At 39.1% G+C, this 72,089-nt stretch overlaps 4 protein-coding genes across 11 annotated transcripts; 2 read left to right on the top strand and 2 right to left on the bottom strand.

Moving 5' to 3' along the window:
• Positions 1 to 797: 797 nt before the first annotated feature.
• On the top strand, positions 798 to 8,473 carry LOC131234493 (26S proteasome regulatory subunit S10B homolog B). Its single transcript, XM_058231415.1, has 10 exons — positions 798 to 1,014; positions 1,892 to 2,011; positions 3,751 to 3,887; positions 4,268 to 4,429; positions 4,529 to 4,615; positions 4,713 to 4,799; positions 5,173 to 5,310; positions 5,509 to 5,700; positions 5,791 to 5,889; positions 8,082 to 8,473. The coding sequence occupies exons 1-10, from the start codon at positions 915 to 917 to the stop codon at positions 8,154 to 8,156; spliced, it is 1,197 nt and encodes a 398-aa protein (XP_058087398.1). The 5' UTR covers positions 798 to 914; the 3' UTR covers positions 8,157 to 8,473.
• A 2,275-nt stretch (positions 8,474 to 10,748) lies between these two features.
• Positions 10,749 to 13,509, top strand: LOC131234494 (peroxidase 5-like). The gene is made up of 4 exons (XM_058231416.1): positions 10,749 to 11,010; positions 11,699 to 11,890; positions 11,974 to 12,142; positions 12,536 to 13,509. Exons 1-4 carry the CDS (start codon positions 10,798 to 10,800, stop codon positions 12,952 to 12,954), a joined length of 993 nt encoding a protein of 330 aa, XP_058087399.1. The 5' UTR covers positions 10,749 to 10,797; the 3' UTR covers positions 12,955 to 13,509.
• A 207-nt stretch (positions 13,510 to 13,716) lies between these two features.
• LOC131234495 (uncharacterized) lies at positions 13,717 to 18,001 on the bottom strand. Of its 5 annotated transcripts, none has more exons than XM_058231418.1 (6): positions 17,743 to 18,001; positions 16,383 to 16,619; positions 15,892 to 16,032; positions 14,748 to 14,867; positions 14,490 to 14,585; positions 13,717 to 13,946 (listed from the first exon to the last, which is right to left on the bottom strand). In XM_058231418.1, exons 2-6 carry the CDS (start codon positions 16,599 to 16,601, stop codon positions 13,839 to 13,841), a joined length of 684 nt encoding a protein of 227 aa, XP_058087401.1. In that variant the 5' UTR covers positions 16,602 to 16,619; positions 17,743 to 18,001; the 3' UTR covers positions 13,717 to 13,838. The 5 variants fall into 5 exon arrangements, with proteins under 5 accessions (XP_058087401.1, XP_058087400.1, XP_058087402.1 ...); XM_058231417.1 differs by having other exon boundaries at positions 16,383 to 16,629; positions 17,751 to 18,001; XM_058231419.1 differs by having other exon boundaries at positions 16,383 to 16,622; positions 17,751 to 18,001.
• A 21,573-nt stretch (positions 18,002 to 39,574) lies between these two features.
• Positions 39,575 to 43,709, bottom strand: LOC131235312 (uncharacterized). 4 transcript variants are annotated; one of them, XM_058232453.1, is made up of 6 exons: positions 43,481 to 43,709; positions 42,175 to 42,421; positions 41,710 to 41,850; positions 40,620 to 40,739; positions 40,349 to 40,444; positions 39,575 to 39,801 (listed from the first exon to the last, which is right to left on the bottom strand). In XM_058232453.1, the coding sequence occupies exons 2-6, from the start codon at positions 42,391 to 42,393 to the stop codon at positions 39,694 to 39,696; spliced, it is 684 nt and encodes a 227-aa protein (XP_058088436.1). In that variant the 5' UTR covers positions 42,394 to 42,421; positions 43,481 to 43,709; the 3' UTR covers positions 39,575 to 39,693. The 4 variants fall into 4 exon arrangements, with proteins under 4 accessions (XP_058088436.1, XP_058088437.1, XP_058088438.1 ...); XM_058232454.1 differs by having other exon boundaries at positions 43,491 to 43,709; XM_058232455.1 differs by having other exon boundaries at positions 42,175 to 42,411; positions 43,491 to 43,709.
• Positions 43,710 to 72,089: the final 28,380 nt, after the last annotated feature.

Here is a 72,089-nt window from a genome sequence, read left to right as displayed (position 1 = left end):
CCCATCCCACCGAATCCCTTCCAATCCCAACGCCCAAACACGCCCTTAGGAGTCTGTTTAGCTCGTCGTGTATATCCTGGGATATTGCGGTCGTATCCCTCCAAATCCCATGGGATTCGCCGGGCCAAACAGGCCCTTTGATGGTGTGTATATAAGACATATCGAAGAATTTAATCCACGTGTATGGTGTTACTTTACACGCATACATATCCAACCATGGTGGTACTTTCCACGCATACATATGCAGGGCCGTAATTATAATCATTACTCATTTACAGCACGAATTTGCTAAATCCAAACAGTCAACGACCCTGGTTTCTGACACGTGTGTCGTCATATGCAGAAAGCAGGCGGCATGGATCATGCATCCATGAATCCCGCATGGGTACCATGGATTCTAGCCATTCATCGGGTAGGGCGCACCAAAATCGGGTTACTAAACTAATCAAGTGGGCCACACATGTACGTTGAACCTCTGCAGTTCGACATCCCTAACCGTCCATTTATAAAATGTCATAAAAGTTTGAACTACCTGGTCACCGGACCCACATTTGTTTTGCTCCGTGAACCGTTCAAGTGGTACCCTACCTGATAAATGTCCCCGATCTCTGACACGTGTACGCATGGATCCCACATACGGCTGTCACCGGCCGGGCCTGGGGTAGGTCACGGCCCGGAATTTGAACTGTTTTAGTCCGGGCTTCGGGCCAGCTCTTCAAAATTCTGATTGCAGGCCCGACCCGGCCCCTTGAGACCTCATATCGCACGTGCGGGGCCGCTCATAGAATCATGTGTCTTTGGTTGTTCTCTGCTCTTCCGCGAGAATCTCCGTCAATACACAAGAAGAAAAGAAGAAAATTCCAAAAATAGGAGAAATTCGTCGGCAAAAGAAATCATCAACCGTCGATCTGGAGATGAACGGCGGAGAAGACGCTGCTCGTCGCCGCAGCGTCGTCAGCGATTACAGGAAGAAGCTCCTCCAGCACAAGGAACTCGATTCCAGAGTCCGAACAGGTCAGTTCTAAAAATCATCTCCAAGGAGTGAAATAAAACCCTAACTCCTCTTTCGTTCTTTTGATATTCATCTTGATTTGGAGTTCATCTGCCCTAAATTCTCGATTAGGGTTTTAATTCCGTCTCTTTTGTACTCGATTTTTATTTCGATCTGTTGTCATGAATGTGATGTCGAAAAGGAGATTAGGGTTTTTAGTGGTGTGATTAGTTGTAATAGTATGTTTTTGTGTGTGGATCTGATGATATGGACCGTTCATCTGGTTGGACCACTGGTGGATTGGTCGTAGTGCAGAATTTTTTTATGAATGGCTGATCTTAACATCTGATTGATGACCTGTCGATGGGTGGTTTAGAAAAGATGCAAATCTATTATGGGTCTCGTTCAACGGGAAAGATCGTATAAATATGTGGGTGGGATTATCCAGTTTGTTTTAGTTTTTAGATCATGATACATCAGATATGGGTCCCAACAAATGAACGGTCTGGACTGCCATCCAGTGTCCGCAGAAGATTACAGTAACTAGCCTGGCATGACACTGGTGATTAAAAAACTGTTGATTATGGGTGTGTTTGGTTGCACCAAATTTCATGAAATATTATGAAAATTCGTACCAGATTTGATTGACTAATCATGAAATTTCATGATATTTGGTGCAACGAAATGCACCCTAAGACACAAGGTCAGATGTCAGGATTTATGATAATTGAAAATTTTATGGTCATCCAAGAATCACAATTTTGATGTTTTGGATTAGTAGTGATCATCTCAAGGGTTGAGATAACAAATTTGTTTGTTTGTCATATATATTTAGCTTGATTCAGGTAATAGTGCCTACACAAGTACATAATGTGTTTTTTGGTAATTGTAAAATGACAGTGAGGGAGAACTTGCGAGGTGCGAAAAAGGATTTTGCTAGAACCGAAGATGATTTGAAGTCTCTTCAGAGTGTTGGACAGATCATAGGAGAAGTTCTCCGGCCTCTTGATGACGAGCGTTGTAAGTATTCACAACTGTTCTCTTTCATATCATATTCAAATGATTGCACTCTAGTTTGCATTTATTCACTTGCACCTGTCAAGTGTCAATGGCAATTACACCTACCAGTATCATCTGAGCCTGCCGTGCCCCAACCCAAACATAGGAAGGTTGATATTAAATGAGCAGACGGTTGTCAAATGTTTGCAAAGCTGCCATGAGAATCAACAGACAGATCTGGTAAAGAGGGTTTGGTCATGCCCTATTCAAATGATTGGACTTTAGTCCATGAAGAGTAGATTGAGATGGTTTGGTCATGTCCAACAAAACTGGAGACAGATTTGGTAAAGAGGGGCATCATTTAGGGTAGAAGGACTTAGATCAAGTTGGTGAGAAGGGATCCAAAGGCTTGTTCACTTGCCTAGGAATAGGCCCTTATATGGGAATTATTGGCGAGAACAGATTTATCAAGCCAACCCCAGATAGCTGGGACAAGGCTCAAATGATGACGTTGATGATGGTGGTTTATGTATTACTGCAGAATACTAAGGCGTGGCCTGGTGAACCCAGTTTGTACAGGTGTGGCACATGTTTTGGTAATATAATGAGTATCATATGCCCCACTATAGATGGGTATGCCTTAAAAATCTCCCAAAGTGGATGATCTTGATGCTTCCATGAATAACCTACAAATTGATAGTCAGGGGGGGGGGGGCAGTCCATAGTCCATAAGAAAGACCAAGGGTTGGATGTCGGAAGATTTTTTAGGCATCTTTCATCCACGGTGAGATCTACCATATCAACATTCTGGATTACTAATTCATGGGCCTCACTTGTAAAGGTGGAATGCACCAGAGCACTTTGCACCCGATGCATTGGGATCCTATAATTCCATTTTGTTAAATAGGTTCCAGTGATATGGTTGAACAGAGGTATTAGGGGTTTAAGTCTGTACCAGAATCATTCTAGCCTTGTGCTATTGATACTAGAGAGGTAATACACAATGCTTGGCTTGAACCAGCAGTTACCTTTATTCAAGCTAGATCACTGAAAGGTGGCAATCACCAATACCTAATGCTGGCTGGTATAAAAGTGGCTATAGTTCAGGCAGAGCATTATATATTTCCTCATTATTAAAATGCAATATCAACACATACATTATAATCAAGAAAAGAATCTGATCATCAGATGTAGTGACCTCTTACCTTCCCACCATTTTTCGATTTATCATTATCTCTTGAAGTCATATGTAAAACCATCTAGTGACTGTTTAAGGTCTAAGCATAAACTTAAAATTCTGCATGGCATTTCATTACAGAAAAAATCTGTGGCATGAATGAATAGTTTTAGTTGAAGAAGAAAGTTCTGTTTTGACTTGAGTTCCTTGAAATATACAAGTTTCTCATGTTATTTGAAGGTTTCGTTGTATTTGATGAAACATATATACTGTTGTTTGCTGGTTTGAGTCACATGACTTTTCTTTCTCTTCTATTAAGAACTCAAATTCCATGCTTAATAGTTTTGACTCAGCATCTCTCACCCGTTTGAATCAATCACACATACAAGTTTTGTGTAATGCATTTACCAAATATGTTGGATAATGCTGTTACCATCTTCATTTTCGATTTTGTTGTTGTTGTTGTTATCTATGCTTTCAGAGGTTATTAACGGTGCACATTAGATGATACTATTGTTATTTGCTAGTGAGGTTGGGAAGAGAATCAGCAACCATTTAGCTGATTACCTGTGCCTTATTGCAGTAATAGTCAAAGCTAGTAGTGGTCCTAGATATGTTGTTGGCTGTCGCAGTAAAGTAGATAAAGAGAAGCTGACAGCAGGAACCAGAGTGGTTCTTGACATGACAACTCTCACAATCATGCGTGCTCTCCCACGCGAGGTACCTATCAGTATCACCCATGTTATGCAGTCTGCTTTATTTGTGATGCATTAACAGTTGAAAAGATACAGGTTTTGGGAGTTTGTTGTTCCCAAGGCTGGCATGACTAGCACTGAACTGTGGTTGAGATAAGAATATGATAGTCTTGTTCTTATCTCAACCATGATTGGGGCTAGAGGAAGTGGCAAAATGCTAGTGTACTATATGCAGGTTATGTTTTCCATGTCTTGACAAACACCAAGTCTACTCGGAAACCGACCAATCATGTTTTGGCAGCCACCAAAGCAATTGATGGATTGATGTGTTCTCCCTCCTTATAGGCCAGATTTAAAAATCAGAAGCAATTGGTCTTGATGATATGGATGTATAATTTGTCCCAGGTTGATCCAGTTGTGTATAACATGTTGCACGAAGATCCTGGTAATGTTAGCTACTCCGCTGTGGGTGGGTTGTCTGATCAGATCCGGGAACTCAGAGAATCTATTGAGCTACCTCTCATGAATCCTGAACTCTTTGTCAGAGTAGGGATCAAGCCCCCTAAGGTGAAGTCTTCTGTAGCAATGTGTGTGGTTTCTTGTCTGCAGTTTCACCACCCATCTAAATCCATCTGATGATCAATTCTATAAACTAAACAATTTCAGGGTGTTCTTCTATATGGTCCTCCTGGGACGGGCAAGACACTGTTGGCCAGAGCCATTGCCAGCAATATAGAAGCCAACTTTCTCAAGGTTAGGCTTAGTGCGGTTGAAGAAGTTTTAATAAACTGTTTTTCCCCTATCCATGGACCGAAACTTAGGATGTTTGAACTATTTGACCTTCATGTAGGTTGTCTCGAGTGCTATAATCGATAAATACATAGGTGAAAGTGCGCGGTTGATCAGGGAAATGTTTGGATATGCACGTGATCACCAAGTAAGAACTCAAATTCCATGCTTAATAGTTTTGACTCAGCATCTCTCACACGTTTGAATCAATCACACATACAAGTTTTGTGTAATGCATTTACGAACTAGGTTGGATAATGCTGTTACCATCTTCATTTTTGATGTTGTTGTTGTTTTATCTATGCTTTCAGAGGTTATTAACGGTGCACATTAGATGATGCATTGCATATTGTCCGCTTGTCTAATTCTTTTTATTCCCCCCCCCCCCCAAAAAAAAAAAAAAAAAACAAAATAAATAAAATAAAAATCCCAGTGCATTCGAAAGAACATTTTTTTAGACATCTAATCTAACACTTCAAAGGGGGGAAAACTCTTCTAATGCTCTTGTTCTACCTATCAAGCCCTGCATCATTTTCATGGATGAAATTGATGCCATTGGTGGACGCCGCTTTAGCGAGGGAACTAGTGCTGACCGTGAGATCCAAAGAACATTAATGGAACTGCTTAACCAGCTGGATGGTTTCGATTCGCTCGGAAAGGTAGTGCCTTCTTATGACTTCTATCCAAATAGCCATATTGATTTGTGCATGATGAGTTTCAGAAGTGGGGTGTTCTTTTGCCTCTATTTGATTATTATTTTTTTGACATTGCACCATTCAGAAGTTATTATATGTATTTGTATGCTAGGTTTTTCTTTTTTCTTTTTGGAAATCTGATTATTACAATGTGGTTTCAAGGTTAAAATGATTATGGCAACGAACCGACCTGATGTATTGGATCCAGCGCTCCTCCGTCCTGGGCGATTGGACAGGAAGATAGAGATTCCGTTACCAAATGAGCAATCAAGAATGGAAATTCTTAAAATTCATGCTGCTGGAATTGCCAAACATGGCGAGATTGACTATGAAGCTGTTGTAAAGCTTGCAGAGGTCTGCCATTCCTTCATTAATTGGAGGAGCTTGAACCTAGTATTCCTATGTCAAATTGTCACCTGAAATCTTCCTTTCTAAACTTGTCAGGGGTTTAATGGAGCAGATCTTCGTAACGTCTGCACGGAAGCTGGGATGTCTGCGATTCGTGCAGAACGAGATTACGTCATCCATGAAGACTTTATGAAGGTTCGTTTTTCTTTTGGTGGAAGTCGTTGATTCAAATAGTCGCTTGCTCATTATGAGGGTATATGAAAGGTAGTGCCACTTCAACAAACAGGCAGGCGTTTGGAATTCATCAATTAGCTGAGTGATTGGCGCATGCCTAGCTGGAATACTTTGTACCACCTTATCCTCCTAGAGTCGTCCTTGATTCTACGTTTACACCATGGTTGTTCTAGAAATGATACATGAGTACTCCCTTTTCAAATATTTATTACTTTAAGACAAATCTTTCAGGCATTTTCGCTGGCACTGATGGAGAATCATATTGGATTTTAAAACTTCTTTTGTATATGGAGCTCCCTGGACCATGGTTTGCAAATCATATTTGGTGTACTGTATCGGTCACCACTGATATGCAGTTGTTTTGGCCCTATATTAGGCCGATACACCCATATCTTTCATGGGACTCGGCCTTCATGTTGCTTGCAAAATATAGTCCTTAATTGAAAATATTTACATTTATTGGATCTGAAAATCTGATGATTTATTTATTTAGGGCAGAATCTGTATTTTGAATCACAAAAGCAGTTTCTTTTTGCAAATTTTACGACAAACCACCTAATTAATATGGAATTTACATTCCATACCTTTTTGTTAAAAGGTTTTCAAGAAGCTACCTCATTAATCAATATAATTATCATTTAACTACCTTCTGTTACATTTCTTTAACAGCCGGTTGGGTGGGCGTGGGAGAAAAAGGCTCAGCTGCTTGGGTGGGCCCCGCCATAATGCTTATGTAAAATCCACCTGGCTGCCAAGTTCATCACCTTTTGTTAGGACAAGGATCCAATAATCAGCTCCATTCATGATTCAGATGGACCACATTATTGGAAACAGTCTATAGGATAACTATCATCTGGCAGACTGCTTCCCTTGGCATGGCACACCTGAATCATGGATGGGCCTGATTTTTATGCCCCAATCCTAAATTTTGTTGTGGCATCTAATAGATGGAGTGGAATTCATATAATCATCACGGTGGACCCTGTAAAAATCAAGGGTGGATGTCTCTGCCATCTGTTTTCTTTGGTGTGGCCCACCTGAATCAAGAGCTGAATTTTTTTATTTTTTATTTTGGCTCTGTGCCTAAACTGGGATTATGCATCTAATGGTCGGGGTGAATTTCTCATATACATCTAGTGGTCCCCGCAAAAAATCAAGTCCGGGCATCCCTCTACCACTTTACAGAGAGATTATTCACGAGAAAAAGTGAAGAGATTATTCACAAGAAAAAAATGAATTGTACGGACACTGCTCTTGATTCTGACAGGGCCCACCATGTGTTTATGTAAGATCCACTCCGACCATAAGATTTTTAGTCTCATATTATGCCCAGAGACAAAATCATTCTGACCTGTGATTCTAGTGGGCCATACTAGAGGAAACAGTTGTGAGAGAGATGTCCACCCTTGATTTTTACAGGACCCCCACTGTGATAATCATATGAAAACCACTCCAACAGTTAGATTCTACACAAAAATTTCCGTATGTGGCTCAAAAATCATACCCATATGTGATTCACTTGGGCCATACTAATGGAAACAGTTTGGAGGGCAGGCATTGCCCTGTACACTGTTTCGAATCATATGGCCCACCTAAATCACAGATCAAGCTAATTTTTGGGTTCTTGGCCAAACATGGGGTGAAGCATTTGGTGATCGGGGTGGATTTTACATAAACATCATGGTGGGTTCCATCAGAGCCACATACCCATTTACTCGCCTGGGATGGAAGGTATTAGAATGATAACCATATCGATTAATGCGGTAGCCTTTTGAAAACCACTTTTAAAAAGGTACCAGAATGTAAATTTCATATTAATTAGGTAGTCTTTTGTAAAATTTCTTTCTTTTTTCTTTTTCTCGTTTTTACCAAAAAAGCCCAATATGAATTAAGAAGAGGGAAATTATATTTGCATCCGATGTTTTAATCCATACACCTGTTTTTGCCACCATTACTGCATCAATAGTTTGCTTCTGGTAGTATTCTAATTCTGAAAGATAAAAAGGAGCATTTGCATAAAAAGGAGGGAACTAAATATCAATTACCTAATTGACAATTAGGATATTTTCCCGTTGGTTTTAAATATTAGAAAAACAGTTTCCTTTGACTTTGGCCCTTGGTTATGCTAATCTCTCCATCATCTATTGTTTCAGGCTGTTCGGAAACTGAATGAAGCCAAAAAACTCGAGTCTACTTCTCACTACAATGCTGATTTTGGGAAGGATTAGAACAGGCAGTTCCATACCAGAGCCAGGGAAGCTGGGGCAGTGCATCACGTTTTCCACTGAAAGATTGTTTCACCATTAATGGCAAAAGAAATGCACAGCCAGTCGTGTGAACTCATTTGACAATTTGCATGGTTTCCTCTTCTTCTTTTTTTTTTTTTTGGTGTGTGTGTGTGTTGGGAGGCCGGTTGGGTCTTGTAAAATTTTTTTTTTTTGGAAGCCATGGTTTGTTCAAACCATCTCAATGTGAGAGTATAGCAATCAACCTTGTTAACTGATGACCCTGTTGGTCATCTGGCCATTGAGGGTTGCTTTGCTTATTTTCAGTATTCAGTTGCCGTCAAATATCCAAAAGAAAGAATGAAAGAAAGAAAGGAAAAAACTGACGAAGCAGGCGTCTGTCATTGAGACTGGAAAATGGAATTGATGGCCTTTTTTAGCAAAAGAATACCCACGTGAAATCATCAGGCATCAATAATGCCCACTGCAGATTTTAGATGAATCCTCCATTTTCTTTTTCTGTATATATATATATATATATATATATATATATAAAATCTAATTAGGAATGCAGCCATTTGTAGGATGTGTTTATGTGCACAAGTGAATTGAATTTTGATCAGTCCATTCAAAGAAAAATGACCTTGTCATAGTTACATTTTCAAGTATTTGTATCAAGGAAGAGCCCTCAAATTGCAGTTTCTGCAACCATTGCAACTTGAAGATGACTGGAGGCCATTCTCCCAATATTAATGCTTGGTGATTGCAACGTGGTCATTTGCACGTTGGTAGGCTAATAACTGCAATTCAATTTGGATTGTGCATGCAAACATGCCCTCGTTGTCTTTGTTTACATGATCTGCAATACTGTAACTGCATGGTTGGATGCTGAAGCATCTGAAAATCAGATCGCCTTTGCTGAAACACTGCATGACCAGTGGTTTCGGGCCTCAAAATTCCCATATGTTTTTGGGAGTTGCTGCTGTAAACATGTTCATTTGCCCAATTTAATTAGCGATTTTTAGTGAAATGTATTTAATGAATACATTTTATTTGATACTGGTGGGATGAACTCAAATGTATCATTTTCAAGATTCGTCCATGATGAGGTTATTTTGTTTATGGTGTGTTTGGTTGCACCAAATATAATGAAATTTCATGATATTTGGTGAAACCAAACGCACCCTAAACAAATAACCTCATCATTCAGGATTTCATGATATCAGGGGGTCTCATGATATTTGGTGTAACCAAATGCACCCTTATTTATTCTTTGTGATCTGAGCGGTGTTCTTTAGGAAAAACATTACTCAAAATTAGGGAAAATTCTCCCCTATAGAAAAGGAAAAAGATAAGAACAAAGAACAAAACTTCAATGTTTAGGGTTTTCTTTGTAAAATCATTATACTTAGGTGCATGATTCAAGCAATTCTCTGCCCTTCTTTCTTCAAAGGATTATGTTGCTTGGCATGTTTCTCCTAATGATAATAGGATCATCGTTGCTATTATGGCAAATTAGAAACTGGCAATGCGGTGTTCAACTGCGACTAGTAAGAAGCAATTACATGCTTGAAGGGCTGCAGCCAGTAGGAAGCTATTGCGTGCTTGAAGGGCTGTCCGATTTTCTTAATTTCCACCCTCTCTGCAGTGGATAACAGCAGGTGGAATGATGGTTGTTGATTTTTGGATTTAAAATAGTATTTGCTGTGCAGTTGGAAGGGACTTTTTAGATAATTCTACTGCAATAAGAAAGATGCGAGAAATGAGAAAAGAACAAATAATTTCTTTTGATGGCTTAAGCAAAGACAAAGTCGTTTGCCCATTCAAATCTGCAACCTATCACAGTCATGTAACCATGCAGAGCTATTAAAAACATTAATTATGGATGACTGCAAATGGGGCTAACTGGCAAGAATGTGTCCCGCTGGCTCGCACATGACTGATCCATTTCGATGCAATTCCTGAAAAATAGCCAGACCCACTCGTCTGATGGGCCCCACGTCTATGTTGCGTGTGGACCACTGATCACTAATTTAATTCATCCAATTTCATTGCCCATGACCCAGCGTATTAGCCTTATTTTGAGGACGACGTCTACATGTGGGGGCTACCTGATGAACCACATGGATCTTGCATTTGTGCAGATTTGGCACGTGTGAGCCACAAATACACTCGCACAATCGTGTAATTGGATTCTTGATCAAGTGATCAAACTGCTATGAGCCATACTTGTTAGGCCTGGGACCCTTTCTAACCTCACATATGGCCACCAACACCTTGTTTTTTCCTAAATAAATATTGCAGAAGTGAATGGCAAGGAATCTGCATGTGGGGTTTGTGGTGGCCTATTCACTGGAGGGTTGGGTTACCATACTAGGATGGGTCCCACATTAATTAGCAATGTGGAACAAGAAATCAATTGAAACACTTCTCAGAAACTTCTCAATGACATAAACCATTCGACCAATCTCATGCCATTTCTATTCAAAATCTGTTGGGTATATACGAAATAGCCTATTCTATCTTGGTTTAGAAGATTTATTTATTTATTTTTAAAAAAAATTATGAATGATCGAAGAAACATATATATAGCTCTTACAAGAGCAAGGAATTCATTGAGTTCTCTAGTCCTCAGAAATCTCTAATGAAGGGTTTTGCAGTTTTATGTTTCATTGGCTTGGTATTGGTGATCCTAGCCGTCCCGGCCGTAGGAGATGGTCTACGGTATGATTACTATTGTGAGACATGTCCTAAAGCAGAGGTGATTATTTCCAAGATGATGGACAATTTCGTTCAATGTGACACAGGCGTGCCGGCCAGAATAATAAGGATGCATTTCCATGATTGTTTTGTAAGGGTATGTCTGCATGCATGCATTCTCAAACTACACCGTAGGGTGCATTTGGATGCAGTATTGAATTGAATTGCAATTTAGTATGATTAAGTAGAAATAATAGAATTTAAATTTCCTTTGGGCCCGTTTGGGTGCTAATTAAGAATGAGTTCGCCTCATTTTAGTTAATCCTAATTATGTATTAGAAATCATGATTGTTGGTATAGAGATTATTTGAAATACTTCCAAAACAACAAATTATCTCCAATGCATAATCACTATTCACTAAACTGAGATGAACTCATTTTTAAGTGGCACCCAAAGAGGCCTTTAGCATTGAATATTCATATTGAGGTCCTGGGTCCAAATTGCAACTACATTACTTTCAAGTTGGACCGGAAAGGTACATACTGCAATTTTCAAGGGTGGCTGCTTCATTATGAATAGTAGGAAACATCGTAACGTTTTGTCATTTCGGGTGCGTTTGGTTGCACCCAATATCAATAAATTACATGATTAATGGGTCTAATTTGGTGCAAAAGTTCATGATATTTCACAAAATTTGGTGCAACCAAACACACCCTTCGTCTTTGATTTAAAGAAAATGTTAGTGATCCAATATGCTCATACATCGGACGCAGCATTAGTGTAATGCATGACGAACACGGTTTCATGACAACATGACAAAGAGATCTACATGTCCTTAATGCAGGGGTGTGATGCATCAATACTCTTAAATTCAACTGCACACAATCAAGCAGAGAGAGATGCACCGGCGAACAATCCAAGCCTCAAAGGTTTTGATCTGATCGATCAAATTAAAGAAGCCTTGGAATATCACTGCTCTGGGGTCGTGTCGTGTGCGGACATAATCGCATATGCAGCTAGAGATAGTGTTGAAAAGGTAATGTACACATAAGCCATGAAAACACACAGCTATGGATGTCAATGACATAGGTTTTCTTTGTTTTGGTGATCATTGATTAGTCTGGTAAATTTGGACGTTACGCGGTCCGTGGAGGACGGAAAGACGGTAGGATCTCTCGAGCCTCGGAAGTTATCACCAACCTCCCGACCCCTAACTTCGATGCTAATGCTCTCATACAACGATTTGCAAGCAAGGGCTTGTCACTTGACGATATGGTCACCCTCTCAGGTACTCCATAATGGTTGGACCCCACATCTAATTGAATGCAGATGTTATTATTCATTTAAAACATTAAAAAATATGTGTTTGGATGCTCAATTTGAATAAATTGCAATAATGCAAGTCAATGAGTGGAAATCACCAGCCTCAAATAGCAATTCTGATGATCTCAATTCACACTTGAAAACAGAGAGAATTATAACCAGGGTTTGTCGTTATTAAGGATTAGAGTGAACCCATCTCTGTTTTTGTCATTTCTTCTTATATTCAATTGAATTATTGCAATTCAGGTCAATCAAACACCCAAAGGGTCTACCCTTTAGCTTCCATTGCAATGAAAATGTATCTTCTTCTTCTTCTTCTTCTTCTTCTTCTTCTTCTTCTTCTTTTTTTTGTGTGTAGGAGCGCATTCCATTGGAGTCTCTCATTGTTCGTCGCTCCTTGGGAGGCATAGGAACTTCAACAAAACTGGCTTACCCGACCCAACTCTCAACTTCCATCTGGCACAAAAGTTGAGATCAAAGTGCCCCAGTGGGAGTAAGGTGGACCCCACCATTGTCATGGACACATCTACGCCAACCATCATGGACAACAAATATTATGAGGGTGTGTTGGAAAACAAAGGGTTGTTCACTTCTGACCATACATTACTCACTAATAAATTAACAAAGAAACAAGTGGTAGACAGTGCAGCTCAACCATCAGCTTGGGAGAAGAAGTTTGTTAAGGCAATGATCAAGATGGGAGAGATAGAAGTACTAACAGGGCAGAAAGGAGAAATAAGAAGGAAATGTAGTTTTGTAAATGAAAAGAAGGGATGAGATTTTCAAAAAGGAAGGTAAATGGTCCAATAGAAGTGCTCTACATTTATTAATATCTATGTTGATGTTTTAACAAAAAGTGGGGGCCAGGTCATTTTTTTCTCATGTAAACATAGAGTGCATTGGAAATTGAAATAAATGGAATGATGATTGGTGGTACTTACTGCATTTCTAACCATGGATTCTATGATTAACAATTAAAATGATTTCATGGTGATGGGCCAGATTAAGGTCTCATCCTGGTTGGCCTAATTATCAAAAGGATATTAAATGTGGGCTCAGGCCTGGCTCATTGGTTAATCAGGTTCTAAATTCAGGTTGTGACTGGCAACAGTCATAAATGGGCCTGGACTCAAGATCAGGCTGTGCGTTGATGGAAGAGGTCATCAAAGCGAGCTGGTTCTGATCCATACAAAAATGAAATTCAAGGCCCAGCACAAACTTCCGGGCCGTAATGGTTCAGGCCTGTAAGAGTGAAAACCATTTACTTCCTAAAACTTTCTGTTTCCCTGAATCTTAAAAAGGATCGCAAAAAAAAAGAAGAAGAAGAAGAAAGATACGTAGTGAAAGAGATTTTGTCTATGGTGTTTGGGTACTGGGAAAGTTATTACGAAGGATCTAGTTTTTGTGTTTGGATGCTGGGAGAGTCTCTCTCTCTCTCTCTCTCTCTCTCTCTCTCTCTCTCTATCTCTTGTACCGACCATAGTTCTTGGGTCTGCATTTTTTTCATCAAAAAAATACTATGTAACCAAGTCTCATGAGTGGAGAATAGCATAACCCAGTTGCAATAACCATCTAAATTTCATGTCCAACTTTTATTGCAATCTATACAATGAATAGGCTAATAGACAACATAACAAGTTTAACATACTTTAGTGGTAAGCTTAGGTCACTTTCTTTGGTGCCCTCCTCTTAACCAGTTTGTATCTCACCATTCTAGCAATCTTATAGAACCAAAACGTGCTCACCAACTGCAATCCCAGTGCCATTGCCTGAAAAAGGTCACACGAAACCATTGATTTCATTTGAAAAAGAAAAAAAAAAAAACTAATTTTACATTTTGCAGGAATATGTACTGATCTCCACTCCCAGCTCAAGACCATTTTAAAAATGTTTGTGACTCTTCCACCATACATATGTTACTCTTCCACTGTACGTAAGTTATAGTTGTACCTTGTATGGCAATCCTGATCATCCAAATGACGGACCCGATTGTGAAGCATAACCCAAAAATCAAACTGAGCAGATAGGAACCATGTGAATTCACCCATTGAATTTGGGCCACTTGCTATTTTACTTTTCAGGATCCATTTGATAGAACCACCAATTGGATGACTAAGATTGCTACATCGGTTTGATTTTTAAGTACACATCATCAACAATTTGCAACATGAAATTGATTTTCTGGGTAGCCGGACATGTGAACCACATGTAAAAAGGATGAGCCACTGCTGCTTTGAAAATGTTGATGAACTATCGATTCCTTTCCATGTTGAGGTATTTTAATAGCAAGAAAGTGAATGAAAGCATGTTACCTTTATAAGCAGTGGGTTATCGGCTGTCAAAGTCACATATGTGAGATACGGTCCGCCAACCATCCTTGCCAGTGTGAATATGACTGCAAATGCAATCTGAATAAACCAAAGACAAGGAAAGTCAAATAATGAAATATAGGGAAAAAATCGACAGATCTGACACAGAATATTTATGTAAAACGAGGCAATGCCTGTACTTTGATCTAAAATCATGATTAAGGAAGAAGCTATTCATAACAATGCTATCATCAAACTCACATCAGCTGCCAAATTAAGGTCAGTGTCCCTATAACCAAGTTCTTTTAGAAGCTCCCTCATGTGAAGGAAAGGGCTAGAGATCTCTGTTATCCACAACGCCGCAACCATCTCTGACCCACACTATACAAAGAAAGTTATATAGAGTTATTTGGGCAGATAATAATTAATATACACACCTACTATACTTTTGGAAAGCATTTGTGAATCTCTAGTGTCACCATGAATCATTGCAAGTATAGAACAGTACTAAACAGAATTATGGCCTTTTCAAGTTACGGATAATTTGCATTATAGACAACCTATTGGAGAAAAATAAGCATGAGTGATATTTTTTAAGACAGAAATATGTTGCAATATGCTTGTTGGGTGTCTTGATTAGGTACCATATTCAGATATCACTCTATCAATACCATCAGTTGAAATGATTAAATAGAGAGAATATTTATGAGCACTTGTTGCATAAGGTACTTGCAGAATAGTTTCCAAAAAAAATTCCTACGAGAGAACAAGCTTCCTAGTTTCAATTTCTCATTCTATTCCCGTTAAATCCTTGTAAACTATTTTTCAAGAAATTCATCGTATTCATAGTGATTATTTTGGTTCATGCCTAGGATTCAATGACAAGGTTTTTATGCCTCTAAACCATCTTAGTCAACTCGAAATCAATCAATTACTTGGAAGTCTTACTTTTCAAGTATAAAAGCTTGTGATAGTATCTGACTTATTGAGTTCATATGTGCTCATTTTCTCTACTGCTTACTTGGTTTTTTTTTTTTTTTTTGGCTGGAAACTTTGTTATGGCCTTTACTCGAGCCAAGTCCCAGACGAGTCAAGTTGATTTGGTGAGTTCACTCAGTCGAATTTTTAGTTACTCGCGGATCCAGCCATTCTAAGTCTCGAACATATTTGACAGACCAAGACATCAAAATAAGAGTGAAATTTATGGTCATATGCTGTTGTTTTGTTATGTGATTCGAAGAAATCATTCACAATAATACTCTAACAGAGACAATCTGTAGTGGTAATGAGAATGAAGGATTATTAGAATTTAAGTACATCTGCAACTTTGCATCTTCAGTAATACATGTAAGAAGATGGTATCAATTACTTGTTGCATGGTCTACATGTAAATCAATGCACTTACCATTTCATATGCAAGGCCCGCACCAATACCGACAATGCTGACCAGATGATGAATTGAATTATCTAGACTAACATGGTTATCAAAGAAGCAACATATCAAATCATAAATGAGATATGCAACGGTCACTGCCAAAGTCTCCATCTGCAAATTTAAGAGAACAAACATGTCAAGAAGTAGGTCAAACAAATACATTTTTGGAATGAGAGAATGATAAAGAAGGCAATGGGTTGCCTTGATCATCTAAGCGTTCTCATAAATAGGATACGTAGTGTAGAATTTAAAATGCATGTTTTTAGTTCCCACAAACAAACAAGACATATGAATGGTTGCCTGAGTATGATCTTTCCAACTTCATATTCTACGATCAAACACTTCCAAAACTTAATTAAAAAAAAATAAAATCAAATTGAGGTACTGAAAATTTAGGATACCTGTCTCAGAGAGAGAGAGAGAGAGAGAGAGAGAGAGAGAGAGAGAGAGAGAGAGAGTACCTGCTGAGGAGAAGATTTGGAACCCAAAGGACAAACAGGACACTTCCAATCTTCTACAGAAAGAGAAGCTAAATAAACAGCCAATGATGCATGGATCGTAGACACGGTACGGTTGCAAAAATCAAAAGAGCGCTTCGGGAGTATGCTTCTAACAAACATGAAAGTTGTGGTCCAGCAAAGAACTCCCAAAATGACCCATTTCACGATGTACTCCTCCATCTACTTCTTGTCCAATGTCTGCTTTGAACTGACAGAAGCAACATTTAATGAAATATCCATCGTAAATTGAGTAAAAGCGCATGAAAATTCAATCCTGTCCCAAAGAATCCACACAACAATATTCAAGTTTTTATGAATCAATAGATAAACTTGGATGTAATTCCAAGAAACCCAAATACATTTCTTATTTATAGAATTGCAAGAGCAAAGGCACAGAAAGTACGTGAATCTCCTATTAAATATAGACAACTAGAAAATAACTCCTTTGACAATACAAAGTGTGGAGATCTGCAGAAGTAAATAATCATGAGAAACGAAACCATGAGCAAAATTCAAAACTTTTGAACTCAAAATGAACAGAAAGGCTAAAAACCAAACTTCCAATTGTCTTCCATTTATGAAATTCGAATGTTTTGAGATTCAAATAACCCTCCAAAAAAAGTGTAAAACACTAAAATTTCTGACAAAATTCAAGCAGACTCACCTGCAAAATTTAAACTTTATATTATCAAAATGAACAGAAACAGAAAAGAAACTGAATCTCCAACCATAGTTAAGCAGATCAACTTGCAAAATTCAACATTTTAAAGACTCCAATGAACAGAAAGACCCACTTGCAAAATTCAAAATTTTTGAGAATCGAGTATTTTGAGATTCGAACAACCCCCAGCACCCCCCCCCACCAAAAAAAAAAAAAAAAGAAAAAAAGAAAAGAAAAAGGGTCAAAACAACTAAAATTTCCAAGTAGATTCAAGCAGACCCACCTACAAATTTCAAACTCTATATGAATCTAAATGAACAGAAACACAGGAACGACTAAATCTCCAATCACATTCAAGCAGACCAACTAGCGAAATCCAAATTTTTTTGGGACTCCAAAAACAGAAACACAATCCCAAAAAAAAAAAAAAAAACCCACCTGCAAAATTCAAACTTTTTGAGATTCAAACTAACATAAATAAACACAAAAGCAACTAAACTTCCAACCATATTCAATCAGTCTAACTAGTAAAATTCAAATCCTTTGAGACTCCGAAGAATAGAATTACAATCCAAACAAGACCCACTTGCAAAATTCGAACATTTTGATATTCAAATGAACAAAAAACTAAACTGAATCTCCAACCATATACAAGAAGACCCACTTACAAATTCAAACCTTTTGAGGTTTACCTCAATTGCCAGCCATATTTTGAAAAGTAACAAAATTAGGAAAGCCCAGAAAGAGAACTACTTTCTAGAATTCGAAGCTTAAAACCAGCAATTTCAATTAAAAAAAACAGATGGATATCACCAAAGTTGTTTGGTATCTATAAATTCTTTCAAGTGCGTTTAGGTGAGGTAGGTCAGAGGCATCTCTCTCGCAGATTCTCTCTCTCTCTCTCTCTCTCTCTCTCTCTCTATGGAATGAAAAACAACATATTTGAAATTGGTGACCCTTCTAAAATGATTGCTTTGTCGCTGCGACCGTTTGAAACCGACATGGCTGGCGGACCCAACTGTGAGGCGCGAACGAGAGAAAGTCCATGCCTATGTAGAGACCCTGCCCTCCACACGCAGGCACGTGTGCCAATACTGGAAACGTGTGAGAGATCTGATCTTTCCATGGTGGCTTGGGACACACTAGGTGAGATGCAGTGTACTAAACAAACAGACCGTTAAAACGAACTTTTTGGACGTGGGGGCACAGGAAGTTCCTGTAGTCGGAATCTGTGTGGGGCCCACAAAGATTCCCGTGAAAAATCCACTCGGTCCATCAATTTTGAAAGATCATTATAGTAATCGAATCTAAAAATCAGGCAGATCCAAAACTCCTTTGGGCCACACCACACGAAACAGAAGGGATGGAACGGCCACCATTGGAAACTTTGTGGGGACTGCAGATGTTTTGTATCAGGATGATATTTGTTCCTACAGTTTATCTGAGTGTTAATAACCCTATGAATGGTTTGGATAGTATATAAATGTCATGGTCGACTCCAGGATGGTTTCAATGCTGGAAACTCCCACTCTTTCATACGGTGTGGCCTACATAAGTTTTGGATATGCTCGATTTTTAGACTCCCCGTAGTATTGTGGTCCTGAAATCTGATGGACGGAGTGGATTTATTACAGGCATCTCTTTGGGTCCCACACAGCTTCCAAACACAGGAACTTTATGTGCCCGGGCACGGATTGACGATTATGTGTTACTTAGGTAAGTGGGTATTACCCTTACTGTGGGCTCACCCTGATGATGTGTTGTATATACACACTGTACATACGTTTTTCTAACACTTAACTAGGGTATTGCTTTATTATTATTATTATTATTATTATTATAATATATGAGTGATCTAATGGACATGTCCGAGTTTTATTGAGTAATAAAATTTTTAAATATTACTTTTTATTTTGTGGATCTAAAAGTAATTTTATGAGTCTAGGGCCCGCTTGGGAGCATGGATTTGGAACCCTTGAATTTGAAATCCCCCTATTTTGTTCGGCACCCTAGATTCGGAATCAACTTTAATCCAAAAGTAGTTATGCATGGAATATTTACGGGCCTAATTTTAATTACTGAATCAACTTTAATATCTCTAATTAGTAAATGTATATAATGATTAATATAATAGTTGAAATACATGTCTCAATGACTAATCAACGATTTTTAACTGTTGATTTATATAGACAATGTTTGGACAATTCTGATCACCATGTTAAAGTAATGATAGTGATGCAATTGATAATCGCCAAGTAGAATAATAGTATGGTGATATACATGTTACAGGTGCTACCCTTGGAAAGATTTTAGATATAATCCAAACTCTTACCATTGATTTCAAACTCCCCTGGATTTGAAACCCACATTTACTTTACGATGCCAAACAACCAGGGTCCCCTAAATCCATGGTACCAAACTATTAAAGTTTTGCTTACTTAAATAAGAGGGTGATCTTTTTCATTATTATTTCACCCTTTTTCTTGTGTCATTACAGTTACAGTACATATTCCCACAAATTAAGTAGATACAAATCTTAGGTGGACCATACCAAAGAGAATACTTGTGATTGAATGCACATTGTTAAAGACTTTCTAAGGCCCACCTTTATGTTTATTTGCCATTAAACCTGTTTGATAAAGTCAACTAGACCAGGATGAAGGTAAAATACATGGATGAGCTTGATCCAAAAGTTGTGGCTCAAGAAAAGCTTTTAAACACCCAGATCCATTGCCCAACTGGCAGACTGAGTGGAGATACCTCGTTTCAACACCTGAGGCCTTGGCATCGATGCCTAGCGGGGTGGCTAACATGGAGTGTGTGTATTGACATGGGTGTGTACTGACAAACTAACTAAAAAAAAAGAAGGAAGCTTTTAATAGTCATTCACTACTTTTTCCAAAGGTGTGGTCCACCTGAGATTTGCATCTGCTTAATTTTTAATATCATATTCTAAAATGAACTGGAAAAACGGATGGACGGTCTCGATATACAACATATTCATCAAGGTGAGCCCCACATAGTAAAGGTAACACCCATTAAGGTGGTACCCAGGTAACACCTAATTCGCTCCCACGTGAATCCGGATCACTTGCAAAGCATGTCCCACCGTGAACATATCTATCCAACATCAGGCTATTCCACCCCTCCGTCGGTCCATACGCGTGTAGTGGATATCTCCCATCCTTGCTTTATCTTTATTTTATAACCGTCCATCTTTCCCATATACGTGAGGCCCACTTGGGGATCAGTGGGACCCATGGGTTGGTAATCTAAACCATTGGTCCGTCGCACGATATCCTGGATGAATCATGGGTCAAAAATCTCTTATACTGTAAGATCCTAGACACCGATATTTGAACTATTTTCTATTGAATATGGACCATTGCTATAGACCACACGCCAAGTTAGATGATTTTTATTTTTTTTAATTGGCACTGTACATCTGGGCCCACAAATACTCCATCATTGTTGCTGAAATCCCGCCTATGCAAACGGACAAGCCATCTATTTTCAGGGAGTGAGTACTGTGGAGGGCGCGGATTAGGTGAGGTAGGAGGACAGGTTAGTGGGTGAGGCCCTGATCGTGGGCCCTCCTTGATTTATGTATCATATATCCACTCCGTCCATCTTCTTTAACAGATAATTTTAGGTCATGATCCCAAAAATTAAGCACATCTAAAAATCATTTGGACCACACCATAAGAAAACAATAGTGGTTGAACGCTTAATATTAAAAACTTCCCAGGGCCGACTGTATGCTTATTTGCCATCCAACCAGTTGATGAGGTCACACAGACCTGGATGAAGTTAAAATACAAATAGCAGCTATATCCAAACCTTATGTAGCTCTTGAAAAGCTTCTAATGGTGGGAATTCAATCCCTACCGTATGATCCACCTCAGATTTGCATCTACCTTATGTTTTGGGACCATGCCGAAAAATGAGCTACCAAAACGGATGGACGGCATGGATATACAATAAATGCATCGAGGTGGGCCCCACAGTGAGTCTCAACCACTAAGATGTTACCTTGCCTCACCTAAACCGCGACAACCGTGGAACTCACTGTATTTAAGTCATAAAGTGTGAATTAATGATTCGGGTACGGTTAGGTTCTTAACCGTCCAATAAATGTTACATGGTTTACACATGGCACGTACGCAATTTCCAAGTGCCTGACTACACAACTGTCATACTCTCATGGAGTATCAAAGGTTTTCTCCTTACAGAGGAGCGGATTAGGTGCGGCCCCAGGCCTCACCTGAGACGGTGCGGCACTTGCCGTGGGGCCTACCTTGATGCATTTATTCTACATCCACGCCGTTCATCCGAATTTTCAGATCATTTTAGAGGATGACACGAAAAATGAAGTAGATCCAAAAGTTAGATGGACCATTCCGTTGGAAACAGTAGTGATTGAACGCCCTACCGTTAAAAACTTCCTAAGGCCCACCATAATGTTTCCTTAATGTTTATTTGCCATCTAACTTGTTGATAAGGTCTCGTAAATCTGGGCGAAGGGAGCAAAAAAATAAAAATAAAAATAAAAAATCTCAGCTTTATCCAAAACTTTTGTGGCCCATTAATGGACAATCACCACTGTTTCCTATGGTTTGGTCCACCCTAGAACCTGATCTTCTTCAATTTTCATGCTCTACAATAAGCTAAAAAAACAGATGGACGGCGTGGATATAGAATACATACATCAAGGTAGCCCCAACGGTAAGGGCCACACCGTCTTGGGTGAGGCTGGGGCCGCACCCCATTCTTACCCGTTCGGGTTTCGACGTGGGGCCAGCTCAGTGTCACAAACCATTGACGTGATGGGCCTGCCGAGGATGGCCCATGCACCAATATCATCTAAGATCCTATCTATGTATGGTCAGGATTCATTCAACCTAGGAGATTTGGTTTATGGGCCATCTACAACGGGCCGATGACATCTACCATTTTGGTGATTGGATCACTTAACCATATGCCCCACTTGCTCAAACTGGCATTCGTTTGCCACACATGATGATAAGAGATGCCCATCTACGAAACCCTTATAAGTGGGCCTCCAATGGGGTTGTTGTCATCTAGACCGTTCATTTGGTGCCCCCTCACCTTGGATATCTCATTACCTTTAAACCATTTGAAACAAAGGATTAAATGTTATTTAATTCCATTAGGTGGATTCATACCATCATTGTACAATGAATATGTTTCAAAATACCATCCTACTTTCACCCTCCAGTCCTACTTTGGGATCAGATTCTTCCTTCAATACGCACCCAGATCCATAGCTCAACTGGCATACTGAGCGTAGATACCTCCTTTCAACACTTGAGGTCTTGGTATCGATCCATAGCGGGGTAACTAATCATGTCTAAAGGACGCACATAAATGTATAAAACACATGTGGGCCTACGTATGCTATGAATTTCAAAATTCTCCGGTCGGGCACCGGACCGTACCGGTTTTGTTAAACAAAAGGGAAATGGGGTAAATCTAAAGTATTTTTCATTTTCATTATCTTTTTATACCATCGGATAGAGTTGATCCGAGTCGAGCCATTTGTCGAACCGAGTTGAGTTGAGCTTTGGCCAGCTCAAACTCGGCTCAAACTCAATTTCGAGCTCTAAAATCCATCTCGACTCAAATCGAAGTCAACTTTGAATCGAGCCAAATTGAGCTTTTTCAAGCTGAGTCGAGCTAGTTAACTGAGCTGGCTTGATTCATGTACACCCCTAATTGTACCAAATACAATTCCATGATACAGAATCTCACGTTTCAAGCATGCTAAAAACCTTACCCATTAAATTCTGCTAAGCGTCTTGCCGCGCATAGCTTGCAAATGGCCCATAAGGGTGTGTTTGATTTTCCAAGCATTTGGTAAATACACAGCAAGTGAGTAATAATGATTTCTCTGGGTAATTACAACGTTTTTATCAATGCTTGAATTGACATTTTGAGCTCTAAACTTGAGGAGACTGTGAAATATATGTGGGGCTCACCATCATGCATGTGTCTTATCCACATCGTCCATCTGTTATGCTAGTTGAATTCAGGACTTGACAAAAAAAATGAGGCTGATACAAAGCTCAAGTGGGCCACACCACAAGATTTAGGGAATCGAACATCCACCATTAAAAATATATCGGTCGAACATCCACCGTTTCCTTTAGTGTGGGCCACCTGTGTGTTGGATCAGGCTCATTTTTTGGCTCATGCCTTAAAATGTTACACTAAAATTGATGGACGATTCAGATATATCATATATATCATGGTGGGGCCCAAAAATTTAAACCAATCTTTTTGACTTCGTTTTCAAGATAGAAATCCAAGTACATTTTCAAACAGGTGAAGTAGTAATAATTACTATTTCCCATTTTCAAAATTCAAAATTTTTTTTACCATATTTTCAAACGCCAAGTGAAATTTATATTGTACCTAGGGGTGTACATCGAGTCGAATCGAGTTGAGCACACCCTAGCTCGAACTCGGCTCGGCTCGATGACCAAGCCATTATCTTCAACTCGACTGGACTTGGTCAGTAGATCGGACCAGTTCGAGCCAAGTTTGAACTCTAACTTTCGAGCTGAGTTCGAACTCTAGCTTTCGAGCCAAGTTCAAGTTCGACTTTTCGAGTAGAACCGTTGTCGCGGGTGGCAGGATGAGCAGAGAGAGAGGCGGAGTTGCCGGCTCGCTACTGGTCGGGCAGGAGGAGCAGAGAGAGGGAGGCAGAGCCACTGCTGGTTGGGCATGAGACCGGGACGAGGAGAGAGAGAGAGAGAGAGAGAGGGGGGTTAAAGAGCTAGGGTCGGGCGCCAAGCAAGTTTTTTCAAACAAAAGGGAAATGAGGTAAATCTAGAGTTTTTCTTTTCTTTTTTTTTTTTTCCTCTTTTTATATCATCTGATTGAGTTGATCCGAGTCGAGCCGAGTTCGAGCCATATATTGAACCGAGTCGAGTCGAGCTCGGGCCAACTCGAACTCGGCTCGTACTCAGTCGAGCTCTAAAAACCAACTCGACTCGGATCGAACTCAGCTTCGAATCGAGCCAAATTGAGCTTTTTTGAGCCGAGTCGAGCGAGTTGACCGAGCTGGCTCGGTTCGTGTAGACCCCTAATTGGACCAAATACAATTCCATGACATGGAATCTCACGTTCCCAAGCATGCCAAAAACCTTACCCATTAAATTCTGCTTATCGTCTCACCGACAGCTTGGAAATAGCCCTTCAATGAGCTATGAGTTGGACAAAAAAGAAAAGTCTCTGTGGGTGTCTTGTGCTTAGATCCTCGTCTGTAACGATAGATGACCAGACTGTCTTTATCTTTCGTTGATCGGCCTATGTTAGTCGACAGATAATTGAATAGACGACCAACCTGAAGGTTCTCAGTCTCATGATTTTTCTTGATTTTTAAAGTCAAAAGTAATTAGTTTGAATGGAGCTGCATTTGGCTTTGGCAGGTAGGTACAGATCATGCACATATGATTGAATTTGAGCGAAATAGTAAGTGAAGTTATTACATGTGTTGCATATGTCACCTTGACTTGGGCACTATATTCGAGTACTTTTCAAATCTGGGAAGTGGGACTATATATGGGTAGGTAATCTAAGCCATTGGTCCGTCGAACGCTACCGTGGATGAATCATGCGTCAAAAATCTCTTATACTGTTTGGTCCACCTAAGATTTGGATGTGCCTCATTTCATTTTTTGGCTCAAGCCTTAAAATGAGCCGACAAAATGGATAGACAGTGTTGATAAAATACATACATCAAGGTCATGGTGGGGCCTACAGAGCTTTGACGTACACCAACTAACTAGGTGGTGTTGGGGTCACTAGCCAAACCACGTTCATTGTCACAAACCATTGATATGATGGGCCCAGCTGAGGATGGCGCATGCAACAATATCATCGGATACGCTAGCTATGTATTAAGGGTCATGATTCATTCGATTTGGGATATGCTTGGTTTATAGGCCATCTACAACGGGACCATAACATCTACTATTTGGGTTATTAGTTCACTGAACCATGTGCCCCACTTTTACAAATTGATATTTGCCCTCTCTCTATATATGTGTTGTATATCCCACTGTCCATCCATTTTGTCAGCTCGTTTTAAGGTATGATAAAAAGATTCAGGTAGATCCAAATCTTAATTGGACATTAGCATAGAAAATGGTGGTGATTGAATGCCTACTGTTAAAAACTTCGTAAGGTTTACTGTAACAGTTATTTGCTATCTAACTTATTGGTAAGATTAGACAATCTTGGATGAAGGGATAATGCGAAGAGTAACTTAATCCAAAACTTTTGTGGTTGTTCTTGTCAATGGGAATTCATTCTTTATATTATCATCCACCTTAGATTTACATCTGCCTTATTTTTTTGGAAACATATCTGAAAATGAGCTGATAAGATAAAGACAGCATGAATATATAACATTTATTTCAAGGTGGTCCCCACAATCAGGGACTCATTTACTAAGCTGTCGGCCCTCCTTACCTAATGCAGGCCAACTATGGAACCCAAGGCATTTCAGAGTTCTGGTACGAAGGTGTTGAGCATTTCGGTTCATGTATGGTTATTTTTTAAAACATGGCCATTCGATATTGTTCATTTTTAACAATTTAATAAATGTAACGTAGTTTACATGTTTCATGTGTTGGGGGATGTGCAAAAGCAATTCTAAGTTAGAATAAAACAATAAAAGATAAATAACAAGCATAGAGAATACAAAATTTTACATGAAAAAAATACTCATAGAAAAAAACTACAGCAGAAAGAGATACTAAATTCATTATGATAATCAATATTTACAATAGATAAAGAGCTTACCATTCCAAAAATATACCCCAAACACCACAAAAATTCTATCTTCCAACTTCTATTTACTCACCCAAAAGCCTTAAGTAGGTTTTTATACCCTAATTATGGATTACAAACTCTTAAGAAATGATTAAAATGAAACTAGGAAACAAAACTTACAATTTTTCAAAAATGTGCAAGTCGATTAATAGGAGTTCCGATAACATTGAGTGCCATCCATGTCTCGAATCGAAGTCACTTTCTATCATATCAATTTAGATCAAAACGCTGTCTAACAAACAAAAGCAAAAAATACGAAACTTTCTTCATTGGATCAAGTAGTCTCTTGATACCAAACAAATTTAAGGCATTTGATAACACTACGTACACAATCTCCGAATGCATGCATATCACCCATCATACGCTAACATACCATCAAAGGTTTTCTCCTTGTAGAAGAAGTATTCATGCCCGTACAAGTTTCCATTTAGGGCCGGCTCAATGTCACAAACCATTGATATGATGGGCCTCACCAAGGATGGCCCATGCACTAATATCACGTAGATCCTATCTATAAAGGGTTAGGATTCATTCAATCAAGGAGATCCAACGTGCCCATGACATCTATCATTTGAGTAATTGGATTGCTAAAACCATGTACCCCACTTGTTCAAATGTCAAAATTGACATTTATCTGCCGCCCATCCATGAAACACTTAAAATGGGCGTCAATGGGGTTGCTGTGATCTAAACCGTTCATTTGGTTCCTAGGACTGCTCATTAAATGGTATTACATTGCATGAGGTGGATTTAATACTATTATTACACAATAATTATGTCTCTAAATACTTATATAAGTTTGACCATCCAATCCAAAGTGCCTCCGTCAGTGTCTCGTGCCGGTATCTTCGTCACGCGTAATAATCTACAGGAACCTTTCCTACTCCGGCCAAGAGATGGATGATACACGGGCACTAAGAAATATCACACGTGGAATACATTTAACTTAACTAGAAATATTGGATTCTAAGTTACATCGCATGTAAGTGGAAAGTTACACTGATTCAAATTTCTAACTGGCCGGTTCACAGACATTCAACTGACGGTCCAGGTTGAAAGTAGTCAGCGGTCTGTATTCGAGGGATAAATAGTCATTAATCAGAGGATAGGACGTGTCAATGAATCTTTCGTTCGGATGATGACCTATCTACATTGGACCCCACATTTTGGACGCTTGATTTTGAGTTAATACGTGCCACGTGTAAAGTTATGTGTTGTTGCGTATCATGCAACACATCTGCCAGAGTATCTCTAACAACACCTGTATCGAAGAGAGATGGTTGCATGCCTGGGAACTGCAAAGCTATGAAGTTGCTTGTGAAAATAAATAAAAGCTGGTGCAACTAATTTATACATTAATTTCAGTGGTTTGCTAAATACTCAGGCGTTGTAGCTCTACCTATCTACACGCCATCACACATGCTAATATTTCATATGTGTATATGATCCGAACTTTCCATGACGTTTTCCATCTTGTCCGGATGATATGGCCCAAAAATCAGGTCGTTTCACTCATAATTCAGACCATGGTGTACAGAAAAAATAGACAGTTAGTTAAATATCATTTATACGCTCAGTATGTTTTCTATATTCTTGCCCATCTGAGTAGTGAATGGGTTTGATTTCTGGGTGGGGTGATCTAAGAAACCTGGCCAATATCATGAAAAGATCAGATCTTATACACGGGTGACATGTTAGCGTGCTTCTCAGTTATAAATGAGAAAGACAGTACACGCGTGTGGGTTTAGAAGGAAGCGGATTAGCTGGTGTTGCACGCACCACGTAGCTGATGTGGGTAAGTGTCGTGCGAAGACCGGAAGCGGAAGCGGATTTGCCGGTGTACCACACACCAGCTAGTGTAGGTACGTGTCGTGCGACGACGAGCGCTGCTCCTCGAGCTCGGGTTGTACGAACGGTTCAAAGGAGATCAAAGTTACGTGGGCCTACAATGATGTATTTATTATATCCACACCGTTCATCCATTTTTTGAGATCATTTTAGAGTATTATTCAAAAAATGAATTATATCCAAAGATCAAATTGGCCACACCACAAATAGCAGTGGAGGTAATGTTTATTTTCCAATATGTTCACAAGGTCACAAAGACTTGAATGATGAGGAAAAACAAATTTCATATTGATCCAAAACTTACGTGAACCCAATAAGGGTTTCAATGATTGGCGTTCAATCCTCCTTTGCTTTGTTTTTAGTGTGGTCTCTTTGATTGTTAAATATGTCTTTTTTTTGGTCTCAAGCCTTATGATGAGTCCGCAAAATGAATAGATGATTTGAATATAACATATACCTTATAATAAAACCTATATAACTTGCTGACATTAGTACACCAGTTATATAACTGGTGTTTGGTACACCTACTTCTCAGATTGGCTGGTGTACCACACACCAGCTATATAGCTAGTGTATTGACACCAATAAGTTTTGTGGGTCTTATCATAAGGTATGTGTTATATTTGAATTATTCATTTATTTGGCGAGATCGTCTTTAAGGCTTGAGATGAAAAATAAGATGGATTTAACTACCAAGTGAACCACACTGCAAAAGGCAGTGGGGATTGAACGTTTACCATCGAAACCCTTGTAAGGGTTACATAAGTTTTGGATCAATATAAAAATTGTTTTTCCTCTTCATGGAAGTGTTTGTGACCTTATAAACAAATTGGATGGAAAATGATGTTATTGTGAACCTTATAAATTTTTTGATGGTGAAAATCATTATCCCTACTGCTATTTATAGTGTGTTCCAGTTAATTTTTGGATATGATTCATTTTTTGATAATATTTTAAAATAATCTTTAAAAAAATGGATGAATAGTGTGAATATAATAAATACATCATTTTGGCCTATGCACCTTTAATCTCCTTTGAACTAATCATACAACTTGGAGAGTCAGCGCTTATTTTTGCACGACACGATACAGTTAGGGCTGTACACGAACCGAGATGGCCCGATTAACTCATTCAACTTGGCCGATCCGGAACACGTGCCTAGATTGCCATCGTCATATGTGAAAGGGCTCAGAGAGCCCTTGATCTGGCTATATATATATATATATATATATATATATATATATATATATATATATATATATATATATATATATATATCCTAAATTCTTACCCAATTACCCTAACAATTTACAGCAATTGTAACGCCCTGAAAATTGGGGGTCGTACATACACTCGACTCCCGAGTTCCCTAGTATCACTTATAACCTATTTTCTTATTAAAGTACATTTAATAAGGTTTAGATATGCAGCCTGGAATTACTTGAAATATGAATCACAATTCACAACTAGTCAACTGTAATGGGAAATGTTAAATGTTTACAAGTTCAAAAGAAAATTTATAACTATGGGTCGTAAAAAGCGTTGCCCAATAAGAATACAAACAAAATATGTTCAAAAGAATGATTCACCAAGTCCCCTACTTAGCAATCCAAGTCCGCCCGCAAAACTAGGGCGAGCCACTCATCAACTGGAAATATGACAACTTGTCCTCCACATCCAGTCTCGCGTCGTCATGCTCCTCGTACCTTGTATCACCTGCATCTACTGAAAAGTCTGGTTGGTGTTTTAAAACACCATCCCAGAGTGGGAGTGAGTGATCAACTCAGTGGGTGCTATTAGTCTTAAGTTGTAATAGGCATCAGTTATATTATGAACTTAATAAAACGCAATCATTCACAAACATCTAACTAATCTTATTAATGCGTATACATGATAGATGATATGATGCATGCCCTCGCCACAACACTCCCTCGAGCGACTCCATCTAACGATCGTGTATGTCAAAACTCCCTTAGAGCGACCTCGACTGCCGAGTCACCAACTTAGCTAGTGCAAAGTAATGGTAATGTTAACTGGGTTCTTAGTTAAGTCCATTCATCCAGCAGGTTGGAGAATCTAATACACCCTACGTATCAAATGCTCTGAACTAGTTGCGAGGCCAAGGCCCCCCAACATGTGAGGCCGAGACCCCGCGGTCCTTGATCCTGTCGGGTTCTCCATCCTCGACTTCAAGCACATGGGGAGTGCCGAGAGAAAAGGATCACTCGCGGTCACTACGGGGAGGCGCGACACCCTAGCGTAGGCTGACAGCTCGGACACAGTGTCCCATTCCACCATGTCCGGCTCACGAGGTAGTGGACCGGTTTCAATTTGATTATCGATGGGCTACAATAGTTGTAGGGTGTTACAGGTTCCATACATATGTGAGCAAACAGTGTTAATAAACAAGGTTGACAGTAAATGGGCTAGACCGCACGAGTCTAGGCAAGTACGCGACAGACGATATTGGATACGAGCGACCCTTGTAGTCTAACTACTGTCGCCCACGTGCACTTGCCCAAATCCATGAGTTTAGCCTCAAGATAGTCCTATCAACGGACCACCTTTACTCTCCTCATTTTCCTGACCAACTCAAGGGTTGAGGGTAATTTCATAACATGCCACAATCAGAGTTATCATCCAATACAAGTAGAAGCATATATTCACATCTTTCAACATAGAATCTCATTGTCTCTACCAAGCAAAGTTAATCATGATGTGAACTAAGGGTGTAAGTGCGTTGTGTGGGTTAGTGAGGAAGCTAAGCACTTCCTACACTTCATAGAACCAAATAGCATAGGAATTAAGGAATTATACATGTTATAAAGCAACACCTTATGAGAAAATCACAAAAAGACATGAACATATAATCAACCATTGTAGCAAATCATGTGAGAGGCAAGAACAATATCATGTAAGAACTAAACAAAACATACCATTCTATACAATTCCAAGCAAGACATATAATTCCTAGGTTTTTCTAAAATTTCTAAATACATCATGCAAGCAATCAAAATCATTAGGCTCATGATATAGTTGGTGTTAGACCACCTAAGGATAATAGTCTGCACCTATGGATTGTTGAAGACTTGGAAAATGACCTAGAAGCGCCGAACTCGGTGTGGATTGGCCGGAATCCTAAGACAATACTCTTGTACATTAGAACCTTATGCAAATCCTCTCTTACATAAGGGTTTCAAGAAAAATGGGTGAGGGATTTACCTATATAATCAATGGAAGTGGTTCTTGCGGTTGTGATGGATGGTTTCCTTGAAGAAGAGGGAGAGATTTACAAGATGAAACTTTCTTGGGCCCCACTTCAACTATGACCAACTTTCTCTCCCTCCTTCACTCTCCCTTTCTCTCTTCTTCCTTTCTTCTTTCTCTTTTTTCTCTTCTCTCTTTCCTTCTCTAGGGCAAATTCGTATGGGGAGAGGGGTGCTCCAAAGAAGCCCCTTTTATAATGCCAGTTTTAGTGCAAATGGCCCAAAGTATTGAGTTTTTACTATACTAGTCCTATGAGAGAGTTTTTCTAGCCTCTAGGGCCCATTATAGGGTATAGGAGTCGATACTCACCGTTGGATAGTTGGCCCTAGTGATGATCTACGCATAGACATAATCGGCCCGCCATTTGGATGCGCCGATTGACAGATATGATTATAAGTCTGTTCAACGATCACCAATGGTCGATCGGGGTCGCGACTACACAGATATGAGCATGGAAATATCGTTACTCCACAGGTAAAATTTGGTCGTAAAACGACGGTTCGAAATCTTCAACTTTGCATAAGAGTGGATGACCCAATTCATTTAAGTTTCAGTTCATTCATTTAGGGTATTTGCACTTTTCTTGCACTCGTCCTTTAGCCCAAGTTGAGCGGTTCTAGACAACACCCATGTCCAACTCCTGCGATGAACGTCAAGCTCAGTAATACGAACATCATTTTATAGTTTTGGAACTAGTGGCCCACCAACGAGTGGTCTAGAGCTTGTTCGGAGAATCAATACATTTCTGGAATGAATTTGGTAGTGAAATTTCTCGTGGGCAGTGATTAGGGTTTGGATTAACTATATTCATAGTGTGACCTATTTATAATTAGTGAAAGTGGAGATTTGGTCATGATTACTTTAAACCGTCGGTTTTATACTAAAAGGGTAACGTGGTTGATTTGGTCTATTAGTTAAGATGTAGGCCTTATTTGACTTAGCCCCAGTTAGATCTTTAATTTAGTCATGATTGTCTTGATTAGTTAGCGATGGGTCGGTTAGATTTGGGTCGTATGTGAGTAAATCATGGGGCTACACCTGGTGTTCAAGTGATCGGGCGGATTTGTTGACTTCCTACAGTTAATAATCGGACTTGTGTGGTTCTTTACTGGTACCATCCCTGTATAAACTAACATTGAGTGCTAATGGTCATTAAGTGATATTATAAGTTAATTAATAAAAAAAATTTCAAGAATTTTTTTAGGAATCTAAAACAATGAAAATCTGGGATGTTACAACAATCCAGGCCGTCCAAATCGTGGGTCCCTTTGTAGATGGACCAAAGTCCCAAAAATCTATGACAAAAACCCTTTTCAAAAATCAAGGTCGTTCAAGTTACCTGCCAAAGCCTTTCCCATGGAGTAGATGGAGAAGAGTAAAAAATCAAGGTCGTCCAAATCGTGGGTCCGAAACTAGCTTGAACTCGGCCCAAACTCGCTCAATTGCTAACCGGTCCGGGTTTGGACTGGACAAGTTGGCCTTGTGACTGGGTCGGGCTGGTTTGGCTGGTGACCAGGTTGGGCCGGGTTGAGCACAGTTTGACTCAGTTCGGCCCGATGTACACCCCTAGATACAACTGGTGTATGGTACACCAGCCAATCTACTTCCGTTGATGCTCCTTGAGCTCTGAGTTGTATGGATGAATGGTTCTAAGAGATTAAAGTTACATGGCCCTATAATGATCTATTTATTATATCCACCCAGTCATACATTTGAAGATATCATTTTAGATTTTGATCCCAAAAATAAATAATATCCAAATCTCAAGTGGACCACACCACAAATAATAGTGGGACAATGATTCTCACAATTAAAACATTAGTAGGCCCCACCGTAACATTTGTTATCTATCCAATCTGTTCATAAGGTCACGCATACTTAGATGAATAGAAAAATCTGTTCATAAGGTCACACATACTTAGATGAATAGAAAAAACAAATATCATATTGATCCAAAATTTCAGTAACCTGAAAAAGATTTCAATGATAGACGTTCAATTTCCCTCTACTTTTTCTAATGTGGTTCACTTGATATTTGGATCTGTTTTATTTTTTGACTCAAGCTTTAAGACAAGCTTGCCAAGTGGATAGACAGTTTGGATATAACTAATACCTCATGAAGGGACCCACAGAACTTGGTGACGTCAACACACCCGCGGTGGTGCGTGGTACACCAGCCAATCCGCTTCGGTTGAGCAAGCTTCTCGCGTGTTAATAGATTACTGATGAGAAATTTACTACTGTACTACTTATATATGACCCATTCTAAAAATAAGCCCACTTATTTTGAGCTTCCAAGAATAAGCCCCAGCTGTACGGCCCCATTTCTGAGCTCCAAAACGCCCCTGCTTTTTTTTCCGGGAGCGGATCGCCGGGTGCTCCATGACGAGCGCTGACGCTCCTCGAACTCCAAGTCGTACGAACGGTTCAAAAGATATCAAAGTTACATGGGCCCCACAGTTAAGTATTTATTATATCCACAACGTTCATCCATATTTCGAGATCATTTCGGAGCATTATTAAAAAAAAGAAAATCACATCCACAGATCAACTAAACCACACCACAAAGAGCCGCAGGAAAATTGATTTTCACTGTTAAAAATTTTGTAGGGCCCATCATAGCACTTATTTTCCATCCAATCTATTCATAAGGTCAAAAAGACCTGGATGAAGAGGAAAAAAAAATTTCATAATGATCCAAAACTTCTGTGACCCTTAAAAGGGTTTCAATGGTAGACGTTCAATCCTCCACTGCCTTTTACAGTGTGGTCCACTTGATAGTTAGTTTCATCTTATTTTTCGTCTCAAGCCTTAATACGAGTTTTCCAAATAGATGGACGGTTTGGATATAACACATACCTCATAACGGGACCCACAAAAAGCGGTGGAGAATACAAGAAGAAAAAAGGTCTAATACGGCCTACCGGGTCTATAGCTACGGATTATAACCGTAGCCACAACTGTAGTACAACTGACATCCTTACACCTTTTTTTTTCAAAAAAAAAAAATACATGGAAAACTTTATTCTATGTATATTTTTCTCTAATACATATTCATATAAATATGTATATATAAGTATAAAATAAAAATTTTCTCTCTTGTTTTAATTTATTTCTTCATTCATTTAACAAGAATATTTTCTAAATCAAAATTAGTTACTTAATGTACCATATATGATATTGGGGTAGGAGAAGCTACTTTAGCCAACCAACTTGGTTATTTTTCAAGATTCCATCAGGTTGATGGTCGAAAATCCATTTCATTCACTTCGCAGACAATTTTATTCACTTAGCAGTCAATTTCAATCAGCTCACGATGAATTTTATTAACTTCGTAGTAGTAGCTCGTCACAAGCCCAGGCCTATGTTGAACAATGCTGCACTGCCTTGGGTGAGGTTGGGCCACACCTAATCCGCTCCCATCTAAATCCTGGTGAGGCTGGGCTCATCAAATGCACGGTTTAAATTCCACATAAATATCATGGTGGACCCCACACAGCTAGAACGGATGATGACTAAAAATACACGTGAATCCATGTGAATAAAAACCTAAACCATAAATCCAACGGATAGGACGGCCAGGTGATCTTATTTATTATTTATTATTTATTATTTATTTTGGACAAGGTCACATTCATGTTGGGCCCACCAGGTGACTGGCACAGACCAAATCCTAGACTAAAATAAGTGATAGCCTCCACCTTTCAATTGGCCCAAATGCCCATTAATCTAGATAGTCCAGTCAATGGGCCACATCTTGCATGGACCAAATTAGCATGTGAATGCCGTTAGCCGTCCAATCAATACTTCTGGACAGTTGGCAGAGGTTATGTTGAACTTTCTTGATCGCAGGTCATGTCATTTGGTTGGTTGTTAGGTATGTAGGCAACCTACTACTTAAGGCACTTATCCCCGGGGCATCAAAAGTCATGGCTGATTGACTATGGACAATTCCTTCCTATTGGAATGAATCTCATGATTCGTAGATTCATGTAGGATTCATCATAGGTCCATTTTTAGATGGGTTTGTGGACATATTAATGTTACTGTTTTTGGGTTGTTTTATGGGCCATAAATGGCCCATTATTGGACAGTCCAAAGGCCTAGATTTCTGTTTTTTTATTTTTTTTATTTTTTTTTTTTAAGGTACATAAAGGTGAGTCAAAACTGGTCAGTCTCAAGCACCTTAAAACTCATCATAGTTGGGCTCATTTACACATACGATAAAACGGCTAGGTTTGGGGCTGTTTTTACACGCCAGAGCTGCCCAGCTTTGGGTCCATTTATGTGTAATCAACTGTGTGAGATTTAGGGGTGAAAGTTGGTTGGCTTGGTGCTCAACTCTAGCTAAACCCAAGATTTCTATACTTCAATCCTAGCCCAACCCAACCTCAGGTTGGAAATTCTCTACCCAAGCTCAACCCAAGCAAGCTTGGTCCGGTGAATACATGCTAATATTTTCGTTATTACATTAGACTATTATATTTTAATACAAGTCTTATTTTTTGTATTTATGATTTTAATAATTATATATGTAATTATTTTTTATAAAGAACTTTATTTTTTTCTAAATAAGCAAGCTAAAGTATAAGACAACTATTTAAAAAGTTGTGTTGGGTAGCACACAATTAATTTGGGAGAGAGAAATCTGGCATATTTTGTTAGCTTGATTCATCTGAAAGTCGACTGGACCCAACGGCACTGGAATTTCTAGTGCGTTCAACACAGGCGATCAGCACTCAATTATCATTTATAACTTATAAATCAATTGGGTTTGAATTGAATAGGGCGACCCGAGACCTCAACCTGAGCCCTACCCAAGTTTGATTAGGTTAGTGTTTGTATAGCCCAAGCCCAATACTGAACCCGATGCATCCTGCCCGAGCCCAACCTAATGTCATGTTGATCCCGACTTTCAGCCCTAGTTAGATTTGCATGCTATTATCATTAAAATTTAGGACAGATTGAGTGATTAATGAAAAACAATCAGTGGGCAGATTTTTGTGCCGTTTGTATGTCAGATTGACGGCCCAGATTGGACCTTTCTGGACGTCAGCTCATGGATCCTATTTGATCAGATTCGGACGTCTGATATACGTCCAGATTTATTATAGTTGGACGACAGATTGCTGGCCCAAAACAGACAGGTTTTGATGTTTGATAAATGGTCCTGAAGTGGATAGATTTCCTTATTTTTAAAATCAGGTCCATATTTAGATAGTTGGAACGTCGGATCAAGGGGCCGGTTTAGATAACTTCGCACGCTACATCAAGGGTCCAGATCGGGCCACATAACAAGAAAAGTTAATGGCCTATTTTGGGCATATTTAGACTTCAGTTCGAAGTTCCCAATTAGATAGTTTTAGACGTCCAATTAGGGATCTGATTTGGACAGATCCTGACGTTCAACTTAGGTCTGAACGGCCAGATTTTTTAGGTCACTCTTGATTGTCCGGATCTGGCCCGATCTAGATGTCCATCTAACGGTCCGTTTTGCACATGATTTCGCACCCCATCTAGCCGTCTATCTTGAACAGTTTTGAATATCTAAGTAAGGTCTGAAACTGGGCAGATTCAAGGGTCCATATTTCTATTCATTTTAGTACATGATACCAAAAAAGAACTACATCCAGATTTCAGGTGGACCATACAACAGGAAAGAGTGGTGTTTGGGCATTAAAAACTTCTTCTTGTAGGCCACAAAAGTATTGGATCAAGCTGATATTTGTGTGGTCCCTCCATCTGGGAATTTATGACCTTATCAAAAGGATGGATGGCAAATAAACATTCCGGTGGGCCCCAGGAAGTTTTTAATGGTGAGTATTCAATCGCCACCTTTTCCTGTGGTATGGTCCACCTAAGGATTGGATCTACTTCATTTTTGGAATAATACCCCAAATTAAGCTTTCAAAACGAATGGACGGCCTGGATGTAACGAACGTATATCAAGGTGGGCCCCACAGGATGTACGAGTTACAACTAGATGGACGGTCTTGATTGATTCATCACCTGCTCTCCCCCGGATCATCTCATTGTTTACCACTCTCCTCGTTCCGTCTCCATTTCACCTCTCACCATAAAAACCGTTACATCCAAAAATCCGAAACGCTATTTCGTGCCTTTTGCCCTGTCTCCGATATGGAAACCTGTAACGTGTTGGATCGGTATCCGATACGTTCCGTTTTCCGTAAAACCCGAAAACCCGCTCTCTTTTCTTCTTCTTTTTCTCCTGCGCTTTGCAGATCCGAAACCCGAGTAAATAAGATGTTTATACTCAGGCTGGGATACTTCGGAAAATACTTCGCATCGCAGCTCAAGACGAGACACAACGGAGGGTGATTTCTTTCGAGCTCGACTTCAGTGCGCACTGTGAGTACTGAGTGTTGGTGCGCATATTAAATCATTTCCAACCGTTAGAAGACAGTTGGCGGGAATCTAGAAAGCATTTCAGAATGAGATTTTTCAATTGCCCATTTTCATGAAACTCCCTCAACCTCTATTGGATGGTGGGTTATATGTGCACACATTTCATTTTTTTCATCTTCGATTTGAGATTTTCCCCAAAATTCCATGAAGGCTAACGTGTGCCATAGGATCCTGATGCACGAGCACAGGAATGTGGTCCTGACGCACCCTGTCCATACAAGTGGGACCCATGACACGGTGGTCAGAGCCGTTGATCTTATGGGTACTGCTGTGTATGGGTGATTCGCGGAAAAGTTTTCCAGATTTGTATTAGACTGGGAACATTGGGACTCTGTTCTTGCCTTGATGCATAGGAACCTAAAGCTCCTCTTCAAGCAATGTTGGAATAGACCGAGAGATTCAGAAACAATTTGGTAGCATATATATGGATGGCACAACCATGGCCCCACATAGATGAGCCACAATCCAAAAATCACAGCCATGACATGATGAAAATACTCTGCCTATTGGTATGACTCGATTGGTCCTGAGTTGAGTTGGTACTTGCCCAAGCCCGGATCGAATCACTCCAGCTCATTTGAGTCAGGGTGAATTATCTAGGCCTGAGTTGAGTTGGGACTTACCCAAGCCGGGGTTTAATCAGTCCAGCTCATTTGAGTCAGGGTGAATTATCTAGGCCTGAGTTGAGTTGGTACTTGCCCAAGCCTGGATTTAATCAGTCCAGCTCATTTGTGTCAGGGTGAATTTTCTAGGACTGAGTTGAGTTGGTACTTGCCCAAGCCGGGATTTAATCAGTCCAGCTCATTTGAGTCAGTGATGCGGACATCAATGGTGCACCTTTTAGAGTATACCAGAGTAGGAGGCGTCGCCGACAGAGTACTGGAACGGAGGAGTTGATGTGGATGAATGCTGGGTCCATTAGACCCATTTTCTGACGTGCTACGAGTGCAAGAGTGGCATGACCGTACCCTGACCATAGATCCATGGGTCAGATTTCACACCCTGCCACATGAGTGTTTTAGTTTTAGGCGTTTTTGTTCTTCTTTTTCTTCTTCTTTCAGGGGATGAGATTTTCAAAAAGGAAGGTAAATGGTCCAATAGAAGTGCTCTACATTTATTAATATCTATGTTGATGTTTTAACAAAAAGTGGGGCCAAGTCATTTTTTCTCATGTAAATATAGAGTGCATTGGAAATTGAAATAAATGGAATGATGATTGGTTGTACTTACTGCATTTCTAACCATGGATTCTATGATTACGGTCACACCCTGGTTGGCCTGTTTATCAATTGGATATTAAACGTGGGTTCAGGCCTGGCCCATTGGATAATCAGGTTCTAAATTCAGGACGTGACAGGCAACAGTCATAAATGGGCCTGGACTCAAGATCAGGCTGTGCGTTGATGGAAGAGATCATCGAAGCAGGCTGATCCTGATCCATACAAAAATGAAATTCAAGGCCCAGAACAAACTTCCGGGCTGTAATGGTTCAGGCCTGTAAGAGTGAAAAACCATTTACTTCCTAAAAGTTTCTGTTTCCCTGAATCTTAAAAAGGATCGCAAAATAAAAATAAAAAATAAATAAAATAAATAAATAAATCAATTTCTGGTGAAAGAGATTTTGTCCATGGTGTTTGGGGTACTGGGAAAACTATTATGAAGGATCTAGTTTGTGTTTGGATGCTGGGAGAGTGGAGGTGATGTGTAACATTTTAAAAAATATGGCTGTTGGATAAGCATCCATTTACCAAAATCTTGCAATGCATCTAAAAGATGGGAATCATAGAAGGGGTGAATTTTGGGAGTTGGATTCCCATGGGAATTCATTTTGGGAGTTGGATTCGCATGGGAATTCATTCCCTACCCTTTCCCAGGATCCAAACACAAATTAAAATCTCTCTCTCTCTCTCTCTCTCTCTCTCTCTCTCTCTCTCTCTCCCTCCCCCCCTCCCCCTCTCTCTCTCTCTCTCTCTCTCTCTCTCTCTCTCTCTCTCTCTCTCTCTCTCTCTCTCTCGCGTACCAACCATAGTTCTTGGGTCTGCACTTTTTTCATTAAGAAATCAGTATGTAACCAAGTCTCATTAGTGGAGAAAATAGCATAACCCAGTTGCAATAACCATCTAAATTTCATGTCCAACTTTTATTGCAATCTATACAATGAATAGGCTAATAGACAACATAACAAGTTAACATACTTTAGTAGTAAGCTTAGGTCACTTTCTTTGGTGCCCTCCTCTTAACCAGTTTGTATCTCACCATTCTAGCAATTTTATAGAACCAAAACGCACTCACCAACAGCAATCCCAGTGCCATTGCCTGAAAAAGGTCGCACAAAACCCTTGATTTCATTTGAAAAAGAAAAAAAAAAAAAAAAACTAATTTTACATTTCGCAGGAATATGTACTGAGCTCCACTCCCAGCTCAAGACCATTTAAAAAATGTTTGTGACTCTTCCACCATACATATGTTACTCTTCCGCTGTACATAAGTTATAGTTGTACCTTGTATGGCAATCCTGATCATCCAAATCACGGACCTGATTGTGGAGCATAACCCAAAAATCAAACTGAGCAGATAGGGACCATGTGAATTCACCCATTGAATTTGGGTCACTTGCCATTTTACTTTTAAGGATCCATTTGATAGAACCACCAATTGGATGGCTAAGATTGCTACATCAGTTTGATTTTTTAGTACACATCATCAACAATTTGCAACATGAAATTGATTTTTTGGGTAGCCAGACATGTGACCCACATGTAAAAAGGATGAGCCACTGCTTCTTTGGAAATGTTGATGAACTATCGACTCCTTTCCATGTTGAGGTATTTTAATAGCAAGAAAGTGAATGAAAGCATGTTACCTTTATAAGCAGTGGGTTATCGGCTGTCAAAGTCACATATGTGAGATACGGTCCGCCAACCATCCTTGCCAGTGTGAATATGACTGCAAATGCAATCTGAATAAACCAAACATAAGGAAAGTCAAATAATGAAATATAGGGAAAAAATTGACAGATCCGACACAGAATATTTATGTAAAATCAGGCAATGCCTGTAATTTGATCTCAAATCATGATTAAGGAAGAAGCTATTCAGAACAAAATGTGAAGAAAGTGCTATCATCAAACTCACATCAGCTGCCAAATTAAGGTCAGTGTCCCTATAACCAAGTTCTTTTAGAAGCTCCCTCATGTGAAGGAAAGGACTAGAGATCTCCGTTATCCACAATGCTGCAACCATCTCTGACCCACACTATACAAAGAAAGTTATATAGAATTATTTGGGCAGATAATAATTAATATACACACCTATACTTTTGGAAAGCATACGTGAATCTCTGGTGTCACCATGAATCATCGCAAGTATAGAACAGTACTAAACAGAATTATAGCCTTTTCAAGTTATGGATAATTTGCCTTGTAAACAACCTATTGGAGAAAAATAAACATAAGTGATATTTTTCAAGACAGAAATATGTTGCAAAACGCTTGTTGGGTGTCTTGATTAGGTACCATATTCGGATATCACTCTATCAATACCATCAGTTGAAATGATTAAATAGAGAGAATATTTATGAGCACTCGTTGTATAAGGTACTTGCAGAATAGTTTCCCAAGAAAAATTCCTACGAGAGAACAAGCTTCCTAGTTTCAATTTCTCATTCTATTCCCGTTAAATCCTTGTAAACTATTTTTCAAGAAATTCATTGTATTCATAGTGATTATTTTGGTTCATGCCTAGGATTCAATGACAAGGTTTTCACGCCTCTAAATCATCTTAGTCAACTGGAAATCAATCAATTACTTGGAAGTCTTACTTTTCAAGTATAAAAGCTTGTGATAGTATCTGACTTATTGAGTTCATATGTGCTCATTTTGGCCTTTACTTGACCCAAGTCCCAGACGAGTCAAGTTGATTTGGTGAGTTCACTCAGTCGAATTTTTAGTTACTCGCTGATCCAGCCATTCCAAGTCTCGAACATATTCGACAGACCAAGACATCAAAATAAGAGTGAAATTTATGGTCATATGCCGTTGTTTTGTTATGTGATTCGAAGAAATCATTCACAATAATACTCTAACAGAGACGATCTGTAGTGGTAATGAGAATGAAGGATTATTAGAATTGAAGTACATCTGCAACTTTGCATCTTCAGTAATACATGTAAGAAGATGGTATCAATTACTCATTGCATGGTCTACATGTAAATCAATGCACTTACCATTTCATATGCAAGGCCCGCACCAATACCAACAATGCTGACCAGATGATGAATTGAATTATCTAGACTAACATGGTTATCAAAGAAGCAACATATCAAATCGTAAATGAGATATGCAACGGTCACTGCCAAAGTCTCCATCTGCAAGTTTAAGAGAACAAACTTGTCAAGAAGTAGGTCAAACAAATACATTTTTGAAATGAGAGAATAATAAAGAAGGCAATGGGTTGCCTTTGATCATCTAAGCTTTCTCATAATTAGGAAATGCTGTGTAGATTTTAAAATGCATGTTTTTAGTTCCCACAAACAAACAAGACAGATGAATGGTTGCCTGAGTATGATCTTTCCAACTTCATATTCTACGATCAAACACTTCCAAAACTTAATTAGAAAAAATAAAAAAAATCAAATTGAGGTACTGAAAATTTAGGATACCCATCTCAGAGAGAGAGAGAGAGAGACTACCTGCCGAGGAGAAGATTTGGAACCCAAAGGACAAACAGGACACTTCCAATCTTCTACAGAAAGAGAAGCTAAATAAACAGCCAATGATGCATGGATCGTAGACACAATACGGTTGCAAAAATCAAAAGAGCGCTTTGGGAGTATGCTTCTAACAAACATGAAAGTTGTGGTCCAGCAAAGAACTCCCAAAATGACCCATTTCACGATGTACTCCTCCATCTACTTCTTGTCCAATGTCTGCTTTGAACTGACAGAAGCAACATTTAATGAAATATCCATCGTAATTTGAGTAAAAGCACATGAAAATTCAATCCTCTCCCAAAGAATCCATACAACAATATTCAAGTTTTTATGAATCAATAGATAAAACTTGGATGTAATTCCAAGAAACCCTAAGACATTTCTTCTTATTTATAGACTTGCAAGAACAAAGGCACAGAAAGTACGTGAATCTCCTATTAAATATAGACAACTAGAAAGTAACTCCTTTGCCAATACAAAGTATGTAGATCTGCAGAAGTAAATAATCATGAGAAACAAAACCATGAGCAAAATTCAAAACTTTTGATACTCAAAATGAACAGAAAGGCTAAAATCCCAAACTTCCAATTGTCTTCCATTTATGAAATTCGAATGTTTTGAGATTCAAATAACCCTCCAAAAAAGAAACCAAATTCAAGCAGACTCACCTGCAAAATTGAAACTTTATATTTTCAAAATGAACAGAAACAAAAAAGAAACTGAATCTCCAACCATATTTAAGCAGATCAACTTGCAAAATTCAACATTTTTAAGACTCCAATGAACAGAAAGACCCACTTGCAAAATTTAAAATTTTTTAGAATTGAATATTTTGAGTTTCAATTAACCAAAATAAAAAGGTCAAAACAACTAAAATTTCCAAGCAGATTCAAGCAGACCCACCTACAAAATTCAAACTCTAAATGAATCTAAATGAACAGAAACACAGGAACAACTAAATCTCCAACCACATTCAAGCAGACTAACTTGTGAAATCCAAATTTTTTGGGACTCCAAAAACAGAAACACAATCCAAAAAAAAAAAAAACCCACTTGCAAAAATCAAAATTTTTTGAGATTCAAAATTAACATAAATAAACACAAAATCAACTAAACTTCCAACCATATTCAAGCAGACCAACTAGTAAAATTCAAATTCTTTGAGACTCCAAAGAATAGAATTACAATCCAAACAAGACCCACTTGCAAAATTCGAACATTATGATATTCAAATGAACAAAAAACTAAACTGAATCTCCAACCATATACAAGAAGACCCACTTACAAATTCAAACCTTTCCAGGTTTAACTCAATTGCCAGCCATATTTTGAAAAGTAACAAAATTAGGAAAGCCCAGAAAGAGAACTACTTTCTAGAATTCGAATCTTAAAACCAGCAATTTCAATTAAAAAACAGATGGATATCACCAAAATAGTTTGGTGTCTATAAATTCTTTCAAGTGCGTTTAGGTGAGGTAGGTCAGAGGCATCTCTCTCGCAGATTCTCTCTCTCTCTCTCTCTCTCTCTCTCTCTCTCTCTCTCTACCTCTCTGGAATGAAAAACAACATATTTTAAATTGGTGACCCCTCTAAGATGATTGCTTTGTCGCTTTGACCGTTTGAAACCGACTTGGCGGGCAGACCCCACTGTGAGGCGCGAACGAGAGAAAGTCCATGCCTACGTAGATATCCTGCCCTCCACACGCAGGCACGTGTGCCAATACTGGAAACGTGTGAGAGATCTGATCTTTCCATGGTGGACACATTATTTAGATCTTTTACTCAGGTGAGATGCAGTGTACTAAACAAACAGACCGTTAAAACGAACTTTTTGGACGCGGATTGCCTATGCCCTCTGGCACTGGAAGTTCCTGTAATCGGAAGCTGTGTGGGGCCCACAAAGATTCCCGTGAAAAATCCATTCAGTCCATCAATTTTGAAAGATCATTATATTAACTTAACCTAAAAATCAGACAGATCCAAAACTCCTTTGGGCCACACCACACGAAACAGAAGGGATGGAACGACCACCATTGGAAACTTTGTGGGGGCTACAGATGTTCTGTTTCAGGATGATATTTATTCGTACAGTTTATCTGAGTGTTAATAACCCTATGAACGGTTTGGATAGCATATAAATGTCATGGTCGGCTCCAGGATGGTTTCAATGCTGGAAACTCCCAACCTTTTTCATACGGTGTGGCCTACATAAGTTTTGGATCTGCCCGATTTTTAGTATTCCCGTAGTATTGTGGTCCTGAAAATCTGATGGATGGAGTGGATTCATCACAGGCATCTCTATGGGTCCCACACAGCTTCCGAACACAAGAACTTTATGTGCCCGGGCACATGTAATCCGTGTCCCGGACGATTATGTGTTACTTGGGTACTGTAAGTGAAGTTATTACATGTGTTGCATACGTCACCTTGACTTGGGACACTATATACGAGTTTTCAAATCTGGGAAGTGGGACTATATATGGGTAGGTAATCTAAGCCATTGGTCCGTCGAACCCTACCGTGGATGAATCATGCGTCAAAAATCTCTTATACTGTTTGTCACGTGGTCCACCTAAGATTTGGATATGCCTCATTTCATTTTTTGGCTCAAGCCTTAAAATGAGCCGACAAAATGGATAGACAGTGTTGATAAAATACATACATCATGGTCATGGTGAAGCCTACCGAGCTTTGACGTACACCAACTAACTAGGTGGTGTTGGGGTCACTAGCTAAACCACGTTCACTGTCACAAACCATCGATATGATGGGCCTAGCTGAGGATGGCCCATGCAACAATATCATCCGAGACCCTAGCTATGTATTAAGGGTCATGATTCATTCGATTTGGGATATGCTTGATTTATAAGCCATGTACAACGGGACCTTGACATCTACTATTTGGGTCATTGGATCAGTTAACCATGTGCCCCACTTGTTCAAACTGATATTTGCCCTACCTCTATATATGTGTTGTATATCCCACTGTCCATCCATTTTGTCAGCTCACTTTAAGATATGATAGAAAAATTCAGGTAAATCCAAATCGTAATTGAACATTAGCATAGAAAATAGTGGTGATCGAATGCCTACCATTCAAAAGCTTCTGAGGTTTACTGTAATGTTTATTTGCTATCTAACTTATTGATAAGATTAGAAAATCTTTGATGAAGGGATAATGCCAAGAGTAGCTTAATCCAAAACTTTTGTGGTTGTTCTTGTCAGTGGAAATTCATTCTTTATATTGTCTTCCACCTTAGATTTACATCTGCCTTATTTTTTTGGAAATATATCTGAAAATGAGCTGATAAGATAAAGACAGCATGAATATATAAAAAATACATCAGGGTGGTCCCCACGATCGGGGACTCATTTACTAAGCTGTCAGCCCTCCTTACCTGATGAAGGCCAACCATGGAACCGAAGGCATTTCAGAGTTCTAATATGAAGGTAGTTGAGCATCTCGGTTCATGTATAGTTATTTTTGAAAATATGACCATTGGATATTATTTAGGGGAATTGGCTGTACTGGCCTCAATGTATGGTCAAATTTCCTAAAGATAGTTAACCTTTCAAATATTTCGAGGGTGGCCTTTAGACAAGCTTCTGAAAATTATTTGGACCAAAGTACCATTGTCCTTGTTTCCGTAGTTGTACGGTTTTTTAGGAAATAAGAAGTTATGTTGTATTTAATGCCAAGAAAGTGATGCGTATGGAACCCTTTTTGCGCGTGGGCAAGGACCAAACTCGTGGGGCCTAGATTGATGTTTGTGTATAATCTATGTTGCTTATCCTTTTTGGCGTATCATTTTAGGGCTAGGGCCCAAATATCATCTTGATCCAGAGCTCGTGTGGGCCACATAATAGAAAATAGTGGTGACAATGGCATCCACTATTGAAACTTTCCAAGCTCATTGTGATGTTTGTTAGAAGTGGACACTGCCCAAGTCAGGACTTTTTGGGCCAACGACGAGCTGACCGACAAGGTGGATGGAACGGATCACCCCATTGTGGGCCTTAGGATATTATACCAATGGCTATCCTTTCATTTGGTAGTAAAAGAAGTAAACATGTAACAACCGCGACCTATATAACATGACAACCACGACCCATATAACATTACAACCACAACCTTTGCCACATTACAACCACGATCCATATAACATAACAACCACGACCCATATAACATGACAACCACGACCCTTACCACATTACAACCACAATCCTTATATGGGTATAGGTTGTGGTTGCCATAATATATGGGTCGTGGTTATCATGAGGTAAGGGTCGTGGTTATCATGCTATGCAGGTCGTAGTCTTCATTTTGTAGGGGTCGTGGTTGTTATGTTATATGGTTCGTGGTTGACATGTGCCTTGGCAAGGACCAACTTGTGGGGCCCACATTAATGTATGTGTATAATCCATGCCGCCCATCCTTTTTGGCGTGTCATTTTAGGGTTAGGGCACAAATCTCAGCCTGATCCAGAGCTCGTGTGGGCCATATAATAGAAAATAACGGTGACAATGACACCCACTGTTGAAACTTTCTAGGCTCACTGTGATGTTTGTTAGAAGTGGACACTGCCTAAGTCAAAACTTTTTTGGCCCACAGTTAGTTGACCAACAAGGTGGACGGAATAGATCACCCCATTGTGAGCCTTAGGCTATTGTACCGATGATTATTCTTTCATTTGGTAGTAAAGGAAGTGAACACGTAACAACCGCGACCCATATACTATGATAACCACAACCCATGACAACTACGACTCATATAACATGACAATCATGACCCTTGCCACATTACAACCACGATCCATATAACATGACAATTACGACCTAAGACAACCATGATCCATATAACATGACAACCACGACCTTTACTACATTACAACCACGACCCTTACCACATTACAACCACGATCCTTATATGGGTATGGGTTGTAGTTACCATGATATATGGATCGTGGTTGTCATGAGATAAGGGTCGTGGTTGTCATGCTATGCAGGTTGTAGTCTTCATTTTATATGGGTCGTGGTTGTGATGTTATATGGTTCGTGGTTGTCATAGGCCTTGGTAAGGAACAACTCGTGGGGCTCACATTGATGTTTGTGTATAATCCATACCGCCCATCCTTTTTGGCATGTCATTTTAGGGCTAGGGCCCAAATATTAGCCTGATCCAGAGCTCGTGTGGGTCACATAATAGAAAATAATAGTGACAATGACACCCACTTTTGAAACTTTTCAAGCACACTGTGATGTTTGTTAGAAGTGGACACTACCAAAGTTAAGACTTTTTGGGCCCATGATGAGCTGGCCGACAAGGTGGATGGAACGGATCACCCTATTGTGGGCCTTAGGCTATTGTACCAATGACTATCCTTTCATTTGGTAATAAAGGAAGTGAATATGTAACAACTGCGACCTATATAACATAACAATCACGATCCATATAACATGACAACTACGAACCATGACAACTACGACCCATAACAACCACGACTTATATAACATGACAACCACGACCCATATAACATGACAACCACGATCCTTGCCACATTACAACCATGATCCATTTAACATGACAATCATAACCCATATAACATGACAACCACGACCTTGGCCCTTACTCCATTATAACCACGACCTTAATCTGTAGCATTTAATCTATTTTTGATAGTGTACGTAGTGAACAAGTAACAATCCGTCCCTTAACACATCATAACCCCGACCCTTAACCAATCACAACCACAACAACCTTGAACCCATATAAATTGAAAACCTTTAAGAGGCCATGAAATTTTTAGATATAACTTTTTTTTTGGCCCATGAAGTTAAATTAAATTCTAAATTCAATGGATGGATTGTTACTTGTTCACTGCGTACACTACCAAAAATGGATCAAAGGCTATATATTAAAGTCGTGGTTGTAATGGAGTAAGGGCCAAGGTTGTGGTTGTCATATTATATGGGTCGTGGTTGTCATGTTATATGGATTATGGTTGTAATGTGGCAAGGGTCGTGGTTGTCATGTTATATGGGTCGTGGTTTTCATGGGTCATATTTGTCATGTTATATGGGTCGCAGTTGTTACATGTTCACTTCCTTTACTACCAAATGAAAGGATAGTCATTGTTACAATAGTCTAAAGCCCACAATGGAGTGATCCATTCTGTCCACCTTGTCGGGCATCTAGTTGTGGGCCCAAAAAGTCTTGACTTGGGCAGTGTCCACTTCTAACAAACATCACAGTGAGCCTGAAAAGTTTCAATGGTGGGTGCCATTGTCACCGTTATTTTCTATTATGTGGCTCACACGAGCTCCGAATTAGGTTGATAATTGGTCCCTAGCCTTGACATGCCAAGAGGGATGGGTGGCATGGATTATACATATACATTAATGTGGGCCCCACGAGTTAGTCCTTGCCAAGGTCCATGATAACCACAAACCATATAACATGATAACCACAACCCATATAAAATAAAGACTACGACCTGCATAACATGACAATCACGACCCTTACCTTATAATAACCACAACCCATATATCATGGCAACCACGACCTACACCCATATAAGGATTGTATTGTAATGTGGTAAGGGTCGTGATTGTCAAGTTATATGGATCATGATTGTCATGTTATATGGGTCGTAGTTGTAATGTGGCAAGGGTTGTGGTTGTCATGTTATATGGGTCGTGGTTGTCATGTTATATGGGTTGTAGTTGTTACATGTTCACTTTCTTTTACTATCAAATGAAAAGATAGCCATTGGTACAATAGCCTAAGGCCCACAATGGGGTGATCCGTTCCGACGACCTTGTCGGCTAGTTCGTTGTGGGCCCAAAAAATCCTGACTTGGGCAATGTACACTTCTAACAAACATCACAGTGAGCTTGGAAAGTTTCAATAGTGGGTGCCATTGTCACCCTTATTTTCTATTATGTGGCCCACACAAGCTCTGGATTAGGCTGATATTTGGGCCCTAGCTCTAAAATGATACACCAAAAAGGATGGGCGGCATGGATTATATGCATACATCAATGTAGATCCCATGAGTTTGGTCTTTACCTACGCACAAAAAAGGGTTTCGTACACATCACTTTCTTGACATTAAATACGACATAACTTCTTATTTCCTAAAAAACCATACAACTACTGAAACAAGGACAAAAGTATTTTGGTCCAAGTAATTTTCAGAAGCTTGTCAGAAGGCCACCCTCGAAATATTTGAAAGATCGACTCTCTTTAGGGAATTTGATCATACATCGAGGCTAGTACGGTCAATTTTCCTATTGTTTATTTTTAACAATTTAGTAAATGTCACATACTTTACACATTTCATGTGCAGTGGGACGTGCAAAAGCTATTCCGAGTTAGAATTAAACAATAAGAGATTAAACAACAAGCATAAAGAAAACAAGGCTTTACATGAAAAAATACTCATTGAAAAATACTACTGTACAAAGAGATAATAAATCTACTATGATAATCAATGTTTACAATAGATGAAGAGTTTACCGATCCGAGAATACACCCTAAACACTGCAAAAACTCTATCTTTGAACTTCCATTTGCTCACCCAAAAGCCTTAAGAGCGTTTCTATACCCTAATTATGGATTACAACTCTTAAAAAATGATTAAAATGGAAATAGGAAACAAAACCTACAATTTTACAAAAATACGAGGTGGATTAATGGAAGCTTCGATAATAATGAGTGTCATTGATATCTCATCGATAGGATTGATGCCACTTTCCATCGTATCAATTTAGACCAAAAAACTGTCTAGCAAAAAAAAGTAAAAAAATACGAAATTTTCTCAATGGGATCAAGTGGTCTCTGGATGCCAAACAAATTTAAGGCATTCGATAACATCACATACACAATCTCCGAGTCATGCATATCACCCGTCATACACTAAAAGAGTATCAAAGGTTTTCTCTTTGTAGAAGTATTCATGCTGGTACAAGTTTCTATTTAGGGCATGCTCAATGTCACAAACCATTGATGTGATGGGCCTCACCAAGGATGGCCCATGCACTAATATCATGAAGATCCTATTTATAAAGGGTCAGTATTCATTCAATCAAGGAGATCCTTGGTTCATGGGCATCCGCAACGGGCCTATGAAATTTATCATTCGAGCAATTGGACTGCTAAACCATGTACCCCACTTGTTCAAATGTTAAAATTAACATTTATCTGCCGCCCATCCATGAAACACTTAAATGGGCCTCAATTGGGTTGCTGTGATGTAAACCGTTCATTTGGTTCCTAGGACTGCTCATTAAATGGTATTACATTGCATGAGGTGGATTTAATACTATTATTACACAATAATTATGTTTCGAAATACTTATAGTATTTTGACCATCCAATCCAAAGTGCCTCCGTGAGTGTCTCCACTACAATGTGCGGATTGGATATTGACAACTACGGGTGTACAAGAGTCGATCCGAGTCGAACTGGGCTCAACCCTGCCCGGCGTGGTCACCAGCTAAACCCAGCCCGAACCCGGCCCGGCCCGGTCACCGGGCCAACATGCCCAACTCGAACTCGGCCCGGTCAGTAATCGGGCGAGTTCGGGCCAGTTTCGGACCTTACAGCAAGTTCATAACTTGACAACTATGTAACAAGTGGACTTTTATTTCCAGCAATGCTAATCATTACCAATGTTCTTTTCTACCATCCAAATGTAATTTGTAGGTTACGATTGGCCGGTCAAGTTCATCTAAACCGTATTGTCAATTCCATTTTGGTTACCATTTCGTTTTCCTGCTATATCAAAATGCTTCAGCATTTTAGTCAATTCAGTGTTCAGATCTGGAAAAGACAAATAAAGATAACTTCTAAATAAACGAAGAAAATAGGAAACGCATGGATCTAACCCTTCTGTTTACTAAAGTTCTCCCAAAAGGCACCTACAAATACAACTAGGAACCATTAAAAAGCAATATATCAAAAATGTTTTCTTGACAAAAGATCCTATACGTCAAAAATGTTGTGGCAAAAACTGAGTCGGGCCGAGTTGGGTCGGGTCGAGTCGGGTTTCGGACCGAGTCGGGCCGAACTGGGACCTGTTCGAACTTGGCCTGAACTCAGTTTCGGGCTAAAGAAAACGGCCTATCCCGGACTGAACTCAGTTCTGGGTCGAGCCGAGTCGAGCTTTTTCAAGCCGAGTCAAGTGAGTTAACCGGGCTAGCCCAGTTCGTGTACACCCGTACTGACAACTTCAATAGCCAAATCGCTACTAAAGTGACGTCACAAAGCTATGTGGAACCCACCATGATGCATGTGTTGTATCCATACCGTCCAACCATTTGTAGAGATCGTTTTATGGTATTACAAAGAAAATGAGATAAATCTAAATTTCAAGTGGAACCACCACAGAAAACAGTGGGAGCCCTCACACCCACCATTAAAACATTTATAGGGCCCACAATGATGTATTTTTGAGATCCATCCTATTCATAAGTTAACATAGAGATAGATGAAGTGAAAACAAAAATATTAGCTTCATCGGAAACTACTGTGGCCCCTAAGAAGTTTTGAACGGTGGATGTCACAATCCCCACTATTTTCTATGGTGGGTCCACTTGAACTTTAGATGTATCATGCCATGAAATGATCTCTAAAAATAGTTGGACGGTATGGATACAATACATGCATCATGATGGGTACTTCATAGCTTGGTGACGCTACTTCAGTAGCGATTTGTCTACTGACCTTTTCAGTATCCAATCCGCCCCGTCTCGTGCCGGTACCCTCGTCACGGGCTCTAAGAAATAGAAGCGGATCGCGTACTGAGTAACTCAGTATATTAAGCGTACTGAGTAAACTTTGTGGGGTCCACCGTGATTTATGTGTTTTATCCACTTTGTCCATCCATTTTAACCGATATTTTTAGGGCTTGCGCCTACAAATTAAGTGTATACAAACCTCAAGTGGACCACACAATAGGAAACAGTGTGAATTGAACATCTACCGTTGAAAATTTCCTGGGGGCCACAAAAGTTTTGGATCAAGCTTGTATTTGTGTTTTCCCTTCATTCATGTCTGTGTGATCTTACGAACAGGTTGGATGAGAAATAAACATCACTGTGGGCCCTAGAAAGGTCTCAACGGTGGAAGTCATTATTCCAATTGTCTCCAATGATATAGTCCGCTTGATCTTTGGGTATGCTTAAATTTTCATCTCAACCCCTAAAAAACCGATGGAAAAACGGATGGACAGCGTGGATAGACAACATACATTTACGGTGGGCCTAACAGAGTTTACTCAGTACGACAATCCGATTTCCTAAGAAATATATCACGTGGAATGCATTTAACTTATACTAGAAATATTGGATCCTAAGTTACATGTCATGTAAGTGGAAAGTTACACTGATTCAAAATTCTAACTGGTCGATTCACAGACATTCAACTGACGGTCGAGGTTGAAAGTAGTCAGCGGTCTGTATTCGAGAGATAAATAGTCATTAATCAGAGGATAGGACGTGCCAATGAATCTTTCGTTTGGATGATGACCTATCTACATTGGACCCCACATTTTGGACGCTTTATTTTGAGTTAATACAGGCCACATGTAAAGCTATGTGTGGTTGCGTATCATGCATCACATCTGCCCGCTCTAACAACACCTGTATTGAGAGAGATGGTTGCATGCGTGGGAACTGCAAAGCTATGATGTTGCCTGTGAAAATAAATATAAGCTGGTGCAACTACTTTACACACTAATTTCAGTGGTTTGCTAAATACTCAGGCGTTGTAGTTTTGCCTATCTACACGCCATCACACGTGCTAATATTTCATATGTGCATATGATCCGAACTTTCCATGACGTTTTTCATCTTGTCCAGATGATATGGCCAGAAAATCAGCTCGTTTTATTCAATATTCAGACCATGGTGTACAGAAAAAATGGACAGTTAGGAAAATATCATTTATACGCTCAGTATGTTTTCTATATTCTTGCCCACCTGAGTAGTGAATGGGTTTAATTTCTGGGTGGGGTGATTTAAGCAATCTGGCCAATCTCATGAAAAGCTCAGATCTTATACACGTGTGCCATGTTGACGTGCTTCTCAGTTACAAATGAGCAAGACCGGACACGCGTCTGGGTTTCGCGGGGAGCGGATTAGCTGATGTACCACGCAACACCAACGTAGGTGTGTGGGTACGTGTCCTGCGAAGACACCCCTGACGCTCCTCGAGCTCCGAGTTGTACGAACGGTTGGAAGGAGATCAAAGTTGCATGGCCCTACAATGATATATTTATTATATCCACACCGTTCATATATTTGAAGAGATCATTTTAGATATTAAACCCAAAAATAAATAATATCCCAATCTCAAGTGGATCACACCAAAAATAATAGTGTGACAATGATTCTCACAATTAAAACATTCGTAGGGCCCACCATAAGGTTTATTATCCATCCAATCTGTGTATAATGTTACATAAACATAGACCTGGATGAAGAGTAAAAACAAATATCACATTGATCCAAAATTTCAGTAATCCTAAAAAGGGTTTCAATGGTAGACGTTCAATCCCCCACTTCTTTTTATAGTGTGGTACATTTGATATTTAGATCCGTCTTATTTTTTGTCTAAAGATTTAAGACCAGCTCTCAAAGTGGACAGACGGTTTGGATATAACTCATACCTCATGATGGGACCCACAGAACTTGGTGACGTCAACACACAAGCGGTGGTGTGTGGTACACCAGCCAATCCGCTTCCGTTTAGCATGCTTCTTGCCAATAGATTACTGATCATCTACAACCGTCGGTGGTGCCGACCAAAACAAACCAAACACGTTAGATGAACGTATAGTTAATCGTCACCATCGCACGTATGGTAAACGCGTCATATGTATATGACATCAGAACCGTCAAAAGGTTTCACCCACATTGAAGATCATTGGGCCCGTAAATCAGGACAATGCACACTTCAGAGGGACATGCCAGTCAATCATTAGGGCTTACATTTTTTCTTAATGTGTGGCCCACATGATGAATTAATCTGTCTGATTATTAACTCCAAAAATATTGGATCTTGGGCCCACTTTTTGAATGGTTAGGATGGTGCATACGTATGTCTCATCAGCTATACGTGCAACATGGACCATGATTTCCCTGTGTATATCAACGAGTGGGAGTGGGCCGGCTGCGCTCGAACCGGAAACGGATTGGCTACTCCCCCTGACACCAGCCAATGGCTGGTGGTCGGTGCTCTGTGGGCCCCACCATGATGTATGTGTTTCATCCATGCCGTCCATCTATTTTTACAGATCATTTTGCGTTATGAGACCAAAAACGTGATATATCACAATCTTAAATGGAACACATTACAGGAAATAGTGTTGAATGAGCATCGACCATTAAAAAATATTTTGGGGCAATAAGAGTTTTGGATCAAGCTAATTTTTGTTTTTTCCCTTCATCTGGGCCTGTATGACCTAATCAACAGATTGAATGTCAAATAAACAGTACAGTGGGCCTTAGGAGGATTTTAATGGTGGATATCTAATCACTATTGTTTTTGGTGTGGTCCACCTGAGATATATATACCTCTCATTTTTTGGATCAAGGCATAAAATGATCTATAAAAATAGATGAACGGAATGGATAAAACATATACATCATCATGGGCCTCACAGAACACTGACCACTGACCACAGGGTTGGTGTCATGGGGAGTAGCCAATCCGTCGGGTACTCCCCCTGCCACCAGCCAATGGCTGATGGTGGGTGCTATGTGGGCCCCATCATGATGTAAGTGTTTAATCCATGCTGTCCATCTATTTTTCCAGATCATTTTATATTATGAGGAAAGAAAGAAAAAAAAAAAGAAGAAGAGATGTATCCCAATCTCAAGTGGACCACATTAAAACCGTGTTAAATGAGCATCGACCATTAAAAGCCTTTTGAGGGCCATAAAAGTTTTGGATCAAGCTGATCTTTGTTTTTTCCATTCATCAGAGACTGTATGGCCTAATCAACAGATTGGATGTCAAATAAACATTATAGTTCTGTCTTATGAGGATTTTAACGGTGGATATCCAATCACTATTGTTTTCCTGCAGTGTGGTCCACCTGAGATTTATATCCCTGTAATTTTTGTATAAAGCTAAAATGGATTAACGAAATGGATGAAACATAGAGATCATTCTAGGGCCCACAGAGTACCAACCACTAGCCACGGGGCTGGTGTAAGGGGGAGTAGACCTCAGTACGTTCTTACAGTACTTAGTAAACTCATTTGGGCCCACCGTGAATGTATTTGTCTTATCCACTCCGTCCATCCGTTTCTTCGGATTATTTTAGTGGTTGAGCCCAAATTTGAGGTATATCTAAGGCTCAAGTGGACCATACCGCAGGAAACCGTGGAAAATCTCCGTTGAAACCTTTCTATGGACCACAGTGATATTTATTTGTCATCTAACCATTTCATAATATCACAAAGACATGGATAAAATGAAAAAAATAAATATCAGATTGATCTAAAACTTCCGTGGCCCCCATGAAATTTTCAATGGTAGAAGTTCAATTCACACTTTTTCTGGTGGTGTGGTCCATTTGACCTTTGGATATGCTTCATTTTTGGGCTAACTAGACTTATCTGCTAAAATGCATGGACAGAGTGGATAAAATGCACGAATGGCTGTCGGTCGACCCACACAGTCTACTCAGTACGCTAATTGTACTGAGTTACTCGGTACGCAATCCGTTTCCCTCAGTATATGAATTGTATTTCCACGCCGTCCACCTGTGAGACCCTGACCGTAGGGGCTTATATTAATACATGAATTTTATATATCGGCTGTCCATCTGTTTGTTTATTTATTTATTATTATTATTTTAGGCTATGTTCCGAAAAATGAGACAATTTTCAGGTGGAGTATACCACAGGAAATACTGGTTATTAACCGTTGAAAACCTTTTGTGGGCCACAAAAGGTCTGGATGAAGTTGATATTTGCTCTTTCCTTTCATCCAAGCCCTAGTGATCCTATAAACAGAATTGCCAATAAAAATGAGAGAAATCTAATTCGTCTTTCAGTTTTATAAGCTCATGTTAGAAATCTAAAAGTTAGAGTGAGCCCCACCACAAGAAGCAGTTCAGATAAAAACACCTACTATTGACAACTTCTTGGGGCCCACCATGTATTTATATGCCATCTAACTCGCTCATGATGTTTTTTCCTACTAGGATTAAGGAAAAACACAAATAACATCCCAATCCAAAACTTATGTGGACCCTAAGAAAGTCTCATTGGTGGGTGTTTAATTCCATTGTTTTTTGTGATGTGGCCCATTTAAGTTGTGAATCTACTTGATTTCTTTTAGCTCACATCCTAATATCAGCTGGATCAATGGGCCATGAAAGTTTTGGATCAAGCCGATATTTGTTTTATCCCTTCGTCCATGTTTATGTGACCTTATCAACGGGTTAGAGGGAAAATAAACATTAAGTAAACTTTACTTATGAGCCTAAGAAGGTTTTAATGACAGTGTGTTCAATCACCATCGTTGGTTCATGTGAGGTCTGGATCTTCATTTTTGGGCTCATCACTTAAAATGGTCTATCAAAGCAAATGTACATAGTGGATATAAAATATATACATTAAGGTAGGTCTCCTGGTAAGGGCCGCACCATCTTGGGTGAGGCTGGGGCTACACCTAATCTGCTCCCATCTAAATCCTGATGAGGCTGGGATCATCATATGCACAATTTGAATTCCACATACCCATTATGGTGGACCCCACACATCTAGAACGGATGATGACTAAACATGCACGTGAATGCATGTAAATAAAAACCCAAACCATGAATCTAACGGATAGGATGGCCATGCGATCTTTCTTCAATTTTCTTTTATTTTTTAGTTTGGACGAGGTCACATTCATGTTGGGGCCCACCAGGTGACTGGCACAGACCAAATCGTAGACTAAATTGTAAGTGATAGTCTCTGCCTTCCGATTGCACTTTGCCCAAATGCCAATTAATCTAGATAGTCCAGTTAATGGGCCACATCTTGCATGGACCAAATTAGCATGCGAATGCCATTAGCCGTCCAATCAATACTACTGGACAGTTGGCAGAGGTTACGTTGAACTTTCTTGATCACAGGTCATGTCATTTGGTTGGTTGTTAAGGGTGGCTAGTGGGCATGGCATGCCTAAGGGCCGTGGAAATATATATATATATATATATTTTGTGGGAGTCTGGGATGGTGATGAGGATATCACGCCGCCTCCCACGCACGTATGCGAGGAGAGGAAGGTCATCACTGTCGAACTGGCTCGATGACGATGTTCAGGGATGACTTTCTAATTAGAAGACGGAGTTTTGGTTTAAAAAGATGGGCCCGATGGCCAAATAAATCCCATCATGAGATCTTATGATCGTGGCCCATTAGTCGGATTAAGTTCATATTTTAAGTTTTATTTATTTATGTTATTTAGAACATCATAAACACTTTAGATTTTTTTTATTGGTTTTTATTTTAGTTTACTTCATCGCCAAGCAATAGGTTGCGCACATGGCGCGAGTTTTGGGTATACGGTTTTCTTATAAATAGTCACCCCTTATAGTTCGTTGGATTTATTGAAGTTTAATAAAAATTCCTGTATTTTTTTTCTACTATCTGAGTTTCTAAGTTATGAAAAAATTCAAGTGGGTGCGAAGCCCTTCCTTCATCGAAGGGCTAACTATCGTGGTGCGAAGCCACATCTATCATAATCCGCCTCTATCGCCTATCATCCATACTTCTCACATTTTATAGCCACCCTAGCCTTGAATCCATCAATTTTTGTAGCAGATCTTCTCCTTACAACCAGTTTTCAGAATCTATCTCTGTAGGAGGATTAAAACTTCAGCGGAGCACCGCGCATAGCCTGTAGCTTGGATCGCCTGAAACTTTGGGGTTTTGGAGCCCACCCCTGGCCGACCAAGGCTAAGGAATCGGTTTCTGGGTGTGGGAATCGCTCGCACGTGCGGCTAGGCTAATGCGCACGTGTTTCAGGCCTTGACCCGCTGTTTGCTCGTGGGATTTGTTTCCCGGTTCAGGTTTTCTCTTATTTCCCTTTTTTCATACCCATTTTCATAAATTAATACCCTAGATTGCATTACCCTTAATTTATTTGCCCCTTTTTTCACCATAAAGTTCCTTGAGTTGAAATTAGTGAATCCCTTGGATTAAAGACTGATTACTGTGCATATGTGGATGATTATTTCTTATTTTTAAGTACTGTTTGATTCATAATTTTTATTGATCCAGCCCTAACATATGTAGGCCTGGACCTTTGCATATTTTCCTTACTTGAATGTTTAAGCTTTTGTGTGGGATGTGGAATTATGATGTGATTGTTCTGAATTAGTATGATTTAAGCCTGAAATCTTGCATATCATATTTAAATTTCATGTTCTGCGTCAAATTTGGTATCGGAGTAGGAGATCTCGTGTTAGAGACTCCTCACATGGGGTGATTAATGCAAGAGCATTTTCACTCCGGGCTCGAGTGAGGTCGCTTGTGGGATGTAGTGGCACACTCAGAGTGGGTGCAGCCCACGGAGAAGGTCTCGTGTTCGAGACTCCTCACCGGGAGTGATTAATGCACATTTCACATCGGGCTCGAGTGGGGTAGCCTATGGGATGTAGGGACATACTAGGGGTGGGTGGCCAATGTGATTTGGGGCCCACGAAGGGGGTTCAGTTGAGGTTCTAACCCATGTGATGTGGGGCCTAGGCTATGAGATAAAGAGATTAATTCACCATACTCTAATAGTTCGAGCTTTTAGAGCAAGTGGTTAATTGTCCTGCATCAGATAGAGAAATGGAAGTTAGGGAATGTGGTTGATGCTTATTTAAGCTGTGACAATAACGTAATAATCTATTTAGGGTAAGTTTTTTTTTTTTTTTTTTTTCTTTTTCAATTTGAGGGTTTGAAATTTGAAATCATATGGCAAATGGCAGGGAAGGGTGTAACGAGGAAGATCATAGTTTACCTCAAGTGTTCGAAACCTTTTATTCATGAAATTATTTTTGAATTTATAAGAAAAAAATTAAAAATTTCATTAATAAATAATTGTATAATTTATGTTTTTTTGTCAATTACATGGCTAATAAAGAAAAAATAAACTCTAATCCGTAATTACCAAAAATAGTAAAATTGTAACCCTCGAAAAGTCTTAATTCTAACAAAATTTTTTAAAGTCTATTTTTTTTTTTAAAAAAAAATTGAGATAACTTTTTGATGGAGTTCTACCGTGACTACAAATTATTTCTGTAAAAGAATGAAATCTTTTTTTCTTTTTTAAAGAAAAAATAATAAAAATCAAAATTACTAAAAATAGTAAATTTTTGTTTTTTTTAAAAACATCGTTTTTGAGTTGTAAGAATGTGTTTTCTTGCAAAACGGATGAACGCAATCCACTACATGGGTCGATTGACCCCAGATAACCCATTACGGTAAAGATTAATAGGCATGTGTCCTGCAACACTATCTGGGTCAAAAGCTATAGCCGATTCATTCCTATCAAAATGAATCTCTTTGATTGGTACGTGCCTGAGGCACAGTTACATCATGCCCCATGTAGGGCTAAACCAAGATCTAACAGACTAGGTCTGCTTTTATTTGTTCTTCTTTTGGTCCAGTTATCCTAAGAATGTATCTGTACCATGTCCTACATCAACGTAGGAAGATACAGAATTCCACGGCCATCCATCTTGCATGGATGGTTTGTTGCACTCCAATATGCTCACCCATCTAACCTTAATTAATGGAGGTTCCAAATCCTACTAATTGAATTTTAGAGACTTTCAACCCAAGAGTTTTGATTGTCCCACTTATTTATTCTTTAGGGACTTTTAACCTAGCGAATTTAATTGCCCCACCGACTTTCCCATGTTCTAAATCAATGCAATTGTCTTATGCATGTGTATAATTCCTATTAAAGTCAATATTCCAATGTCTTATGATCAATGCATTTCGTTCATCAAAAATCAAACTGATGCCATGCTCATTTAAACAGTGCAAGTGACACACTACTAAAAGAGATTACGTAAATGTAAAATAATGAAAATTTAAATCAAAGTAACTTAAGCTATTTTGACCATTTTCTGCGAGTCAATTATACAGTATAAGTCACACCATGTGACCTGCCATGCCCTGAAATTCAGTGCCTGGGTTGGCCAAATCCGAATTTAAGGCCATGATTTAATATTCAAACATTTATAACTACATTTAATAAAAAAATCATTAAAATATACAAATATTCATCTAATATAATATATAACACTATCAATACATACTTTTGAATTTATGCTATACATTTTATTTTTTCTAAATATAAATAGAGATACAATTATAACTAAGCCGATGGTTAGATCTTTGCTCTGCTTCATCCCGATTAAACAATAAACCGTGAAACACTATTATTATGGATGTGAGTGTAACAGATCGTTGGATCTTATTCAACCCAAATATGAAATTTCTAGAATTAAGTCACACCATGTGTATCATTGAAGTTATTTTAATTTTTTATTCTATCACATAGTTAGCCATAAAATAGTCCTTAAATGAACAAATTTAGAACTCATCACAGGTCCATTTTAACATGGGTTTGTGGGCAGATTCATGTTAATGTTTTAGGGCTGTTTTATGGGCCATAAACGGCCCATTATTGGACAGTCCAAAGGTCCAGAATTCTGGGTTTTTTTTTTTTTTTTTTTTTGGTACATAAAGGTGAGTCAAAACTGGTCAGTCTCAAGCACCTTAAAACTGATCATAGTTGGGCCCATTTACACACGTTAAGACTGCAACGTTTGGGCCATGGCCGCCCAGCTTTGGGCCCATTTATGTGCAATCAGGTGGGTCAGATTTGCATGCTATTATCATTAATATTTAGGACAGATTGAGTAATTATTGAAAAACATCAGTGGGCAGATTTTTGGGCCGTTTGTATGTCAGATTGATGGCCCAGATTGAACCTTTCCCGACAGCTCATGGATCCTATTTGATCAGATTCGGACGTCTGATATAGGTCCAGATTTATTATAGTTGGACGTCAGATTGCTGGCCCAAAACAGACAGGTTTTGATGTTTGATAAATGGTCGTAAAGTGAATAGATTTGCTTATTTTTAAATGCATAAAAGAATGGACAGATTGCAGTTAGATCAGGGTTCATAACTGTAGGGGTGCACACGGTCTTGGTTTGGTCCAGTTCTGGGGAGAATCGTTTCCAACTATTCCAAGAAAATTAGAACCCAAACTGGACCGTTTGCACCCTAAAACCGGACGGAACCGGGCAGTAAAAAAACAGATCAGTTCTACCGTTATGGGTTTTTATAATCTAGCTCAATTGCATGATTTATTTTTATAATCTAGCCTAATTGTATGATTTTTTTTATTATAATTCAGTCCATTTGTATGGCTCTTGAGAGACAGAGAGAGGCCATGAAAGAGAAGGAGAATAAAGAAAATTTAATTTTTATTTTAAAATTTTTCTTTTTTATGTTAAAAAATTAAAATTAAAATATTTATTAAGGGAGGAGTCCGGTTCGATTTTTTTTTTTTTTTTTTACACACGCGCACACAACCCACACACACACGCTTACACATGCACACACACCCCACACACGCACGCCGTGGGATTTCACCACTGGTGGGTACTCGAACCCTTGACCCGGTGTTGAAACTCCTGTGAGTCTACCACCCGGGTAAGAGTAAGGACCCGGGGGGATGCAAGGTCCGGTAGCAAGGTGCGATTTTATCATCCAGTTTGGTTTTACATAACCCCATACTGAGATCGAACAAACTAACCGGCTCTTTAATTTTTGGAACCCGAACTCGAACTGGTGCGCTTCATAACTGGACCAAACTGTGCCGTCTCGTTGGTTCCGGTCCAGTTTACCAGTTCCACTGGTTCGTGTGCACCCCTACATATTTGGATAGTTGGAACGTCAGATCAAGGGCCCAGTTTGGACAACTTTACACGCTACATCAAGGGTCCAGATTGGGCCACGTAACAAGAAATGCTAATGGTCTATTTTGGGCTTATTTAGATTTCAGTTTGAAGGTGTCACGCCCCGAAATTCGAGTACCCGAATAAGGTCTTCGGGACCCGAATCTCAAGGTGTGAGTTAAATATAATACATTAATTACAATCCAATTGATTTAATTAAATTCAATCAACACTCAACATCATCTAAAAGGAAATACAACTGAAATGTTTATTTAATTCAACCCTTTCTACATCGAAATTTGAACATAAACTAAACCTAATAACAAAATGATTTGAATTAAAACTAAACCTGATAAAAAAAATAAAAAAAAAATAAAAATAAAGCTAATAGTAGAGACCCGCCTGCTCGTAATATTCCTGCTCTGCACCTGTGCATTTGTTTTAGTAGGATGAGCATAACAGCCTAGTAGGGTCGTTTCTTACCCAAAATTTAACATGTTCAGATAATATCAATTTTAAAAGAAGGAATCGAAACAGATAATGGAATTTAACAACAGAATTATAAAATGCAATACATGTGATATTTCCATGAATACTCCTAACATTTGTATTATTTCTTACAACACCGTATCCAAGTGGATGGTCACGTTGCATTAACGCCCATGCACTGGTACCTCATGGTGAGGGACCCATTTATACGTTAGCTGGTCAGACTACTGCTCCAGTTGTACTCCTGACGTATGTCCACGCACACAATTGTACTCATACGCCGTACACAAAGGAGACTCCAAAGGATCCAATGGGTTCTAGGGTCTTTCACCCAAGGGACACGATTGCCCTACTTGCTGACTTTAGGGTCTCTCACCCAAGGGACACAATCGCCCTACTTGCTAATACAACCATATATACATTTTTTTTTTTTTTTTACAATTTAACTAATCAATAGATAAGCATGAATAACATGAACAATTCTAATATCAACAAAAATAAATGATTAATAATTTAATAAATTCAATTTCTACACTATAATGCAAGTTCTATATGAGGTACATAAATTTGTTAAAATATCAAGTTCTATACGAGCTCCACCCTTAAGTAATAAATCTCACATTGAGTGGCTGGGCCTACTAAAATTCATGGTTACTTTCGCATTCTCAGCTCAAATATTTTTATTTATTTATTTTATTTTTGTGGCCCACCATCAAAAGTTGGTTCGGCAATTTGGACAGTCTGATTATCATACCAACATTTCATAGTGGACGGTTGAGGAGTCACCACCATATTAAAAATGGCAGTAAACTATCATGATATTATTATTTAATAAAGAGGCAGATTGTGGAAATAAATCCATACAACAAACCGAGTAAATGTGTATCCCAAAGTAATAATTAAAAATGCAGGTATATGATGAATGTATACACTACAGAGCCGGAGGGGTCATGACCACTTGCACAAATCCAAAGCCGTTGGTTGATTTCTAGAATACATGCAGCCACTCCAATGCCCCACCATTCAATTTTTCATGGAAAATGGGAAAGCTACTCGCGCGAGTAGGATTTGAATCCTACTCGTGGGTCATGTGCCACACAAGACACGTGTGTGATATCTATTCCATTCATCTGAGAGGTCATGTTTTTTTATGTTCCTATTGCTTGAAAATTTAGCAGTTAAACTAAATAGGTGGACCATACTTGTAAGTTGAATAAGGAACGTTGTTAGCTTTCATTCATTCATAGTGCCTAAGAAAATGGATAGACCGTGCTCTTTTATTTATTTATTTATTTATTATATTTATCTGGGCACGTTGAAGATGTGGATTGCATGGTAGATTTCTCAGACTTACAGTTGTGTGCTATGTTCTGCATATGGAGACGAGTAAGATTGTAGTCATACTCGCCTATCCTGCACTAGCAAGGTCCCATTATAATAAGAAGATCTCCAGTTCAACTGGTTGGAAACATTACGGTCCATCAAGTAAATAACTTCTAACCTTTAATTTACAAGTAAAATCTAACCCATTCAATAGGTTTATTATACTATTAAGATCACTTACAAGAAAACACTTACATTCACTCATTAAATGGATAATACTATTTATCAACAGGTTATAAGTTATTTTCTATTTTTGGTGGATATCCTGACTAGTATATAGGATTGATTTTTCATATAAATGTTCTTCATGTTGTTTTAAACGAATTGAAAGGGTTGGATTTTGAATGAACTTAATATGTCATAAATCTATTGCTAGGTGGACCGAACTTGTGGTCCAGCTTGATGGACTTGAAACATTCTCCATTAAAGTAGTTTCTTATGGTATATCTCCTGACTTTTCATGAGGAGTTATTTGATACTCTGGTGGAGTACGACGATTGACATGCACACACTCTGAAATTGCAAATGAGGCATATGATAACACAAATATAAATCAAAATATAAATTTATTTTGCAAATTTATTTTTATATAGAATTTATAAATCAAAATATAAACTTAGATAATTGGTTTATTTTATTCGGTAAATTTATTTTATTATATATATATAAATATATATATAATTATTATTTCAACATTAAATATCAGGAATATATATATAATAAAAAAAAAAAATATATATATATATATATAAATTCATGAATAGGTAGGATTTCCTACATAAAAATCAACTGATAATAATATTCCAAAAAAAAATAAACATAATAATTAACTGAAAATATTAAATCTCAAGAGAAGATCACCTACCTTAAAGTTTGACGATCCGCCTCCGCTCTAATCTCCCTCTCTCTTGATCTACAGAGCTTTCTCTTTCCCCCTCTCTCTTGATCTATCCGGTTTACTCTCCCTTTATGATACGATTGAAACTTTGTTTATATCTTTCCTTTCTTTTTAATGGATATGAGGAAAGAGGCGGAAGAGTGGGAGATGTGGGCAGTTTCATTTCGTGGGAGGGTTTGGTAGCCATTACCGTACAAAACGGAAGGAAAGTGGAGAAAGTGGTTTGGCCGTGCGGAAGATATAACTTTCATTTTTATTTTCTTTTAATTTTTTTAAGATATAGTGGGTCCCACTAACAATAATTTAAATCCACTCCGTCCATTATCCCGGCTTGGCCAAGAGAATATAAGGCAAAAAAAATGAGGTTAATCTGAAACTCAGGTGGGCCACACGCAAATGGACGGCGGGGTTAGTTCCCACAAAAAATAAAAATAAAAAAAATTGGGTTGTTACATTCTACCCCCCTTAACAAAAATTTCGTCCCCGAAATTTAACATACCTATCATATGAAGAGATGAGGGTACTTCTCTCGGATTTCATCCTCTCGCTCCCACGAAGCTTCGTCCATGCCATGATGCCTCCACTGAACCTTCACGAGTGGTATCGATCTTGTTCGAAGTACTTGCTCCTTCCTGTCGAGGATGCGAATCGGTTGCTCTATGTATGAAACATCCTCACGGATTCCCAGCGACTCCCAATCAATGATATGCGATGCATCTCTTTCGTACTTCCGAAGCATAGATACATGAAATACGTCGTGGACGCCAAAAAGTTGAGGAGGTAAGGCTAGTCTGTAGGCTACGAGGCCTACTCTCTGCAAGATCTCGAATGGTCCAATGTAACGTGGTGCCAATTTTCCTTTCTTCCCAAATCGCATAACTCCTTTCATCGGGGATACCTTAAGGAACACATGGTCTCCAATAGCGAACTCCAAGTTCTTTCGGCGATTGTCGGCGTAGCTCTTCTGGCGACTCTGAGCAGTACGTATACGTTCTTTAATGACGAAAATCTTCTCGGATGTCTCTTGCACTAGTTCCGGTCCCAACAATGTTCTTTCACCCACTTCGATCCAACTAACTTGGTGATCTGTAGGGTCTTCCGTATAAACTTTCAAATAGTGTCATGCCAATACTGGATTGGAAACTATTGTTGTAGGCGAATTCTACTAAATAGAGGTGGTCATCCCAATTTTCCTTGAAGTCAAGAATGCAGCTGCAAAGCATGTTTTCGAGGATTTGATTTACCCGCTCCGTTTGTCCGTCATTCTGCGGATGAAAAGCCGTGTTGTAATCTAGCGTGGTTCCCAAGGCCTTCTGAAGACTCTTCCAAAAGCATGATGTAAACTTGGGGTCTCGATCAGATACAATGGACACAGGAATGCGTGAAGCCTAACCAACTCCTTAATATACTACTTGCTTAAGTCATCTAGGGATGAAGAAATATGTATAGGAAGAAAGTGTGTTGACTTTGTTAGCCGATCTACGATCACTCATATTGCATCATGATGACAGCTTGTTTTCGGTAGTCCGATAATAAAGTCCATCGATATGTGCTCCCACTTTCACTCTGTGACCTGTAACGGTTGCAAAAGTCCCGACGGCTTCTGATGTTCTGCTTTAACCTGCTGACAAGTAAGACACCTCGCAACATAGTTGGCTATCTCCCTCTTCATATTACTCCACCAATATTGACGTCGTACGTCACGGTACATCTTGGTTCCTCCTGGGTGGATGGTGAATTTTGTGCGGTGCGCCTCATCTAAGATTTCTTGCCTTAATTCAGATATATCTGGAACACATAACCTCTCTTGAAATCTAACCCCACCATCAGAGCCTACTCGCCACTCTAAGTTGACCCTTCCCGCTTCTTCTATTATTTTCTCTTGTAGCCATACATCATTCTTCTGCGCTTCTATTATTCGTCGCACCTAGAAAAGAAAGTTCTGAATAACTACATCCTAATATAAGAATTAAAGGGTTAATATAAATGGATAATTTAGAAATTACTAACCAGAGTGGGTTGCACCACTAAATTACTGATATAAGCCCGAGGTTCATCGATACGTAGTCTGACTTCAAAATCTTTAACTATATCAAGCATCTCCCATTCTTTAATCATTAAACTTGCTACCAGCTTGCGCGCCTTCCTGCTTAACGCGTCGGCTACAACATTCGCCTTGCCTGGATGATAGCAAATATCGAAATGATAATCCTTCAAGAATTCCATCCATCTCCTTTGCCGCATATTTAGGTCCTTTTGATCAAAAAGATACTTTAAACTCTTGTGATCCGAGTACAGTTCAAACTACTCACCATAAAGATAATGCCTCCAAATTTTTAAGGCAAACACTACAACTACAAGCTCTAAATCGTAAGTGAGATAATTCTGTTCATGCGGTTTCAACTGCCTTGATGTGAACGCTATTGCTTTACCACTTTGCATGAGCATGCATCCCAACCCTTAATAAGATGCATCAGTATATATCACAAATCTTTCCCCTTCGGTTGGTAAGGAAAGTACTGGGGCTGGCTTCCGTTAATCGCTTCTTCAATTTAGAGAAAGCTTGCTCGTAATTTTCGTTCCATTTAAAATAAGTACCCTTCTTGGTCAAGTTAGTTAATGACCTTGCTATCTTAGAGAATCCCTCAATGAACCTTTTATAATAACCAGCTAATCCGAGAAAACTGCACACTTCTGTCACATTGGTGGGCTGCTCCCAATTTAACACTGCTTCGACTTTTGATGGATTTATCGACACTCCTTTTTCCGATACCAAGTGCCCCAAAAACTTTACTCCATTTTTCCAAAAGTCACATTTTGAAGCTTTGGCATACAACGAATTTTCCTTTAGAGTTGAAGAGCTATTTGAAGGTGTTCAGCATGATCCTCTTGTGTCTTGGAGTAAATTAAAATGTCATCTATGAACACTATCACGAATCGATCCAAATACGGTTTAAAGACCCTGTTCATGAGGTCCATAAATACTGTCGGAGCGTTCGTTAGTCCGAAGGGCATCACTAGAAATTCATAATGGTCATACTGAGTCCTAAAGGCAGTCTTGGATACATCTTCATCTCTAATCCTCAACTGATGATATGCAGACCGTAGGACTATCTTTGAAAAGTATTTTCCTCCCTTCAACTAATTGAATAAATCATATATCCTCGGCAACGGGTACTTGTTCTTGATAGTCGCCTTATTAAGTTGACGGTAATCGATGCATAGCTTTAAAAATGCATTCTTCTTTCTTACAAATAATACCGGTGCACCCCACGGCGACGTACTAGCCCTAATGAAGCCTTGGTCTTGGAGCTGCTGAAGTTGCTCTCTTAATTCCCTCAATTCAACAGGTGCCATACGGTACGGTGCTCTGGAGATTGGTGCAGTCCCAGGTACCAGATCGATTGTGAAATCCACATCTCTCTTTGGCGGTAATCCAGGGATATCTTGAAATACTTCTGAAAATTCATTAACAATCAAAATTTGTTCCACTCCTTGAGGTTCAACTTCCGAGATGGCTGACAAACTAACCGGTGCTCCCTTCCTTCGCGTCCCATGAAATTGTAACGGTGCTCGCCCATCGATATTTAATATGACCATTTTCCTAAAACAATCGATTTTTGCCCGATATAAAGATAACCAATCCATCCCCAATATAATATCGTATTCTCGCATCGGCATAACTATGAGATTAGCTGATAAATTTACGTTCTCGATAGTGATCGGACAGGATTTACAAATCTGACTTAGGTTCACTGAATTACCAAGGGGGTTTGCTACCGTTAACCTTTTATCTAAGGGAGTAGGAGATAACTCAAGCGAGCATAAAAGGCAATAAGAAATAAATGAATGCGATGCTCCAGAGTCAAATAACGCTCTAGCTAAGGATGAATAAATGACGATGGTACCTTCGACTACATCGCTGCTAGCTTCGATGTCGGGCTGAATAATGCCATCTGTTGGCGGTGTTGGATCCTCATATAAGAGTGCGGCATCATCATAAGTCTGGGTCGCTCCATCCTCAGACTGTGCTAGAACATCATAACTTTGAATTGGGCCCTCGTATTGTTGCGCCAAATTTTCGTACGGCTGTACTGTGTCGTCTCCTGACTGTACTAGAGCGTAGACTCGGCCTTGAGCTTGTGGTCGTGGTGTCTGAACTCCCTGCCTTGACTGCTGGTACTGCTGAGGTTTAACCTGTGGCGGCGGCTGCTGAGGTGGTCTCTGATATACCGATGAAGGTCCTTGCTGTGGTGGCCTTGAGTATGACTGTAGCGGCCTCTGTGGGTATGGCTGAGGTGGTCTCGATGAAGGCTGTGAGGCAGAAGGATGTAGTGGAGGTCGCTGTGACATAGACGGCGGCGTCTGTTGCTGGGGAGGCCTGAAAGACTGATGTGAAGATCCTGACCTTTGTGGATACTGTGTGCGCTGTGGTCTGGAACAAAAACGAGAAGTGTGGCCTTCGAGTCCACAATTATAGCAAAATCCTGAAAATCGTGGTGGAGGAAGTACTGTCGTCGATCTGGCCATCGATATCGATGTTGTTCTCTGCCTCTTAGCTGCATCTTGTTGGGCTGGAGATATATGTGTTGCAGTTCTAGCACCACTCTTTACGTCCCTCCTCTGATCACGATTCTTCTAGTATTCGTTGATGTCTTTCTCCACTGCTAAAGCACGCTCCAACACTTCGGCATAGGTCTTCTGTACGAAAGGGGCTAATCGGCTACGAATAGAGGCTCTCAGACCTTCTTCAAATTTTTGTGCCTTACGGGTTTCATCGGACACCAGAAAAGTTGCAAATCGCGATAGCTCCGTGAACTTAGCATCATACTGGCGCACCGTCATATCACCCTACTCTAATTTCATGAATTCTCCTGCTTTTGATTTTTCACATACAAAGGAAAATATTTATCATCAAACTTCTCACAAAACTGAGCCCAGGTCCAGACTTCAACTCTCGGGTTCATCCTAATGACTGAGTCCCACCAATGATCTGCCTCCCCTTCTAGCATGTAAATAGCCAATTCCGCTTTCTGGTATTCATCGCACTTCATAACCGTGAATATTTTATCAATCTGTTTCTTCCACATCTCGGCCTCAGATAGGTCAGGCCCACCCTTAAATACAGGCGGCCTCTGTCTTTTGAACCTTTCCAATAAACTTCCTATCCCTTCGTTAGCTACATGAACAGTTTGGGTTTGACCTTGTGCTTGAGTCTGTCTTATCTGATAGCCCACAAGAGCTGTAAGATCACCTATGGCCCTAAGAATTCCACCCATAAGTGACCCATTTTCAGTGGTATCAGGACCAGGAACTCCTGATGTGGCTCCGACATCAATGTTTTGATCCGCCATAATCTACGATTAATTAAACATATAAGCTTAGTATGTGACAACCAAGGTAGGTTGTACTAACTAAATTGAATTCTGCGTATCATTAATAGAATGCATACTATTTAACATCCATAGAAGCATGAAAATTTATTGGATTGTAAGAAAGATTTGATGATATAAAATATTAATACATGAAGATTAAGAGAATTCAGACAATAACATATATCAAAATTGTAGTGCAGAAAATTCAGATTCTTATGCTACTATTCCCACTAATGATTCTGGTATTTATAAGTGTCGGATTGATCTAAAATTTTTTATGAAGATACATATATAAGTCTACTATAATTATATAAAATTTTAGCTTAATAAAAAGTCTACAAAAATTTCTAAAATTCGGATAATTAGGTCTGTACAGAAACAAACGATTTCTAACTAGTATACACATAACTTAATATTGGTAAAGGATAAGCCTATATTTATATTTTTAAATTATTTTTTAATGAAACTATACTTGTTAATATACGACTGAGATTTTGAATCAACTTAAAAGGAGTTTTAATTAATTAGTTATGACTTTTGTAAGTTAAGTAATTTCTGCCTACTATTGCTGTCCAATTTAACGTAATATGCTAAAAATCTTTAAAACTTCCTTTAGGTCCAGATTTGGTTATTAGTTCAGTGTTAAGTCTAAATAAGATTATATATGATGTCAACATAATGTAATGATCCCTAAATTTATACCTCTATTTTTTTTATCATAAAAGTAAAGGGATTTATGTTTGGGTTACTAATTCTAAAGACAACCCTAGGTCCACAATTTTAATCTAACCTGGCTCTGATACCAAGCTGTCACGCCCCGAAATTCGAGTACCCGAATAAGGTCTTCGGGACCCGAATCTCAAGGTGTGAGTTAAATATAATACATTAATTACAATCCAATTGATTTAATTAAATTCAATCAACACTCAACATCATCTAAAAGGAAATACAACTGAAATGTTTATTTAATTCAACCCTTTCTACATCGAAATTTGAACATAAACTAAACCTAATAACAAAATGATTTGAATTAAAACTAAACCTGATAAAAAAAATAAAAAAAAATAAAAATAAAGCTAATAGTAGAGACCCGCCTGCTCGTAATATTCCAGCTCTGCACCTGTGCATTTGTTTTAGTAGGATGAGCATAACAGCCCAGTAGGGTCGTTTCTTACCCAAAATTTAACATGTTCAGATAATATCAATTTTTAAAAGAAGGAATCGAAAACAGATAATGGAATTTAACAACAGAATTATAAAATGCAATACATGTGATATTTCCATGAATACTCCTAACATTTGTATTATTTCTTACAACACCGTATCCAAGCGGATGGTCACGTTACATTAACGCCCATGCACTGGTACCTCATGGTGAGGGACTCATTTATACATTAGCTGATCAGACTACTGCTCTAGTTGTACCTCTGACGTATGTCCATGCACACAATTATACTCATTCGCCGTACACAAAGGAGACTCCAAAGGATCCAGTGGATTCTAGGGTTTTTCACCCAAGGGACACAATTGCACTATTTGCTGGCTTTAGGGTCTCTCATCCAAGGGACACGATTGCCCTACTTGCTAATACAACCATATATACATTTTTTTTTTTTTTTACAATTTAACTAATCAATAGATAAGCATGAATAACATGAACAATTCTAATATCAACAAAAATAAATGATTAATAATTTAATAAATTCAATTTCTACACTATAATGCAAGTTCTATATGAGGTACATAAATTTGTTAAAATATCAAGTTCTATAC

The sequence above is a fragment of the Magnolia sinica genome, chromosome 19 (assembly GCF_029962835.1).
Source record: "Magnolia sinica isolate HGM2019 chromosome 19, MsV1, whole genome shotgun sequence".
Classification (NCBI taxonomy): domain Eukaryota; kingdom Viridiplantae; phylum Streptophyta; class Magnoliopsida; order Magnoliales; family Magnoliaceae; genus Magnolia; species Magnolia sinica.
This window is presented reverse-complemented; position numbering and strand designations above follow the sequence as displayed.

What these genes read in the sequence shown, in the direction of transcription:
- LOC131234493 (XM_058231415.1), top strand. Translation starts at nt 915, where the DNA reads ATGAACGGCGGAGAAGACGCTGCTCGTCGCCGCAGCGTCGTCAGCGAT. An exon ending in GCCTCTTGATGACGAGCGTT is followed by an intron (nt 2,012 to 3,750) that starts GTAAGTATTCAC and finishes GCCTTATTGCAG; the next exon opens with TAATAGTCAAAGCTAGTAGT. An exon ending in TGCGTGCTCTCCCACGCGAG is followed by an intron (nt 3,888 to 4,267) that starts GTACCTATCAGT and finishes AATTTGTCCCAG; the next exon opens with GTTGATCCAGTTGTGTATAA.
- LOC131234494 (XM_058231416.1), top strand. Translation starts at nt 10,798, where the DNA reads ATGAAGGGTTTTGCAGTTTTATGTTTCATTGGCTTGGTATTGGTGATC. An exon ending in TCCATGATTGTTTTGTAAGG is followed by an intron (nt 11,011 to 11,698) that starts GTATGTCTGCAT and finishes TCCTTAATGCAG; the next exon opens with GGGTGTGATGCATCAATACT. An exon ending in CGATATGGTCACCCTCTCAG is followed by an intron (nt 12,143 to 12,535) that starts GTACTCCATAAT and finishes TTTTGTGTGTAG; the next exon opens with GAGCGCATTCCATTGGAGTC.
- LOC131234495 (XM_058231418.1), bottom strand. Translation starts at nt 16,601, where the DNA reads ATGGAGGAGTACATCGTGAAATGGGTCATTTTGGGAGTTCTTTGCTGG. An exon ending in CCAAATCTTCTCCTCAGCAG is followed by an intron (nt 16,033 to 16,382) that starts GTACTCTCTCTC and finishes TTAAATTTGCAG; the next exon opens with ATGGAGACTTTGGCAGTGAC. An exon ending in ATAACCCACTGCTTATAAAG is followed by an intron (nt 13,947 to 14,489) that starts GTAACATGCTTT and finishes GACCTTTTTCAG; the next exon opens with GCAATGGCACTGGGATTGCA.
- LOC131235312 (XM_058232453.1), bottom strand. Translation starts at nt 42,393, where the DNA reads ATGGAGGAGTACATCGTGAAATGGGTCATTTTGGGAGTTCTTTGCTGG. An exon ending in CCAAATCTTCTCCTCGGCAG is followed by an intron (nt 41,851 to 42,174) that starts GTAGTCTCTCTC and finishes TTAAACTTGCAG; the next exon opens with ATGGAGACTTTGGCAGTGAC. An exon ending in CGGGCCTTGCATATGAAATG is followed by an intron (nt 40,740 to 41,709) that starts GTAAGTGCATTG and finishes TTCTTTGTATAG; the next exon opens with TGTGGGTCAGAGATGGTTGC.